The sequence below is a fragment of the Carcharodon carcharias genome, chromosome 6 (assembly GCF_017639515.1).
Source record: "Carcharodon carcharias isolate sCarCar2 chromosome 6, sCarCar2.pri, whole genome shotgun sequence".
NCBI classification, from domain to species: domain Eukaryota; kingdom Metazoa; phylum Chordata; class Chondrichthyes; order Lamniformes; family Lamnidae; genus Carcharodon; species Carcharodon carcharias.
Window position 1 is genome coordinate 81,923,294 of NC_054472.1, and position 72,089 is coordinate 81,995,382.

Below are 72,089 nucleotides of genomic sequence, written 5' to 3' on the forward strand. Positions count from 1 at the left end.
AAACAAAAGGAAGGGGGAAGAAACAGAAAGGGGGTGGGGATGGAGGAGGGAGTTCAAGATCTGAAGTTGTTGAACTCAATATTCAGTCCGGAAGGCTGTAAAGTGCCTAGTCGGAAGATGAGGTGCTGTTCCTCCAGTTTGCGTGCTTAATTATCTCTGTGTTTATATTTCTTTAGGCTTGATTTGTTGCTGAATGCATAAAGGATTAACTTTTTAGCTTTTACTTGCTTTTTTTTCTCTCCTTAAAATTTCTTTCTACTTCTATTTTTGTGTCTGATTTGACATCCTAAGTTATGCTTCCTGATTCAAGTTCTGCATGGCTCATTAGAAGTTATCAATCTGATTAGTTTAGGAGGTGTATCATTACTTGCCCAATTCACAGGTCTCAGGTGCCCTAAAGAAAGCACCATATTATTTTGATCTTCCACTTACAGTGACTTACTGTGCAAAAGCTTATGGAAATTAAACAGATAAGGGCAAATCAAAGGGCAACTCAATCTATGGTGGCACAGTGGTAATATCACTGGACTATCGGAGGCCCAGGCTAACGTTCTGGAGATAGCACTTCAAAATTCACACCATTGGCAGCTAGTGGAATTTAAATTCAATTCATAATAAATCTGGAATTGAAAACATTGCTAGTTTTAGGAATGGTGACCATGAAATTATCAGATTGTCATACAAACCAAATATTTCACGAATGTCCTTTCGGGAAGGAAATTAGCCATCCTTACCTGGTTTGGCCTACATGTGACTCCAGACCCACAGCAATGTGGTTGACTCTGAATTGATCTAGCAAACCACTCAGCTGTACCATACTGGTACAGAAAAGTCAAAAAGGAATATAATTGCACATACAACTCATCATTGAATAGGCACCACAAAATGACAACAGCACACCCAGCCTTGTTGAATCTGCAAAGTTCCCCTTACTAATACCAGGGGGCTTGTGCCAAAATTGGGAGAGCTGTCCCACAGACAAATCCAGTAACAGCCCAAGAACGTCATAGTCCCTACGTCATTCCTTACAGCTATTGTGCCAGACTCCACCATCACCATCTCTGGATTTGCCCTGTCCCAACAGCAGGACAGATCCACCAGAGGTGGCAGCACAATGGTATACAATTGGGAGGGATTTTCCCTGAGAATCCTCAACATTGTCTTTGGACTCTATGAAGTCTGGTGGCATCAGGCCAAACATGGACAAGGAAACCTACTGCCTTCCCTTGGCTGATGAATTAGTACTCCTCTGTGTTGAACACCACTTGGAAGAAGCACTGGGGGTAGCAAAAGCACTGAACCTACTCTGGGTGGTAGACTTTAATACCCACCAACAAGAGTGGCTGACAGCATGGCTGACTGAGCTGGCTGAGTTCTGAGGGACTCTAATGGGAGGGGGAGACTTCAGAAATATCTCAGCCTTAATGATGGGGAAGCTCAGCACATCAGTGTAAAATACAAGACTGAAGTATTCACAACCATCTTCAACCAGAAATGCTGAATGGATGATCCATCTCAGCCTTCTGCTGTGGTCCACCACATCACAACTGCCAGTCTTCAGCCAATTCGATTCACTCCACGTTATATCAAGAAATGGCTGAAGGCTTTGGTTAAGATATAGGCCCTGACAACAATTCATTGTTGATGTAGGGAGTGGCACTGAAGATATTTGTTCCAATATTATCCATGGACAGCTACAATATGGTGCAAAGTGGAAAATTGCCCAGGTATATACTGTCTATAAAAAGCCAGACAAATTCAATCCAGTCAATTACTATCCCATCAGTCTACTCTCAATCAGTAGCAAAGTAATGGAAGGTGTTATTGACAGTGCTATCAAGTGGCACCCACATAGCAATAACCTGCTCACCGATACTCAGTTTAGGTTCAAGCAGGGCTGTTTGGTTCCAGACCTCAAGAAAGCATTGGTCTGAACATGAAAAATTAGCTGAATTTAAGAGGTAAGGTGAGAGAGACTGTCCTTGACATTAAGGCAGCATTTGATCAAGTGTGGCATCAAAGAACCCTAGCAAAATTGAAGTCAACACAAATCAGGTGGAAAACTCTCCACTGGTTAACTTATTCTTTGGCCGTATGGAGCAAAACATGGATAACATTCAGCAAGGGCTGATAAGTGGCAAGTAACATTTGTGCCACCCAAGTGCAAGGCAATAAACAACTCCAACAGGAGAGAATCTAACCATTTCCTCTTGAAATTCAATGGCAACAGCATCACTGAATTTCTCATCATGAACAACATGGGGGCTTACGATCAAGGTTCAAAATACACTGGGGCAACAGGTGAATTCACTCACAAAGATCCCAAGACCGCTCATGAGAAATCAAAGATGGGGGTGGAAAATGAGAGGAAAGTTGCTCCCCGTGAATATTACCTTTGTATCATGGCTCCTCTGTAGTCCAAACTGAGTTCAACATTTGAAATTGCAAGCGTCATTGGGAGTGGGAAAATAATACACAGTTCTGATTGGAGGAGTAGTGAGTGTAGAAGAGACAGTATCTGTGAAAAGCTGCCCCTCCAATCACAGATTCTGCCTCTTCCATGCTTGCTGCTCTAACTCTTCTAGAATGAGCAGTAATCTTATTGAAACAAATAATATCCTAAAGAGACTTGACAGGTGGATGTTGAAAGGATATTTCCCCTTGTGGGAGAGACTAGAACCAGGAGACACAGATTAAAAATAAGGCGTAGTCCATTTGACATGGAGATGAGGAGAATTTTTTCTCTCATAGGGTCAGTTGTCTGTGGAATTCTCTTCCCTAGAGAGCAGTGAAGACAAAGTCATTGAATATTTTTAAGGCTGCGTTAGATAGATTCTTGACTGACAAGAGAGTCAAAGGGTATAGGAGGCAGACAGAAAAGTAGATGCCACAATCAGGTTCTCAAGAAAATCTCAAAAAGAGCCCTCAAAGAGAAAAATATTTTGACCTTTGGTTACCATTGACCAGAAATGTAACTGGACCAGCCATGTAAATATTGCGTAAAAGACCAGGTCAGAGACTGGGAATTCTGCAGTGAGTAACTCACCCCCTAACTCCCCAAAGCCTTTCTACTATCTGCAAGGTACAAGTCAGGAGTATGATAGAACACTGCCCACTTGTCTGGATGAGTGCAGCTCCAGCAACACCCCAGAAGCTCAACGTCATTCAGGGCAAAGCAGCCCATTTGATTGGCACCCAATGCCTACGTTAAACATTCACTATCTCCATCACAGACTCACAGTGGCAGCAGTGTGTACCACGCACAAGATACACAGCAGCTGCACGCCAAGCCTTCTTTGACAGCACCTTCCAAACCTGTGACCTCTACCATCTAAAATAACAAGGGCAGTGAACGCATGGGAACATTCCCATTACATGTGCCCTCCAAGCCATACGCCACTTTGACCTGCAACTATGGCCAGACTATGGTCGTTAGTGTGCGAGGATGGGCCCGACATGCCAATGTGCAAAATGACACGAGATGATGTTGGGCATGCGTCCCGACGTCATTGCGCATCATTTAGATATTTTGTTCGGCAGGCACGCGCCAGAGGCAGCTGTGTGCCCGCTAAGCTGTCAATGGCCTGTTAAGGCCATTAAAAAACCAATTAAAGTTGTTAGCAATGCTGCCCGTCCAACCTTAAGGTTGGCGGACAGGTGAAGAGCCCAAGTGGCCTTCTTGTTTTTTCTGAAAACCTCATCCACGGGCAGGATGAGGTTTCCTGAAGGTTTTATAAAATGATTAATTAAATTTTGCAAAATTCACAAACATGTCCCAGCTCATGTGACACTGTCACATGATGGGACATGTTTAAATCATTTTTTTGCTCTTTTATTAAAAAGTATCACTATTATCTTAATCTCTCAGCAATGCTCATGACCCATGAAGGAATAAGAAAATGAATGATGGACAGTGTTTGTTCACTTCCTATGGTAAATTCTGATACTATCTTTTCGAAAGCCTTACATATTTGTTACATTTATGACCGAAAGAACTGGGAATTATAATGTGAGATAATGTTGCATAAATGAGAAAGCATGCTGAATTGAATGTAATGTACACGCATATATTTCCTGTCCTTAAACTTAATTTCCTGTTTTTGTGCTTTTTGGGTCAATATTAATATTTAAGTTACCGATGTAATCAGTTATAATGGGAATTCCTCATGTAAATGGCTCCTGGTGATGCAGTTTGCAGGCTCCAGGTATCTTTGCATGATTGTACCCTCTGACATTATGTAACTAATGCAAGAGAGATCTACAATGCATAGGGTAATTTTTTTTTATTTGTCCATGGAATGTGGGCATCACTGGCAAAGCCCACGTTTATTCCCCATCCATAACTTCCTTTGAAAAGGTGATGATGAGTCACCCACTTGAACTGCTATAGCCCATAACATGTAGGTACCCCCATGTGCTGTGAGGGAAGGAGTTCCATAATTTTGACTGCATGGCAATGAAGGAAAAACAATACATTTCCAAGTCAGGATGGTGGTTGAGTTCACAGATTTGGAAGGAGCCATGGCAAATTGCTGCACTGTATCTGTGATGCAGCGGACTCCAGGAGGAGGTCGACATGGCCATTGATTGTGGGGTTGATTGGTTCTGCCTATAAACTGCTGCTTCCGCTGTTAAGTCTTGTGTTGTAGCTTCAGAAAGTTCACACCTCACTTTTAGGTATACCTGGTTCCGCTCCTGGCAGGATCTCCTATTCTGTCCTTTTGCTACCCTCTTTGTTGAACACCACTTTGAAGAAACATAGAGGATTTATCAGCTGAAGGATGGTGGTGGTGGGGATTGAGGTAAGGTGGTAATCGTTAGGAGGTTTCTTGACCCATATTTGACCAGATGCCATGAAATTTTGTGGGGTCCGGAGTCACTACTAAGGACTTCCAGGGCCACTCCTTGTGACTGTATACCACTGTACTGCCACCTCTTTTGGATCTGTCCTGCATCTGTGTAATTAACTTAATTGTATTGAGTATTTGTTTGCAGATATCTATAACTCCAATATATTTAAAAAACATATATATATATAAATATATATATACACACTTCCATTCTACAATCATTAGTCTGAAAATTGTTGTCAAATTAATGGCTGGGCTAACAACACTCACTGTTATATAAATACAAATACTGCTGTGACTTCAGGTAAGGGCAGAGACACAATTATACATGGAAAACAAAAAGCTGGAGTTGTGCCACTCTGCTGCGAGCTTTGTGAAATTAGCATTATACCGACTGGCTCCCTATTTAAATGCATTGAGTGGAGTGAAATTCTGTACTTGTACTGTAGAAAGGAACTTTAAGTTTCAGCACTCCCTTAACGATGTGATGAGTGTTAATTACTGCCAGTTAACCACACTGGCACTGAAAATTAACAATTGCAAATGTGGACTCACATTCCTTCAGAATGTTGTTGAGATTTTAAAAATGCATATCATTTTTTACTTTCTCTTTTTGTTTCTCTTTTTCTCTTTCACTCTTCATTCAATCTTTCTTTCCCTCTATATTTTGTTTTCTATACCGGATTTGAAATTGAATTCATCATTCTGACATATAATTCCTTGTTCAGGTCTTGCATTGTTCATTTTACAAGCCTTCCATCTGATTTGTTAAGGGGATACACAGCTGGAGGCCCTTTTCATGCAGATCCTAGATGCCCTAAGAGAACATTGCACTGTTGCTATCTCTTGCTTGCAGCAACTAGCCAGGCCAAATATCATGGAGATCAAATGACAAAGGCAAGTCTAACTGTTGGCAGGTGCCATTCTTTGATCGATACCAGAAGATTTGAGCTATTACTTCCAGTTGCCACATTTGTGTCGCAATATTATTTCAGCTATTTCCATTATAAATTTCTATGTCTACATGTATAATAGAAACTGCCTATTTCAACTTGTCACAGTGTAATTACCCACTCCCACCAGTGGTGACACTGTCCTCAGCTTGAACAACAAAAATAGCTAATTTAAGATTTTTCCAGCTATGTCCAGTTAACCCATACCCGGTAACTCTGTCTCATCTATACTTATTCTTGATTCCCTGTGTGCAATGTCATGGCATTTCGATGATTGGATTATTAACAGTCTTACAAATAGAACACATATCCTATTCACAAGCTTTATTCTTTGTGGTTATAGATTTTTGTCCTTCTTTTCATGTCAACATTTTATAATAACAAAACTATAGCCTGGAAAACTTGCAGGAGCAAGTTCCTAGTAGCTATGTTGGTACTGCACCTGTTATTAAGCATTACGGCCACTAACTTTCTCAGGATGGGGTTGCAGAACCAGATCATTAAACGTTTAGGAACATTTTTCGATCTGCCCTGCAATTCATATTGTATGCATAATTTTCCTTCTTTCTCTCTGTTTCAGCTTTGACAGATTATATTTTAGATTTATAATTTTACTGCCTGAATGGTTCCATTTTCATCTCTGCAGAACTTGACCTTTTTATGTTTTAGTTTCATTACATCTTTGTGCTGCTGTACTTAACATTAAATCCTTCTCTAGAAATAGACTTTCATCGAAAGAATTTTCTGGTATTCCACATAATATCCTGCCCCTTATTAGTGATTCTCTTCATTCAGCAAATTTATGTCTTACTGCAAGCCCTTAATAAGATTACACATTGATCAATGGCTTCTCCCGTTTTGTACGCGAGAAGAATTTGCACCCTTCAAATGCTGTATTTCCTTTATAATTGCAGCATCTCCCAAGCATATTTATTATAGCATGCAGCAGCAAATCCTCTTCATCCTCAGAGTTGAAGATATCGTAAATATCTAGTGTTACTTCCCCAGTAATATGTAGGAAATTTGGTGCCTTCCTCTTTTACCACGTTTCAAACACATCAAAATGTTGATTAAATATATTCCAATTTTCTGCAAAATTTGCAGTCATATGTCCAAGTGGATGCTACAACTTCTCTATTTTACTCTTAATTTTATTGTGCAAGGCTTTTTTTTCTCAAATTCATTGTTGTTTTCCTTTTTCCTTTTTCTTTTTCTCCTTCCTTTGCAGTAGCATTTTATACCATTTCTGATATTACTCCTAGAATCAAATAATATGCTTCTTTTGAACTTTTATTGTGGGTCAATGTCATCTAAGATTGAAATATAATAAATTTATTAAGGTTTTAAGAAAGCAAATAATAGCCTTCAGCAATTCAGCCTTGGCTAACAGAATTCCATAGGAGGTACCATGCCTGTTTCAGACTGGCTGAAACCAGTTGCTAATGACTTCATTGTCTGGCACTGATTAATAAGGGAATGATTCATATTTAAATTCATATGAAATATTAACACTAACTGAAAATAAAGGAATTCTATAAATACTCATGTTATGTCATTTCAACCACTATTGATGCCCCATGAGATCAGCTGACATGCTGACTTGCAACCTTTTTACCCTCACTTCCACCAGTTACAAGAGAGATGCTGCTTCTCTCCAGATAATTATGTGTCATGACCTAGTTAAATTAGTGTTTTAGTCACTAACATATAGAAAACCATTGGAGAATTCTTCTTTCGATTTTGGAAGCAGCAGAAGCTTTTGTCAAAGTCTCTTGGTAGGTCATAGGAGGGGTTAAAACAACTCAGCAAGAACAGCCATCATAATGGTGTGCAATTCAGCGTGCCAGCTATGCTGCCCTGGGAAAAGAGGAGGATGAAAGTGCAGTTCTGTTGGACGCAAGGCAGGTAAGGCAGCAATAGAAGAGAAGGAGCTATGTTTATGACTATCCTGAAACAGAATACATAGATTCCAAGTCTTCTTACAGCTGTTTCAGGAACAATGTGTTTACAATAAATGAGGAAACACTGGGATAATCAACAATTGCGAAGACAGAAACATAGTTAACATTTCAGTGTATTGTGGTGGAATCTGTGGTTTTAAAGTTTATATTTTTTTAAATGGACCCTAACCAAAAGTGGAAACTGAGAAAAGAAATGGATCCTTCCAGTTTCTAAGGAAACTAAGGCTGAAACTGAGATTAGAAACCAAAAATCTTGTTTGAAAGTACATAAAAGGACACCGAATGCTGAGCTCAGGAGATGATAATCTCAGATTAAGGGGGGGCCCATTTAAAACAGAGATGAGGAGGAATTTATTCTCTCAGAGGGTAGTCAATCTGTGGAATTCTTTACCACAGAAAGCTGTAGACGCTGGTTCATTAAGAATATTCAAGGCTGAGATAGACAGATTTTTAATCAGTAAGGGGATCAAGAGTTATAGGGAAAAGGCAGGAAAGTGTAGTTGAGGGTTATGATCTCATTGAATAGTGGAGCAGACTCGGTGGACCAAATGGCCTACTTCTACTCCTCTGTCTTATGACTTTATAATGATTCCAGTGGTACACTACAGGCAGGCTCAAGAAAACAGGCTAGATCAGATGCTGAGGATAGGCATAGATGCAATTGCTGCAGCTGTTTCTATTACTTGAAGGTAACATTGGTGAACCTATGCAATCCAGACCATCATAAGCAGAGTTGAGGAGGTTTTCCAGATGTGTGCCATTTTTGGTGAACACCGTGCCCGTGCATCTCTGGTTGGTTGTGAGTTGCTGTTAGATGGGGATCAGGCAAATTTTTGAAGAAGAGGAGCTGAGATCAGGAAAACAAAGTTTTGAAGGATTTTGTGACTGAGATTGATGACATATATGCTGAGTGGTCTGCCAAGCCAACTTGTAAGATCTGTCTTAGTTGTAGTTGCCATTTAATACCTAATTTAAAGCTTATAATTGATCACAATTTTCTTGCCAATTCATGTTCAATTTATGTTGATTCTGAGTTTTAGAGTACGGATAGTTACCCAAGAGATTATTTAGTGTTTGCTTTGTTTGACTCTTGTACAGTAAAAAATTCTTTAGTTTTAAACCGTGGAATTTTGTGCCTTTATTCGTTCAGTAAATAACTAGGATTTCAGACTTCCTTTGTAAAGAAAAAGTTACTGGCCTTGACCAAAATCATAACAGTATCTAGAGACAGGCTTATGAGGAAAGTGGTAAAGGAAATTTGAAATCTTTTGTGAAGGACCTGAAAACTCACTAGCTGTTATCATTAAAATAACAACTTCTCTGAATTTCTCTCTAACAGGAGATTGCCATGGGGCAGAATTTTACGGCTCCTCCTGCCGGCAGTATCTTCCGGTCCCGCCGAAGTTAATGCAGTTTTGAATGGCTCGCCATGTTTTCTGGCATCACCCCTGCTGCGCCAGAGCTGTAAAATTCTGCCCATGGAGTGACATGTGATGTAGCCAATATCTGCCAGTCAGTGGAGCATTGTTGCACTTCCCAGGGTTTACAGGTTTATCAACTTTAATATGGATGCCCAGGAACAATGAACAGTGCCTTGGATTTCCGCTGTGTAGTAGGATTCCTGAAGGTTCAGGATTCAATAGATAGAACCCATATTGTGCTGCAAGCCACCCACGACTGGAGTGCATCTTGCATATACAGAGTTATATCAATGTTCAAATTGTAACTGGTCACCCCATGATGTAACATCACTGAAAATCACATAATGGCTGGAATTTTTCATCCCCATTGGCGTCTGACATCATGGTGGGCATAAACGGACAATATGGCGAGAAAGCCAAAAATCGGTTTTACGTCGTTGTGAAACCAATTTGTAATTGTTCGCTTTTCCCGTCAATGGCAGGCTGCATTTCCCAATGTCAGGAATGCCATTTTAATACATTTGTATCTAATTATAAGCCCTGCTCACTGGAATCATCCCCCCATGCTGGATCATCCAGACTCACTGGCGTGATTGCATGCTGACGTGTTTCACAATTGCACATAAGTGACGTGCACCTTGTCAATGGCAAAATGCAATTCACTCAGGACTTCGAGGTTTGGTTGCCTACCCTTCTTTGGGCAGCATGCCTAGTCATTAGTGCCAGACTTCATAGGCAGCACCACATCAGTTTTAGGGGGACTCACAGGCATGTCTCTAACTACCAGACCAGCCATAAGGTGGGAGTGGGTTTACAACAGCTGCTAGGGCTTGCTTGGGGAAGGGGGAGAAGTGGCCTCAGGCAAGGGAACAGGCTGTAGGTGAGGGCTGTACTGTGGGGTATCCCAGGGTGCGTGTGGGGGCACACGTTGATTTGTGCAAGTGGTCTCAAGATGGTGAGGGCTGAGGAGGCAGTCTCCAGAGGAGGTGAGGCCAGAAGGTGATATGAGGGTTTGTGTGAGAGAATGATTGGTGATGTCCCTTGAGCTGGCAGTGAGTGAGACGCCAGTGAATGTGTGATGGCCTTGAGTGTGTGAGTTTAGAGTGATGAGATAGTTGCCTTACCCTGGAGGCATGGATGAGATCATTCATCTGTTTTATGCAGTGGATGGCCGACCTCTTGTGTGGAGCATTGGCACTGACCACCTCTGCCACTGCCTCTCAAGCCGGAGTGGTGAGATTGATGAACCTCCTGCATTCAGAGTGGGGGTAGATGACATTGCGGTGGGCCTCTACGGTGTCCAGAAGGTGTCCCAGGGATGTGCCACTGAATTGTGGGGGCAGCACTTTTCTTGGCTTTTGGGGCCATGTCTTCACCAGTGCCCTCCTGGGCTGCGAGCATTGAGAAGTGTGCACGTAGCAGCTGTTTAAATGTAGCATGCTGCATGAGTAAACGTCGAGGTAACGGCGTGCCAGACAAAACAGCGGCTACCCGCCAGCAAGACAGTATGTTTCCTGTGGATCCATAATTAATGAGGCGGGAATGGGATGATATGGCATGAAAAGCTCCCATTGCGGTCCACGGGTAAAACGTCCTTTTTCCTGCCTGCTACCGCACTTAGTGCAAATCTAGGATGATTTCACCCGATGTCTACATTCTGAGGCAATCCACCATCCTTTATCTGAATGCATTACTGGACTAAGGGTTCCAGCAATGAGAATGGGCATTGCCCTTCACGCTATGGCTAATGACGCTTTTAAAGAATCTTACATGAGAATCAGAAAGAAAAAACCATTAAGGCATGTGAATCTCCCGGAGTATCAATAGGAAATTATTGTGACCCTAAACCAGGAGTTTCAGTGTTCCCATTGACCTGGGGGACTAATATAGCTTTGTCTAGCCAATGTTTGAGGATCTATGTTATTGCCATAGATTGAAATCTGACACTAGATTAACAATGACTGAACTTCACTAATCCACCATTTCCAAGGATTCATGGAGTTGGGGTAATATATAAACTTGGATAGAGGATTGGTTGATGAGCAGGAAACAGAGAGTAGGGATGAACAGAAGATTTTCAAGTGAGCAGGCTGTAACTAGCGAAGTGCCACAAGGATCAGTGCTGTGGCCTCAGCTATTTACAATCTGAGAGAAATGATGGGATAATTTTTCCCCTTTCTCCTCACCTCTCGGTTGTCTGCAGCAGGGTGGGTGGTGTTCTCCAAAATGAAACTGATTGCGGTGGTGGGCAGTTTTGGCAGTGCCCAGCCCACCATCCGTAATGGCGGCAACTCGTGCCGGATTCTGTGCTTGGAGCCCCATTACTTATGCAGTGGCTCGTTTTGCTCTGAATCACCTGGCTGGTTGGGAGCTGATTCACCTGCCTGCCGTCAGCTGGCAGGTTCGAAGGTCCGAGTGCTATATTTAAACACCAGCCCAACACACAACCTGACTCTCTCCAGCCCACCAGAGATGCCTGCAACCTGTAAGAGAAAGGCCGAGAGCCTCACGACAAAACCTGCACCCTGCTTCACCCACCAGGCCCTCTGGGCCTTGGTCAGAGGGGTGCAGGAACAATGGCACATGCTCTAGCACACAGACGGCTGCAGGAAGCACAGCAGCCTCACCTTTCGGGCCTGGCACATCATAGTGGGGCAGGTCAGCAACCCATGCCCGAAGTGCAACCCCCCAGGTAGAGGATGAATGATCGCATCTGCTCCATCAGGGTAAGCCTTCCTTCAACACCCTCCAATGTCAAACTTGCATCATGCACTCAAATGGCTCCTCTCTTCAGGGGTTTCATGCAACCATTAGTGGGGGACACATATCAACATTCGTTCTGTCACTGAGCCTTTCACATCACCACCATCCTATCTATCATGTTGCTCACACTCCATCCTTTGGCCCTTCTGAGGAGGGCTTACCCCACACTGGGGGCAAGCATCTCACCCAGCCTCTGCTCAATCCCTTCTCATCACATGCCTTTCTTTCTTCTTCATAAAGGCCAAGCTGGTGCACAATAGTTGCATGAGAGCGCAGACTGGGGGAGGGGTGTCGAACATCCTCATCTGTAGTGAATTCGAGGAGGCTACAGACGTTCTGACTGCGGGGAAGGGGAGATCGGCCTCTTCAACCAACCTAGTATGGATCACCTCTCCATCACCTCATCAAATCCTGACATTCACAGTGAATCATGTGCAGTCTTATCTAGCTCATGCTCATTAACCGAAACTCTTTTTTCTATTTTCTAGGCGCAAGCACATTGAGGCCCCCAAGCAATTCCAGCACAATCAGTGCAAGTCTCCCAACCTCATCTGAGGATGAAGCTCCAGAAGAACCACCACGGCGCTCACGTACACCCTCCACCAGCTCAGAGGCACACAAGTACAATGTAGATTAGGCTTGGCCTCACTTTCTAGAGAACACCTCACTGACAGGTTCCTGCAGCAGTCGGAGGCAGGAACAACCCAGGTCTCTGGCACTCGGAGGGCTGCTGGAGACCAGCCACCTGCTTGGTCCAAGTCAGATGATGAGTCTCTGGAAGCGGCTGCTGGAGATACAACGACAGGCGGCGGAACATCAGGCAGAGACTCAGCAGTCTAGAGCGAATGATGGTGGTGTCTGCCTGCATTCTGTCTGATGTTGTGGCTACAACATGCAAGTGCCTCGAGGTCACCATGGGAAGCTGGCAACCCACCATGGAGACCTTTGTCCAACAGGTCTTGCCAGATTTGTGCTCAGCCCTCCACTCCATGGCCACACCCTGGTGGGCATCATCAGGATGTAGGCAACATGGGGATGAGGCACCTTGACCCCCCCACTCCAGATACACCATCTCTTCCAGGAGTCAGGGTGGGGCCCTTGGGCACCCACAGGGAGGATGCGCATCAGCAGGACACCTCAGGGGCCTCCCCTCGGGACACTCCAATGGTGGACAGCTGCTCACAGCCCCCTCTGCCTGTGACCCCATCCATTCCAACTTCTCAGGCCGCCAAGGGCACCCTGTCCATGAGCAGGTGACCCTTATCAGGATGGGGCCCTCCAGGCCTTGGGCCACCAAAGGACATCCGCCAAGGTCAGCACAGACATCAGGACATAGCAGTCAGCAGGCTGCCTCCACCTCTGCTACGGGTGTCAAGGCTGCACCCAGGCTAGAGTTAGGAAAGTTAAGAAAAAATTATGTCACTTTTGGGTCACGGGTGTGCTAGACATGTAACTAAATTGCACTTTTGTTAATACATTTGATGGCTATGCGAATGTTCCTGTCAGTCGAAGGTGCTGAGATTTTATATTTTGGAATCCTCTTATTTCGAGGTTTAGCCTTCCTCCCACTCAGTGACAGTGCCCCACTGTGAGATTAACATTCCTGTGATGTCAATCTCCATTAAACTAGTATCTGCACCCCTTGTGTGATGACAGGGAGACGTGTATCTTTATTTAAAATGTATGATGTAAGTGTTTCTCACTCTACTTCCTCAAAGAACACCATTGAGTGAAGGCACCTCATCAGCATTGATAGTCTAGCAGCATGCGTGTCTCCTCAGTGGTAGTGGCAGAAGAAAAGACGTGCACAGGAGGAGGAGATCCCTAGGCACATCCACATCTCAGTCGCAGCAGTGTTGGCATTAGATGGGGACGAGGTCTTCAAGTCTTCTCTCACATCGCTCTTTTTCCTAAGTGGGCTCTCAGTTCCCAGGGTGAGCTCATTCACAGGGCCCCAGGGACCAAAGCAAAGATCATGACCTGACAATTCATAAGGAATTGTGAATGTGGGACTCATTTTTGCTGCAAGTGGGTGGACATCCCCTGAATTGAAAGAAGATATCACTGAGGGCTAGGAGAGATGTGGCCATATTCCCTCACTTAACTTTACTCTTCACAGAACCTGTCAGCAATTAATGTTTCATGGGCACATCTCCCACGCCTTCCTTCCTCCATGGCATGATCGCGCTCATACTGACCCTCAGCAGCCTGCTGAGGTTTCTGGGCCTCCAGATCTTCATCCTCTGATGAGCTTTCATCCTCCTCCAGGTTATCCTCTGGCAGGGGGTCACCTCTTTGCATTGTGAAAGGCACAACACACAGCGTTGATGTGGGAAACCCTGCTGGGAGTGTAATGGGCTGAGCCACCTGGGCAGTGCAAGCAGCTGAAATGCATCTTCAGAAGCTCTATGGTCTGCTCTACAAGGGAGCGTGTGGAGCTGTGAGCAACGTTGCACCTCTCCTCGGAATGACTCTGAGGGCAACATTCCAGTGTCATCAGCCAGCATTTCAGTGGATATCCATTATCCCCAAGCAGCCATCCCTGCAGATGTAATGGCCCCTCGAAAATCTCAGGCACCTGGGAGTGGCTCAGGATGTAGGAGACATGGCAACTTCCACCATGCACAAACTGCACAAATGTGCAGAACGTGCTTCCGGTAATCACACACCAGTTGCACATTGATGGAATGATAGCTCTTGTGGTTTATAAACATTAGGAGCTGCTGCCATGGAGCCCATATAGCCATATGGGTGCAGTCCATTGCACCCTGCACTCTTGGGAAGCCTGAGATGCCAGCAAACCTGGTGAATTTCGCAGCCTGGCTCTCTTTGTCCAGACCAAACCTGACATAATGATGGGCCTTCCTGTAAAGAGCATCTCTGACCTCCTTTATGCATTGATGTGTTGCAGTCTGAGAGATGCTACACAGGTCCCTGTTGGTCGTTGGAAAGAACCAGAGGCCAAGAAATTTTGCACTGCAGTCACCTTCAAAGCCACTGACAGGGGAGACTCTCCAACTCCACGTGGCATCAGGTCTTCACGAAGAATGCAGCATATGTGATGTACCAGATCTCAGGACAAGTGCAGACTTGCATGGCATTGCCTGTTGCTCATTTGTCAATAGGAGACGCATGGACAATAAACCCTAGGTCTGGCGAGTCACCCCTGTTGTCTGGGTCTCTCCTTCTGACGCTTCTATTCACGCTCTGGTTCCATTTGACCATGTCCCTCTTGCTGGAGTTGTGCGAGGAGTTGCCTCTCCCTCCTTCACCTCCTCCAGTGCATTAGAACCTTGACAAAGGCAGCATTGAGCCCCAGATCCATATGTGCTTTTGCCTTCTCTCTGAAAGGAAACATTGGCAACATTAACAATTCAAGGGGCAAGAAAGCGAAGTTCAGAGGATGACATATTTGGAGGCTTTAAGGGTCCATAGCTTTTCCTGACCTACTTGCATGGTGGCTGAAGCCATTTTGTCCCTGAGACACTAGCACACACATTGAGGTGACAAATATGGCATCGCAGGTGTAACACCCTGAGCCCTGCTTGGGATGCTAAAGTTTATGTGAGATGATTGACCCAACCTAGCTCTGTGCTCCAATTTCTGATGTGGCATATGAATGACCAACCAGTTGCTCATGGTCAATGAGTGGATGCCCTCTGGCCCATTAGGAATGTCAATTCTGGTGAACAGGTGACAGGCCTTCATTGATGGAATGCCATATATGATATAGCTGTGTCTCCCTCACTATTGCCGCACTCCCATATTCTACATTCTGATGTGTTACACTTGAGATGTAGTAACTGTGATGTGTAGCCACCGTGTTCTGAGCAGCCCTTTAACAGTGCTAATGAAGCTATTGGCTTTCAGAGGTTTTCATTGCAAGGTCTTCCTACTTTCTTCTAAGCAGACTCCTGCTCACTCCAGTGGCAATAAGAGGTTAGAAGGCGACCCCATAAAAGCCCCCTCATGTTCGCCCTTCCCCCTGACTGCCATTCCACAGCCTTCCCTCCCCTTGCATTTGTCAGCTCAACCCCTCACCTCACAGCCCACCCCCGGCTGAAGTGCTAGTCTCTAAAAGTGGAGGCCTGCATTAGTACCACAGCACAGTGGTGTTCCTCAGGACAATGAATGCAAAATGGAGGAGCAGTCTAAACCTACAGCCCCAGCAGAGTGGCATTCATCGCAACAAGACTGGCGCAGCGCTATGGCAGGTATGGCAGCGAACTGAGGTCTGACTTGTGCAGGCCACCCCGTTTCAAATGGGTTTGACGTTACCGTAGTTTCCTGATGTCGTGACGGAAGATTGGAAGGTGTGGCAAGATTCCGACGAGCAGCAGCTTTAATGAGCCTTCCATCCATGCTAATGAATACATATGGTATTCACACCACTAGTTGGCAGCATATCCGACCCACCATGAAAACACCGTCGGGAGAATCACAACCTGCTTTTATGAAGGCAGGTCTCCAATTTTTTTGCCTCCCACTGGATTCTCCACTTCCACTCACCGCAAAACCTACCGTGGACAGGATGGGAGAATTCTGCCCAATGTGTTCTAGAAGGAGTGTTTTAAACCTTTCGAGTGTTGTGATTTTCAGTAATAAACATGAAACAGACTTTCGGGTAACTTTAAATTAAGAGGAAGGATAATATTTATTCACAAAACACTGCAAAATATACTCAATGAAATGCACTCCGTCCCTCGTGTGCCCAGGTAAAGATGGACTCTAGAGACAAAGTGTGCACTAAGGTTGCTAACAGAACACACACAAAAAAAGAAATCACGTGGATGAGCAGTCTTTTAGGCTGGGAAATGTGGCAAGTCTGATGACTTCCTTCTCTTGGTTCTCTGAGATAAATGAAGTTTGAAAGTCTCTATGGCCAAGGGATGTAGGGATGAATCTTACAGCAGAAGGCAAATTAGCTTCTTTCTCACTGCCTGCAATGGCTGTTGGTATCAGGCAGGATTTCTTTCTTCCAGCTTTTGTTTTTATTCATTTTTCTGATGTGGGCATCGCTGGCTAGGCCAGCAATTATTGCCCATCCTTAATTGCCCTTGAGAAGGTGGTAGTAAGCTGCCTTCTTGAACCGCTGCAGTCCTTGTGGTGTAGGTACACCCACAGTGTTGTTAAGGAGGAAGTTCCCGGATTTTGACCCAGCGACAGTGAAGGAACAGCGATATATTTCCAAGTCAGGATGGTGAGTGGCTTGCAGGGGAACTTCCAGGTGGTGGTGTTTGCATATATCTGCTGCCCTTGCCCTTCTAGATGGCAGCAGGGGTCAGTTTGGAAGGTGCTGCCTAAGGAGCCTTGGTGTGTTTCTGCAATGCACCTTCTGAATGCCACACACTACTGCCACTTTGTGTTGGTGGTGGAGGGAGTGAATGTTTGTGGATGCGGTGCTAAAAAATGGGCTGCTTTGTCCAGGATGGTGTCAAGCTTCTTGAGTGTTGTTGGAGATGCACTCATCCAGGCGTGGAGAGTATTCAATCACACTCCTAACTTGTACCTTGTAGATGGTGGCAGGCTTTGAGGAGCCAGGAGATGAGTTACTTGCTGTAAGATTTCTAGCCTCTGACCTGCTCTTGTAGCCACAGTATTTATGTGGCTAGTCCAGTTCAGTTCCTGGTCAATGATGGCCCCCAGGATGTTGATAGTGGGGGATTCAGTGATGGTAATGCCTTTGAATGTCAAGGTGTGATGGTTAGATTCTCTCTTGCTGAAAATGGTCATTGCCTGGCACTTATGCGGTACGAATGTTACTTTGCCACTTGCCAGCCCAAGCCTGGATATTGCCCAGGTCTTGCTACATTTGGACATGGACTGCTTCAGTATCCGAGGAGTCATGAATGGTACTGAAGATTATGCAATCATCAGTTAATATCCCCACTTCTGACTTTATGATGGAAAGAAGATAATTGATGAAGCAGTTGAAGATGGTTGTGTCTAGGACATTACCTGAGGGATCCCTAGAAGATTTTCCCATGTCCTGTTGGCTTTCAGACTGTCTTATGTTTCCCTGGTTCTTGGAGTAAAAGGCTTTGTGATCTGAGGTCAGTTTTGGTCACATGACCCCCCCCCCCCCCAGCCCGCTCTCCGCCACCACTGTGATCTGTGATCATACATCAATTACCCACACAACTGGTTCAAAGTTTGAAGCCACAGCTACACAATGGGGTCTTAATGATAGCTGTTCACACCTGCTTATGATAAACTGTTTCCTTGGCTGCTTCATTTGTCAAGGGTTGATTTCTCAGACACTGCAGCCAGGAGGCTATTGATCTTGTGTTTCAGTAAATATCCAGTCAATAGGAAATATAAATTCACAAGTGGTTTCGCATTGTGACCGTCTATTCAACCCATGGTCATTTACATTTTAAGAATTTCCCAGAAGCATGTTCAGACTTGAGGTAATCCATTGTCAGTGCAGGAATCACAGAAGGTCACCTGACCCTCAGTGGCCACCATGGATAGCATTTTGGCCACTTTTTAAAGTCAATTTTCCAAAATCCGTATTGATTGAAGTCTGTAAGTTGAAAGTTAGAGATATGATATCCTTACAGGCATGACATGTCTGTTACAATATATTAATGACTTAAGCGAAGAGACAGAGAGTAATATATTTAACTTTACTGATAATGCAAAGCCATGTGGGAATGCAATTTTGAGCATGAAACAAAGAGGGTGCAAAGAGATACAAATAGGTTAAATGAGTGGTTAACAAAGTGGCAGATGGAACATAATTTGGAGAAGTGAGGTTCTTCACTTTGGTCATAAGAATAGAAAAGCAAAATATTTTATAAAAGGCGTAGCACTCCTATCATTAGCAACCAAGCAGGCACTTAAACAGTTGCCTTATTTTGAATATCTCCATCCAGAAAGTAACATCGTAACCTTCCACCTCTCTGTCTCTTTTAAATCCTCTGACACCAGCCCACTGATATAAACACTACACCCTGCTAATAAAAAAAAGCACTTAAATCCCAGAGAACCAACTAATATTGCACTATCAACTCAGATATGAAAATTTTAAAGCTGGTACATCAATAATGTTTACAAGAAAATCCTTTGTCTCACAGTCTACCTCTCCTACCTCCATGTTTGTGCTGTGCTTTCCTAATATTTTCATGATTCTTCTTAGTAGATCCCAGAAGAGGGTTATTAAGACCAAGGTAGCTCTCAATCCACATATGCTTGAGACGCATAGCCCTGTTTCAGGTTCCTCTTCTGGGGAGCCTTGCAGTCCACCCTCATGTTCCCAGTCACTTGACTGGGGGTGTGACAGGTCTGTCGTGACCATCTTTGTTGGAAAGTCGACAACATTCACCATGATGACCTGTCCTACTGCTGATTGCAGCCTCCATGTCATTAAAAGATCTGATCAGTGTATAGAGCTTGGCCTACAGCTGAAGTAACACTATGAAAGCCACAAATCATATCTCTTCACATTTGTCCCAGCTGATCTAACAGTTTGCCATTGAGAAGGATAGATTATAACTTAATGCCTAAATTTTAGCACTCTAGGCTACCATGACTGGTATGAATACTGGCATCAAGGCATCCAGGGCAGCCTGCCTTGTAATAGAACCCTTCACTCATGGCTGGTAGGAATCCTGATACTTGCTACTATGCATTGGAAACTGTTTGACATCTCCCACAGTCTACAGTGATTTTTCTTGTTTTGAAAGCTTTCTTTGTTTGAATGCATTCCACATTGATCTGATCCTTTTCACTAACACTTGGAAGGTGGAGGGAGATGCCCTCATTCTCTTTTGATAGACCTATTTTTTCTGCTTCACATCTTACTCTTCTTCGTGCTCAGCTGCATGTCACCAGTTGTGCTTCCCCACAACTCATAATTTAAATCCATCGGTGTGGATGAACCTAGGTTAGTGTTTGGAATAAAATAAGAAAATGGTGGAAAAACTTGGAAGTTTGGGAGCTTGTAATGTGGTGGGTGGTGAGATATTTGATATTCTAACAATGGAAGGACCAAACCAAGGTTGGTCACTTGCATGCAAGAAGAAATAAAACAGAGAAGACATTAAAGAATGCTACCTGCTGCCAAGCTTGTGGAGATACAATGAACAGACTAGAAGATTTTGCCTGGAGCTTGGAATTTGGATTTAGAACCTGCAATGAGATTGCAGGTGGATGACTGCTCTCCTGGGGTCATTCTTTCCACTTTTGCATGTCCAGCTTTCTCATAGTATTCTAGTGTTTGTAGTACACTGTCCTCAAAAGAGGTGATTTTGAGATTCACAGAATCACAGAATCTTAATGGCACAGAAGGAGGCCATTCATCCCATCATACCTGCACCACCTGTCTTTTCCCTGAACCCTTGCACAATGTTTCTATTCAAATAATCATCTAATGTCCTCTTAAATGCCTGGATTGAACCTACCTCCGCCATACTTCCAGACAGTGCATTCCAGGCCCAAACCACTTGTGTGAAAAAGTTTTTTGTCATATCACACTTGCTTCTTTTGCAAGTCACTTTAAATCTGTGCACTCTCATTCTTGATCCTTTTACGAGTGGGGACAACGTCTCCCTATCTACTCTGTCCAGTCCCCTCATGATTTTGAACATCTCTATAAAATCTCCTCTCAGCTGCCTTCTCTCCAAGCCCAAACCTCTCCAATCTATCCTCATAGCTGAAGTTTCTCAGCCCTGGGACCATTCTTATAAACCTCTTCTGCACTCTCTCCAATGTGTCCACTTCCCTCCTAAAATATGGTGCCCAAAACTGTACACAATATTCCATATGAGGTCTCATGAGTGCCTTATATAATGTCATGAAGAGATAGTCATGTATATAACATTATTGGAAATTATTTTAAATTGGACTTGTAATAATGTCTGTGTCTGTGGGTGTAAGTGCATGTGTCTTAATTAGATTAAAGTCAGGCAGTCTGGGTGCTTTGATATATAGTAGTTTTGAGGTGTTGAACAGTAAGGTAATGAGGGCATTTGCAATTTGTTGAAATCTTGCACCTTGCCAGGAGACACCAAGCAATATGTTTATATTACTAATAAAATTGGTATAATGAAAGGGGTTTTATTGTTAGAAGAGGTGGAGTTCAAAGGGCTTCATGATGCAATGAGAATTTGCGTTCAAAAGGAAGGCTATGTATATACAGAAGAGATTTTTGTGTGGAAGTCAAAGGCACGTAAGGGGCATGGAAGATCTAAGCCTGTAAGTCTACCACTGTGTCTGCAAAGGAACAAATTGAAAGGAACCTAATTTTGAATTCATAAAATAAAATGTGATTTGCCTGGTGTCTGTTTAAAGTTTATGGGTTGTTGTTGCCTAGGTGAACAACAACATTTCTGGTGCTGGATACACTGAACACAATTTTGGAGAATGTGATAAAGCACGTGTAGGGTGTGTCTGCCAGGAGAATACATAGTAGGCAGATCGTGAATTCAATCAGCGTGTAACACTAGTTTGACACCACCGCTGCAATTTTGTGCTGACTGCCCATCTAAATGATTGTAGCGTGCAGTGACCAGTCTATACGCTATTAGGTAGGTGGTGCACAATTGTGAGAGGTTAGCATGAGTTCAGGCTAGCCTGAACTACTTAAAGTCAGCCTGCTGTTAAAGGGGAGGTACATTTTGGTTGGATCAGGTGCTGTAAAGTAAGTGTGAAGTGAGTAAAGTGTAAAAGTGTGTTTGCCATGGGAAAGAAACAAGAATAACAAGATGGCAGAGAGTAGGCTCCAAGACTTTCTAACACTGCACTGACAGAGGAGAATTGTCATAAATCCATGGGTGTTCAGGAGGCCCTCCAGCAAACTCTCAGAAGGCAGTGTCATCAGACAGCTGTGGCAGCCACAGCGTCTTGTGATACTGCACTGAGGACCTTGGAGACCAAATCAAGGAACTCAATGCAGTGTCACAAGGCAATCAGGTCAGTGAGTTCATCTTCAAATGCCATATCCCAGCAACTGTACCACTAGCCTCATCGTGTAAATAAATACTTGTAAATAAGTAATAAAAACTGTGTTTAAGATTGGCTCTAGTTACCTTCACCACCTGGCTTTCCAGAATACAGCAGCCTGGCCGGTGCCTTACCCTTGTGCCTCTCAGATACCAAGAACTGCAACCCAGCCAGCCAGGGGTGAAAGAGAAATATGTGGAAATGCAGAAAGTGATGGTGAAGAAGTAGTCAAGAAATGAGCACAAGAGATTGGGGACATGGAATATTATAGATCAATTAATCTGACATCAGGTCAAGGGAAAGTCATAGTATCAGAGAATGGCTACAGAAGGACATCCAGCTCACCAAGTCCATGTCGGTGCTCTGCAAGAACGATTTAGATATCACACTTCCCACCTGTCCTGCAATTTTTTTGTTCTTCAGGTGTTTAGCCAATTCACTCTTGAAAGCCATGTTCAAATCTGCCTCCACCACAATTTCAGGCAGTGTGTTCCAGATCATAACCACACAATGCCTAAAAAAAGCTTTTCCTTTTGGTTGAATAGCCAATCACCATAAATCTGTCCTCTGGTACTCGACTCTTCCATGGGAACAGTTTCTCTTTATCTACTCTGTCTATGTCCCTCATGATTTTGAGCACCTCTGTCAAATCTCCTCTCAACCTTATCTTCGCTAAGGAGAACAACCCCAGCTACTCCAATCTATCCATGTAACTCAAGTCCCTCATTCTAGAACTATTCTCATAAATCTTTTCCACATCCTCTCTAAAGCATTCACATCCTTCCTACAGAGCGATGCCCAGAATTGAACACAATATTCCAGTTGAGGATTAAAGGTTCATCTTAACTTCCTACTCTTGTACTCCATGCCTCTATTTATAAAGTCCAGGATCCCCTATGATATGTTAACCACTTCTCAACCTGCCCTGTCATCTTCAACGAATACCCCATGGGGACAATTTTCCCCACATCGAGGTCGGGGGGGGTGGGGGGGTGGTGCGAGGGTGTTGTGCGGGGGCGAGTGCGGACCCGATCAGTGCTCCTGATCTTATGTAGGTGGGCCCAGCGTGATGTGCACCTGGAAGCACTGACCACTCCCTGTGCAGGCGATGGGGGGGGGGGGGGGCGGTGTTGTGGGGGGGGTTGTGGGGGTGTGTGGTGGGGGGAGGGGGGTGGTTCCCTGAATCGGGGCCTGCACTCTTTCGTGCATGTGTGCAAAAGAGCGCAGAAATTTCCCTGAGACACGGAGCTGCCTCAGGGAGATTAGTTTAACTTTTAAAAAATTAAATAAAGAAAAGAAAAAAATTTAAGACATGTCCCCGCATGTGACAGTGTCAATGGACACTGTCAATGAACTTTAATGAAAAACTTTATTTAATTTATAACCCCTTATTGAAACCTCACTCCACCCGTGATGAGGTTCCATGAAAAATGCAAAGGCCGCCTGGGCTCTTCACCTGCTCGCCAACCTTAAGGTTAGGTAGGCAGCTTCATCAATTGGTTTAATTAGTTAATTAATGGCCTAATAGATCTCTGACAGTTCGGTGGCTGCGCACCTGAGTTGGCTGCGCACCTGCCAAACTGAAAATCTAAATGACGTGTGGTGACATTGGGGCGCACGCCTGACATCACCCCGCATCCCACAACTCTGCTTCAAGTTGTAGCTCCTCTTTTCGGGGCCTGTCATCCATTCAGCTCACATGACCCAGCCAATGGAGTCGCCACTGACTCAAGAGGGCAAACATACTGGGGATCTCTGCATGCTGGTGTATTTACATATTCGGCACTCTGTCTTGCCAGGAGATGCCCATATGCAGCACTTTGTCTTGCCAGCAGATGCCTTGCGCCTACCCCTGATGTTCCTAGTCACTTGACTGGGGTGACATGTCTATAGTGGCCATCCCTTGATGAAAAAGGAGATTGAAATTAAGATAAAGAAGAAAAAATACACTTATGACAGGTGTCAGGTAAAAAATACAATTGAGAACCAAGTGGAATAAAGAAGGTTCAAAGGGGAGGTGAAAAAGCATTTTAGAAAAGTGAAGAAGGAGTATGAGGAAAGACTGGCAGCCAGCATAAAAGGGAATCCGAAAGCCATCTATGGACATATAAATAGTAAAAGGAAGAGTAGTGCTAATTAGGTACCTAAAAGGGAATTTTCACATTGACAAAGGGGCCATGGCTGAGGTATTAAATGAATATACTGCATCTGTCTTTACCAAGGAGGTAGATGCTACCCAGGCCATGGTGACAAATGAGGAAACTCTGTCACTAGAAGGGTTCAAAATTGACAAGAAGGAAGTATTGAATAGACTGTCGGTACTTAAAGTTGACAAGGCATTGGGACTGGATGAGACGCATCCAAGGATATTGAAGGAAGTAAGAGTAGGAATTGCAGAGGCACTGGCCATAATATCTGTCAGTCTTCCCTAGACTCAGGGGTGGTGCCAGAAGACTGGAGAATTGCAAGCATTATGCCCTTGTTCAAAAAAGATTGTAAGGATAAGCCCAACAATTACAGGCCAGTCAGTTTAACTTTAGTGGTGGGCAAGATTCTAGAAACAATTATTTGGGATAAAATTAGTAGCTACATGGAAAAATAGGGGCTGATAAGGAAGAGCCAGCATTGGATTTCTAAACAGGAAATCATGTTCAACTAACTTGCTGGAGTTTTTTGAAGAGGTAACAGAAAAAGACGATAAGGGTAATGCTGTTGATGTGGTGTACATGGATTTTGAAAAGGCATTTGATACAATGCCACACAACAGACTTGTGAGAAAAGTTATTGCTCATGGACTACAAGGGGAAGTAGCAACATGGATACAACATTGGCTGAAAAATAAGAAGCAGAGAGTAATGATCAATGGATACTTTTCAGGCTGGAGTATGTTTTGTAGTGGAGTTCCCCAGGGATCAGTATTGGAAGCCTTGCTTTTCTTGATATATATTAATGATCTAGATTTTGGCGTGCAGGGGACAATTCCAAAGCTTGGGAGTGTTGTGAACTACGAGGAGGACAGTGTGGAAATTCAAGACGATATAGACAAGTTGGTGGAGAGTGAAGATGAAGTTCAATGAGGAGAAGTATGAGGTGATGCATTTTAGTAGAAAGAACATGGACAGACAATATAAAATAAGGGGTGAAATTTTGAACGGTCTGCAGGAGCAGAAAGACTTAGGTATATATGTGCATAGATCTTTGAAAATGGCAGGACAGGTGGAGAGAGCAGTTAACAAAGCATATGGTTACCTGGGCTTTTGTGCCCCTATTACTAGGGATGGGCAATAAATTCTGGTCTAGACAGCAGCATCCACGTCCCAAAAATGATTTAATAAGAAGTCCTAGTCTCCTTACCTAAGGAAGGATATACTTGTCTTAGAGGGATCACAACAAAATTTCACTGGGCTAATTCCTGGGATGAGGGGACTGTCCATGATGAGAGATTGAGTAGATCTATATTTCCTAGAGTTTAGAAGAATGAGAGATGCTCTCATTGAAATATACAAACCATATCCAATGCTTAAGCAATACTTGCTTTTTATACCTGCATGTTAGTTTTTTGTGATTCATGTACAAGGACACTAAGATCACTCTGAATACCAATATTTCCTCGACCCTCACCATTTAAAAATAAACAAAAACAAAAATAGCTGGAAAAACTCAGCAGAACTAACAGCATTTGTGGAGAGGAAGACAGAGTTAATGTTTCGAGTCCATATGACACTTCATCAGAACTGCTCTTGCTTTTATTTAAAAATAAAACTCTGCTTTCCTATTGTTCCTTCCAAAGTAACATTTCTCCACAGTGGCAGCATGGATACAAAGTTGGTTGAGTTACATGAAACACTCCTGTGAGCAGAGAATAGTTGTGAGTGGTTGTTTTCCAGAGTTCAAGAGCAGGGAGGTTATTCTGAATTTATATAAAATACTTGTTAGATCTCAGCAAGAGTATTGTGTACAGTTCTGGGTGCCACATTATAGGAAGGATGTGAACACATTGGAGATAGTGCAGAAGAGGTTTACAAGAATGGTTCCAGAGATGAGAAATTTCAGCTATGAGGATAGATTGGAGAGGTTGGGACTGTTCTTCTTGGAGAGAAGAAAGCTAAGAGGAGATTTGATAGAGATGTTCAAAATCATGAGGGCGCTGGACAGAGTAGATTGGGAGAAGCTGTTCCCACTCATTAAAGGATCGAGAACAAGAGGGCACAGATTTAAAGTGATTTGCAAAAGAAGCAAATGTGACGTGAGATAAAACATTTTCACACAATGCACAGTTCGAGTTTGGAATGCACTGCCTGGAAGTGTGGTGGAGGTAGGTTCAATTGAGGCATTCAAGAGAGCATTGGATGATTATTTTAATAGAAATAATGTGCAAAGGTATGGGGAAAAGGCAGGGCAATGGCACTAAGTCATGATGCTCATTTGGAGAGTCGGTGGAGAGATGGGCTGAATGGTTTCCTTTTGTGCTGTCAAAAATCTGTGAAATTCTTTGATTCAATGACTGAGCATCCACAGCTTTGCCTGGTGAAGAATGTCAAAGGTTCACAAGAAGAACTTTCTCCTTCTCTCTGCTCTAAATGGCTGATCCCTTATTCTGAGATTGTGACCCCCCTCGTTCTAGATTCCCCAGCCAGGGGAAACATCCTCCCAGCACCTACCCTATCAGGCCCCTTAAGCATTGGATATGGTTTGTATATTTCAATGAGAGCATCTCTCATTCTTCTAAACTCTAGGAAATATAGATCTACTCAATCTCTCATCATGGACAGTCCCCTCATCCCAGGAATTAGCCCAGTGAAATTTTGTTGTGATCCCTCTAAGACAAGTATATCCTTCCTTAGGTAAGGAGACTAGGACTTCTTATTAAATCATTTTTGGGACGTGGATGCTGCTGTCTAGACCAGAATTTATTGCCCATCCCTAATTTTCCTTGAGAAGGTGGTGGTGAGCTGCATTCTGTATACGCTGCTCCAGGTGTGGTCTCACCAAGGCCCTAAAAAATTGCAGTAAGGCTTCTTTACTCTTGTACTTTCATCCCTTTGTAATAAAAGCTAACATACCACTTAATTTCCTAATTGCTTTTTATACCTGCATGTTAGTTTTTTGTGATTCATGTACAAGGACACTAAGATCACTCTGAATACCAATATTTCTTCGACCCTCACCATTTATAAATAAACAAAAACAAAAATAGCTGGAAAAACTCAGCAGAACTAACAGCATTTGTGGAGAGGAAGACAGAGTTAATGTTTCGAGTCCATATGACACTTCATCAGAACTGCTGTTGCTTTTATTTAAAAATAAAACTCTGCTTTCCTATTGTTCCTTCCAAAGTAACATTTCTCCACAGTGGCAGCATGGATACAAAGTTGGTTGAGTTACATGAAACACTCCTGTGAGCAGAGAATAGTTGTGAGTGGTTGTTTTCCAGACTGGAGGAAGGTTTACAGTGGGGATCCCCAGGGGCTGATACAAAGACCACTACTTTCTCGAGCTATATTAATGACTTAGACTTGGGTGTACAGGGCACAATTTAAACATTTGCAGATGACACAAAACTTGACCATGTTGTGAAATGTGTGGAAGATAATGATAGGCTTTAAGAGTAGATAGGCTGGTGGAAGGGGTGGTCATGTAGCAGATGAAATTTAACACAGGGAAGTGAGAAGTGATACATTTTGGTCAAAAGATCAAAGGGAGGCAGCATCAACTAATGGGTGCAATTCTGAATGGGGTAGAGGAATAAAGAAACATGGGGGAGAATTTTCGGCTTGGCGAGCGGGGTTGGGGCCTGCTCGCTGAGGCGTGAAATGACGTGGGGTGATGTTGGGCGTGCGTCCCAATTTCACCACACGTCATTTAGATTTTCAGTTTGGCAGGTGAGAAGCCAACTCAGATACACACCAGCCGAACTGTCAAAGATCTATTAGGCCATTAATTAACTAATTAAACCAATTGATGAAGCTGCCCATCCAACCTTAAGGTTGGCGAGCAGGCGAAGAGCCCAGGCGGCCTTTGCATTGCTCATGGAACCTCATCACGGGCGGAATGAGGTTTCATGAAGGGTTTATAAATTAAATAAAGTTTTTCATTAAAGTTCATTGACAGTGTCCATTGACACTGTCACTTGCGGTGACATGTCTTAAACTTTTTTCTTTTCTTTATTTAAATTTTTAAAACTTCAACTAATCTCCCAGAGACAGCTCCGTGTCTCAGGGAAATTTCTGCGCTCCTTTGCGCACATGCATGAAAGAGTGCAGGCCCCGATTCAGGGACCCCCCCCCCCCCCACCACCTGAACAGGGAGTGCTCAGGGCCTCCTGGTGCACGTCACGCTGGACCCACCCACATAAAATGGTGGCGCGGACCCAATTAGGACCGCTGATCGGGTCCGCACCCGCCCCCTCATGTCCCCGCACAAACCCCTCCCTGACGGGGGGAAAATTGTCCCCATGGGGTATTTCGTGCAAATCGTTGAAGATGACAGGGCAGGTTAAGAAGTGGTTAACATAGCATAGGGAATCCTGGACTTTATAAATAGAGGCATAGAGTACAAGAGGAAGGAAGTTAAGATGAACCTTTAATCCTCAACTGGAATATTGTGTTCAATTCTGGGCATCGCTCTGTAGGAAGGATGTGAATACTTTAGAGAGGATGTGGAAAAGATTTATGAGAATAGTTCTAGAATGAGGGACTTGAGTTACATGGATAGATTGGAGTAGCTGGCGTTGTTCTCCTTAGCGAAGATAAGGTTGAGAGGAGATTTGACAGAGGTGCTCAAAATCATGAGGGACATAGACAGAGTAGATAAAGAGAAACTGTTCCCATGGAAGAGTCGAGTACCAGAGGACAGATTTATGGTGATTGGCTATTCAACCAAAAGGAAAAGCGTTTTTTTAGGCATTGTGTGGTTATGATCTGGAACGCACTGCCTGAAATTGTAGTGGAGGCAGATTTGAACATGGCTTTCAAGAGTGAATTGGCTAAACACCTGAAGGACAAAAAAATTGCAGGACAGCTGGCGAAAGGTGGGAAGTGTGATATCTAAATCATTCTTGCAGAGCAAGAATGGACTTGGTGAGATGGATGTCCTTCTGTAGCCATTCTCTTTCCCTTGTACTGATGTCAGATTAATTGATCTATAATATTCCATGTCCCCAATCTCTTGTGCTCATTTCTTGACTACTTCTTCACCATCACTTTCTGCATTTCCACAACCCCTGGCTGGCTGGGTTGCAGTTCTTGGTATCTGAAAGGCACAAGGGTAAGGCTCCGGCCAGGCTGCTGTATTCTGGAAAGCCAGGTGGTGAAGGTAACTAGAGCCAATCTTAAACACAGTTTTTATTACTTATTTACAAGTATTTATTTACACGATGAGGCTAGTGGTGCAGTTGCTGGGATATGGCATTTGAAGGTGAACTCGCTGACCTGGATGCCTTGTGACACTGCACTGAGTTCCTTGATTTGGTCTCCAAGGACCTCAGTGCAGTATCACAAGACGCTGTGGCTGCCACAGCTGTCTGATGACACTGCCTTCTGAGAGTTTGCTGGAGGGCCTCCTGAACACCCGTGGATTTATGGCAGTGCAGTGTTGCAAAGTCTTGGAACCTGCTCTCTGTCATCTTGTTATTCTTGTTTCTTTCCCATGGCAAACTCACTTTTACACTTTACTCACTTCACACTTACTTTACAGCACCTGTTCCAACCAAAATGCACCTCCCCTTTAAAAACAGGCTGACTTTAAGTAGTTCAGGCTAGCCTGAACTCATGCTAACCTCTCACGATTGTGCACCACCTACCTAATAGCACATACAGTGGTCACTGCACTCTACAATCATTTAGATGGGCAGTCAGCACAAAATTACAGCGGTGGTGTCCAAAATAGTGTTACACGCTGATTGAATTCACGATCTGCCTACTATGTATTCTCCTGGCAGACACACCCTACACGTGCTTTATCACATTCTCCATAATTGTGTTCAGTTTATCCAGCACCAGAAATGTTGTTGTTGAACAATGCTGTTCATGCTATTTTGGATGCATAATGACACCCATAGCCCCGAAAACATAAAGGCTGCACACCTGAATTTTGCACCAAAAAGTTCTTCAGTAGTTTTCTTAAAAACATCTTTTCAAAATATTCTCCCCACCATTCTCCCATTTACTATACTTCATGTTCCACACCAGAATCCTGCAAAACTCCCGTGGGATAATTTTGGTAAAAGGGTGAAAACAGGCATGTGCTTATTTAAAAGTCTAGTTTGAGCCTGCAGTTTTGGAGCTAATTGCTGATTACAATGAGATAAACAGGCATGGGCGTGCTAAAACTGAGAATACATATTCAGCACTCATGCTAATTAGAGGCAGTTTTTGTGGAATAGTATATGTAGTATGTACACTTCCATTGAAAGTGTGGAGCATGCTGGGGTTCAAAGACAACAGCAGATACTGTATCAAGTTGGCTTGGAGACTGAAGTAGAAAGCTCACAGGTTCTTGGAGATGGCACTGGAGGTTCTGGGATAGAGCTTACAGCAGAGGAGGGAATGAGGCTACAGGGGCAGTTAATGGGACAGCACCAAGGAGGTCACAACCAGCAGCTCTGCCCCCCATGATATGGTTCCAGTGCTGCAAAAATTGTAATGATTTGACATAATTGGTCAAAATAAGATCCAATCCCACAAACACACATCTCAATAACTGCACTACCACAGCATCATGATCTCAACACACTGCATCCACCATCTTCCCATAAACTGACAGAATAGGTAAGAGCACTTATAGGAGGGTGAATAGTTTAAGATTTCTAAGTGGTGTTGGTTGTGTTAAGTTTCTATTTTATGGGGTCACAGTCTGAGGATACGGGGTAGACCATTTAGGACCGAAATGAGAAGAACGTTCTTCACCCAGAGAGTCATGAGCCTATGGAATTCGCCATCACAGAAAGTAGTTGAGGCAAAAATGTTGAATGTTTTCAAGAAGGAGTTAGATATAGCTCTTGGGGTGAAAAAGATCAAAGGATATGGGGAGAAAGCAGGAGCAGGCTATTGAGTTGGATGATCAGCCATGATCATGGTGAATGGTGAAGCAGGCTTGAAAGGCCAAATAGCCTACTCCTAGTTTCTATGTTTTTATGTTTTCACTGTAGATAAAGAATGATTGTAAGAGTGAGTGACAAAGAGTGGACAGATTAGGTGAATGGGCCAAAATTTGCCAGATGGAGTTTAAGGTGGATAAGTGTGAGGTTATCCATTTTGGTCGGAAGAATAAAAATGCAACTTATTAGTTAAATGGAAAGAAACTTCAGAATGCTTCAATGCAGAGGGGTCTTGGTGTCCTTGCTGAAAGTTAGTATGCAGGTACAGCAGGTAATAAGGAAGGCAAATGGAATTTCGGCATTTATTGCTAAAGGGATAGAGTATAAAAATAGGGAAAGGGTGTTGCAATTGTAGAAGGCATTGGTGAGACCAAACCTGTAGTACTGTGCACAGTTTTGGTCCCCTTACTTGAGGAGGGATGTAGTTGCATTGGAGGTGGTTCAGAGGAGGTTCACTAGATTGATTCCAGAGATGCGGGGCTTGTCTTATGAGGAGAGATTGAGAAATTGAGATTAGGCCTATACTCACTAGAGTTTAGAAGGATGAGAGGAGATCTAATTGAGGTATATATGATGCTAAAGGGGAGAGACAAAGTAGATGTGGAGAGGGTGTTTCCCCTTCTGGGGCATTCTAGAATGAGAAGCCATAGTTTTAGGCTAAGGGGTGGTAGATTTAAATCAAAGATGAGGAGGAATTACTTTTCTCAAAGGGTTGTGAATCTGTGGAATTCACTACCTCAGAATGCAGTGGATGCCGGGACACTGAATAAGTTTAAGGAGGAGATAGATAGGTTTTTGATTAGTAACGGGTTGAAAGGTTATGGGGAGAGAGCAGGAAATTGGAGTTGAGGCCAAAACGAGATTAACCATGATCGTATTGAATGGCGGGACAGGCTCGAGGGGCTGAATTGCCTACTCCTGCTCCTAGTTCTTACGTTTATGATTGTAGTAATAACTGATGGAATTGATTGTTCTTTATATTGTGTTCTTCAGGGCTGAAAGGATTGAGTGCAGATAGTGGACTTCTTGATTGGTCTTCAGTTTGGAAGAGAAGGCATGTGACAACAATCTAATGGAGAACGTCTCTCAAAAGTAGCCTTCAATAGATGACAATGAGTGCCCCATGCACCCCCCACCCACCCAAGCACCGACCCCCCCGCCCCCTCCAAGAACAAGGGATTAACTTAAACACTTTGGTGCTCTTTCTGCAACCCCACCCCCCCCCATTTCTCTTCCTCCTCTTCTTCCTCCTTCTCTTCTGGCTCTTCAGCTTAATGCTCTGGCACAGTTGCTGACGGTAATGGCTGGTCTCTCATGATTGCCAAATTGTGCAGCATACAGGACATCAGCAGGAATCTTGAATTCTTCTTGCTCTCCTCCTTATTCTCCTCCTCTTTCCTCTCCCCTAGGAGCTGGTGCTGCTCTGCCTGGCTCACCTCTTCCTCCTATTCCTTCTGCTGAACAAGGGGGACCCCTAGCCCAATTCCCTTGACAAACCACTGCCTTTCTCCTGGTGAGTCCTATTAAGTCTCCAATAAGGTAAAGTCACACAGCACTCAGTACATTTAGGTGAAGTCCTCAGAGAATTTCCAGAGAAATGTTGATATTGTTGATGAAGTCTTGATGAAGTCTTGATAAAGGTTCCCAATATGTATCAATTGTCCTCTTCTTATGCAGTACAGTAAATCGATCTCCAGAGGAAGTGATAAATGAAAGCTAACCATTGCTTTAAGTAGCATTCACAAATCTACATCAATGACTACTCTTGTTCAGCTGGTGGTTGTTGGGCGAGGTTGGTAATTGCAGTGCAAGATGGTGAGCCGTCTCTTTAATGACTGCTCGGAGCCAACTGATAATTGATCAATTTTAATCATTTCTAACAACCATCCATAGTGTATGCTTAAACTCCTTTACCAAGACGGTGCAATGTGCTAAAAGCAGGCTAACCAGGTGTTGCAGATCAAGCCCCATCTTGGCCATCTCAGAGACTCTTTAGTGCCTAAACCACGAGTCCCACAGTGGGGAAAATAGCACATCCCTAATCTCAAACCACTTAACAAAAACAGAATTTGACTTATTCAGTCACTGGGGGCAGAATTTTGCCCTTGAAGGGCAGGTGGGCACCACCTGCTCAGTGGCGGGCGGGCAGCCGATCACCACCGCCATTTTAAGAGGGTGGGCCAATTAAGGCCTGCCCAGTGTGACGCCCGACGGGAAGCACTATGTTCTTCTTGTGAGGGTGGCGGTGGGGGGGGGGGTGCGGGGGTGGGGGTGATTCCTCAACTGCCAGAGTGCGCTTTTTTGTGCATGCGTGCAAAAGAGTACACATCTCCTTGAGGCAAAGTGTTGCCTCAGGGAGATCACTGAAACTCTGTGAAACTCTAAAAATAGAAAAATTAAAAAATCATTAACATGTCCCCCTCATGTGAAACTGTCACATGAGATGAGACATATTAGTGAAGAACACAAACACTTTATTAAAAGTTTTTAAACCTGATATCAAACATCATCCCACCACTGGATGAGCTTTGTAAAAAAGTCACTTACCTGTCTGCCCGTTGGGCCTGTGCGCCGACCCGAAGTTTGCACGGGCCCCTCCAAATCCTGGTCGATTGGAGAGTTAATGGCCTTAACAAGGCCTTTAATTAATGGTGTGCGCGCGTCCCACTGCATAGTGCTCCCGCCGAATGAAATGTCACGATGCTGTGTGCTGGCGTCGGGATGCTCACGTGACATTTTAAGCGCTGGCGTGCGGACTCCGCCACCCACATGCAAGCCAGAAGATTCTGCCCCCGAAAATCATTGGCCTTCATGTTCTACCCTACATGGCATATGCATCCTTATTGTTATAAAACACTGCAACCTCTGACTTTATGAGCAAAGCCACAGAAATATGCTATTAAGTTACTAGGAAGATTTCATATACCCTTTGCCCACAGGCTTCATGAAACACAATCATAAAGATTAATCAATCAAATACATTAATTTATAAATCTAAGCTACAAATTTCTTGCAGTTGTTTGGGTGCTATTGGGATGTATTCGAAATCAAACATATTCCTTCAAACTGATTGATGTAATGCAGATTTATTTATTGGAATACACAGGCACAAAAGCAAACTAATCAACATTAATGAAAAGAATTCCAAATCTCTGTATCAATTTTGTTCCAGTAACTGAAATCTTTAACATCCATCCGAATAAAACAAGCTATGGGCCAGGATTTTTGCCTCAGCGATTTGGGGTGGGGCCTGGTCGCCGAGGGGAAAATGACGTGGGATAACATCAGGAGGAATCCCCAACGTCATTCCGGTCCATTTAAATCTTTAGGAAGGCGGGCGGACAGTGAAATCAGCTGTCCGCCCACCGACCTGTCAGTAGCCAATTGAGGCCATTGACAGGCTGATTAAAGCAATTAAAGACCTGCCCGGCCAACCTTAAGGCTGGCGGGCAGGCCAGGAGCCAGATTATTGATTAAACTTCATCCACTGGCGGGATGAAGTTACATGTTCGTTTTGTAAAAAAAAATAAAGTTTATATGTTCTTTATTAACATGTCCCATCTCATATGACATTGTTACATGAGGGGGACATGTTAATAATTTTTTAATGTTTCTATTTTTAAAGTTTTTTCCACTGTCAGTATTTCTCCCTGAGACAGGACTTTGCCTCAGGGAGAAGTGCGCACTTTGCCAATTGGGGATTCCCTCCCTCCCACCCCGCATAGGAAGCGCATAGCGCTTCCTGTCAGGGATGCCGCTGGACGGGCCTTAATTGTCCCGCCCACTTAAAATGGCGGCGGGCCCCGTTTCAGTGGCGGGTGTCGGCTGGCTGCCCGCTGCCAAGCTGGTGGGGCCCACACGCCATCCGAGGGCAAAATTCTGCCCATGATGTTCAACTTATCCTATTCAGGATCTTGTTTTAAATATGTATTACTGGCAAGCAGCTTTGCTTGCTGGGGGCTGACTCACCATTTTTTTACAATCCAAATTGGTGGCTGGATTGAATGAGCAAACACATGTCTTCAATTCTGGTCTACAGCTCTTTAAGGGCCAATGACACGCACTATTTTGTTTCTCTCCTCAAAATTTAGGAGGTCTTACCAAGTTCTTACCTGCAGTTTATCTTGTGTAGTAACTAGGGCCTGGCCCCTGAAATCTGTTGGGATCAAGTCTTCCTAAATCATGTAAGACTTGCAGTTGTTCAGTTCCAGCAGTGCCCTTTCTTGTCAACTATTTGGGGTCCTTTTGAAGTCAAATGTTCACCGACCCCACAATTATTTTGTGTCGATCGGAAAGAAGCCAGAAAAATTCTCTCAGTATCACTCAATCATGTTAGCTAATGCTAATTTATTAATGGATTTAGCACTAAAAATACTTTGCATGTATGCACGTATATATAGATATATATTGTTGAGATTTAGTTAGAATAAATTCTGAAAAGCTTTTTAATGGCTTTTTGTGTGCAAAGGTCAGGTTACAGAAGGGCTCCAAACAATCTGCTGTTCTATTTTCTACATTTGTCCTAGCTTTAAAGGTCAGTTTGTAGAAATATTATTTAGTGTTAAAATGGGTCTCTCAATTCTTAGTTGACCTTCAACTAAATGTAATTAAGAGCTTATTTGACCTTTGAGATAAAATTTTAAAAATGAAGCCAGACCTAAAAATTAATGGTTGTATTCCACAAAATTAGGTGAGGCATCAGCTCTTAAAGGACTGCTGTTCAATCTTACAAAAGAGTTGCCTGCAGTCGCCCTGTTGAAGGGAGTAACATATTTAGAAATGTCTTGTGCGCAATAAGAGCAGCACAATGACTTTGACTTTCCATTGGTAGTATACTGCATGATACCAAAGGGCACTTGTAAGATCCCAGGTCGGTGGCTGCCCCTCGAGTCGAGCATGATATCTACTTGATATCGTGGGCTTCTGCTATGGGTCTTCACATGACTGAGCAGGCTGATTTTTGACATGCAGATCTTTGAGTGTATGGGGCAGGATGTCCGATGAGGTAATGGGATCTGGAGTATAGGATTTCCTTGCTTTTCTTTCCTTTTCTGCCATCAATTTGTCTCATTATTAAGGTGTTGGGAAGCATGATGCAGCTTGAGGGTAAGTTGTTGCCATTCTGAATGATTGGTATACAGTTCCTCCCTGTCATGAAGGTCAATGCTACTGTGCTTCAAGGAGAACTGCAGAGTATCTTTGAAATGTTTACCGTGTCCTCCCCTGGGACATTGGCTATTTGAGAGTTGAGAAAACACAGCTTAGCTGGGGGAGATGATTTTCAGCCTCATAGACACAGTGCCCAACCCATAGTAGTTGACTTTGCAGGAATTTTGCCTGAATGCTTGTGGACCTGTCTTCAAGAAGGATGCTACTGTTTATTCAATGGTCCTGTCATTGAATCAGGAGGATGCTGCAGAGACATTGTTGATGGAATTTCTCCAGCATTCTTTTATGCCACTTATACACAGTCCAAAGTCTTGCTGCAGTATGGGAACATGGTAACAACAACTGCTCTGTACACTAAAGCCTGAATTTTTGCAATTTTTTGTGGAGATGAGAATGGAGCCAGGTCATGATTTGTGCATGCATGTTTTGCGGAGGCAGCTGCCCATATAAAACAGCAGCTACCTTCAGTCAAGTCTGATTTTTGTTAGTCAGGAATGGGAAATGTGACATATGCAAATTCAACCTGGTAAAAGCAGGTCTGAACTTTGTGGAGTTCTTTGGAGCAGTAGGTAACCTTTTTGAGAGGTAGAGTACCCTTTTGGATATGGTCCTGGAACACCTTTGGGAGAAGTAGAGTGCCTTTTGGAATTGTTAAAAGTGGACATGATTGTGCATTAAAAGTGCAAGAGAGCTGTGAATAGAAGCAGTTAAGAGGAATGATCAAAACTGTCAAAAGCAACTATCAAAATGTCAAGTCATTTAAAATTCCTGCCTGTAATCCTTGGCAAAAAAAAGTGTTTAAAAAAATCATTGCTTGCTTCAATCTGTCAGTTGATATAAGCCTGAGGGTTGTCATAACTGGATTTGTGCTGCATGACTGATTCCACAGCCTTCCATTATCACAGTGGGGTACCTTCCATTTCATAGTTTGATTGACAGCTCAAATAGGTTAAAGATTCTTTGAAGTAGGACTGTGAATTCTAATCCTTGTCTTTATAGGGGATTAAGCACTTGAATGAAATGTTCATTTTTATAAGGAATTATGTAGTTGAGGGAATATAAATGTAATGAATGGGTTTTTATGAATGTAAGTATTTTTTCTAAAATAATAAATTCCGCAATAGGCACTTAGAACTTTATTTTATTTAATCTCAGCATGGCTCCTGAGGTCTTCCAATGGTGGATACTAGGTGAGTTGGCATGGTATGTGTAAGTGCAAAGGGTAGTGGGTGGGGGGCAAGTGGAGTCAGCACTAAGTTGGCATCGGGGCTATAAAGGCCATGGGGGTTGGTAGAGGGGAATAGGTAGGCATGGAGTGTATGAGGGTCATTGGGATGGATAGAGTGCATGAGGTAGCACTGGTTGACATGGATGGGGTATGGGGAGTGTGTGGGGTGTGAGGGGGTGTGGGGGCTGAGGGCTGGAGGGCTGTTTTATGTTGTAATGCTTTTAAATAATCTTTGACAAAGTGCCAGTGCATCAAGGCAGGCTTTCCACCCAGCCTTCCTCCACACCCAGCAGCCTCTGCACTTGTTCTGGGTCACCCTGCCAGACTCATAGAGAACCCAGCCACCCTGGAATGAAAATCCCAACTTCTGGGCCACTTGCCCCTGGGTCCAGTTTGCAGAGCCAGGAAATAGCCCAACTCTGCACTCCTGAGCTGGGAGTGAAAATTCAGGCCTCCAACTTATGTTGGCTTGTTGAGATATCTGTTCTCACACACTTGCTGCAATAATTTGTTGAAGGCTGAACTGACACAGCCAATCCAGTGTTGGACCTCCTCATCAATGGTGACCTTTTGAGAGAGTGGCTTTCGAGGTATTGGAAATGTTCAACATATTCCTGAGTCTGTCCTTCAGGATATATGGGAGGTGGAATATTTGGCTGACCAGATTTGGGTTTATATGAATTTTGTCTTTGCAACATTTAAGGACAGGCCAAGCTTCTTTTACGCAGAATTGAAGAGATCTCCACAAACTGTAGAGGATGTATATCTATGGTCTTGGCTCAGAGGCGACCTTGGATCACCACCTTGATGTGGTGAAAATGCTTGTGTGTTCCATTGATCCCTTGAGTGATGCCATCAGGAGCTTTTTGCTCCTGGTGGGGCCACCCATGCACGCAAGTTGGGTTGAGGTGCCAGACAAAGTCCTCAATGGCAGAACAGGTGAAGGAACACCATGCATCTCACTGGGTGTGAAAGTGGAAGAAGGCTGCAGTGGTAAGGTGATCCCGGTCATTATAGTTTGATACATCATCAAAATCTGACAGCCAATCCATCAAGATTATGTGGACAATAATGGCACCCCTGATATCAAACAAAGTCATCCACAGGCTTCTATCAGGGTCCATATGCCAATCCCTGTGGCAATGAAGGGTTAACAATAGGGACAGGGCTGTGAACCTGGGTGTCCCTAGTCAAGATTCCAGATACAAGCTGCATGAATGGAGGTCTGAGAAATTAAGTGCTATCTGTTATAGTTGGGAACTAATGAGAAAAAAATTAATTGTATCAGGTGAAGTGCCAAGTAAATGTAGGCACCTTTGCATGTATACATACTCTTCTTTGACAAAAATAAGGAACCCATCTCAAATGTCCATCTGTTGACTACCATGTCTGTAAGACTTGAAAGAGATCATAAACTGTTTAAATCAAACCTTACTTTCTGCTTATTTAAAAATGGACTTTGCTGGTCCAAAAACATGGCTATTACAGGTCACATGATTTGCAAGTTGGCTACAGTTCTGGAAATTTCCAACAGTAATTATAGGACAAAGCTAAACCTTCATCCTTGTGAAATCTCACACCTATTATTGTGTGGAACCATTACAATCAATGAAACAAGGGAGCAGTAGATGGTCAGTCTCCCCAGCCTGGACTTCTAGCAAAGAGAGAGCCATTGAAACTCGGCATACCCGCAGAGACGCTAATAGCCACCATCTATCTCCTAAGGTGAAAAATGGATTTTGACCAGAGACATGGGGCAAAATGTTTTAGCTCTGCAGGCATATCTGCGCCTGATCCGCTTTAGTGTAAAACAACTTGCACTGATGTCTGGCAAGCGTCCCGACGTCATGTGCAGTTGCGTGATATTTCGTTTGGTGGGTGCGCTGCCGGAGTCGGCAGCGCTCCCGCCAACAATTAAAAGGCTTGTTAAGGCCATTAAATTATGAACTAAATTGAATTTTTTGCTGCCCGTTCGATCGGCAGTCGAAATGGCCAAGTGGTCTTTGCACTTTTTAGGAAACCTCATCCACGGGTGGGATGAGGTTTCCTAAAGCAAATAAAAAATACAATTTTTTTTAAAACCTATTTAATAACATGTCCCTGCTCATGTTCCATTACATATTTCATGATATTTTCATTTTATTTATTTTTTTATATAAGTCTGCATCTCCCCGAATCAGCTCTGTGCCTCAGGGAGGTTATGGGCAGGATGTTCCAGTTGGCGAGTGGGGGTGAGGCCTGCTCGCTGACATGTAAAATGATGCGGGATGGCATCGGGTGGAACTCCTGACTTCACCCCGTGTCACTTCCATTTTCAGGTCGGCAGGCATGACGCCGAACCAGCTGTGCACCCGCCGATCTGTCAATGGCCTATTGAGGCCATTGATAAAGTAATTAACATCGTTAATGGACCTGCCCGTCCAACCTTAAGGCTGGCAGGCTGGCTGGGAGCCCTGGCGGACTTAAGAAAAAGCATGAAAACTCATCCACAGGCGGGGTGAGGTTTCATGAATGTTTTAAAATATTTAGTAGAGGTTTCAATAAAAGTTATAGACATGTCCCAGCTCATGTGAAAGTGTCACATGAGGGGACATATCAGGAAAATTTTGCTATCATTTGTTTTACAATTTTTAATTTGGAGCTGATCTCCCTGAGGCAACACTTAGCCTCAGGAAGATCAGTGCACTTTTTCGCACGCATGCGCAAAAGAATGCTCTCTTGGTTGAGGGAAACCTCCCCACCCACACAGGGAGTGCATAGCATAAAATGGTGGCGGGCCCCCAAGTGGGGGCCCGATTGGAGGCACACTTTCCCGCAGCTGTTCCTGCACTTCTCCCCAATGGGGGGAAAAGTTTTCCCTATGAAGTGCACACTCGCAGGCATGCGCAAAATTTACATTCAACCCACTTGCACTCATCTGCCCCCACCCGCACTGGCAATGCCACACGGGTGGGCCTTAATTGGCCCGCCACTGTGAAATTGCCTTCTGGCCCTGATCACAGGAGGCAGTAGGCTTCCCGGCCAGCCCCGCTGAGCCTGCCCGACATGGGTGAAATTTTGCCCATAGAAACTGATTGTTAACCTGAAACTGATTCATCAATGGGCAATGCCACATGACCTAAGCTTCTTTGACCATTGGAAAGTTTTAATCTTACATTCCTGGACTCCCAGGGCAGTTAACACCAAGCCTGTCAACACCAAAGCAGGACTCCAGACTGAAAATAAAGCCTGCCTCAAGATTAAATGTCCTTGAAGCCTGGTTCTCTGGAAGATCCCTGCCATTGCCTGTAGTGCGAACCAAATATCTGTATCCCAACTTCATCTCACTGCATCTTCACCAACTTTGAAGGAATTCAGCAACTCTTGCTTTCAGCTAGCTGAACCCGTGTGAACTGTGACTCCTACTTGAAAGAATCTTCACTGGACTCTAATATTCTGGACTCCAACGTTCATGTGAATTAATATTCATATCCTTGTTTTTTTTATTCTAAGTTATTCTTAATTATAAAAATCTTTTCTTCCTTGTGTGTTTGTATATAATTGTGACTGCCATCCCCCAGGTTTGAAAGCGTGATTAAACAATAATTCTGACTTAACTCTAAAGAGATTTTCTGTAACTCACTTTAAAAACGATTTCACAAACTGAGAATTTGGGGAAACATGCCACCGTCATTTTCAACAACTAAAACTGACAGATGGCAAGAAAAATAAAGGAATTCAGTTGACTTCTCTCCCCGGTGTGGAATATGTCAGTCAGATAACCTGCAAAACAGAAAGAGAGCAGTACATTTTTAGGATGTTCTTTTATTCAACAGAAAATGTAGAGCACAACTGCCCTTGTGGACAGTAGTGCACTGTAGCTAATACTTCAGAGGTAACACAGGGAAGAGCATTGGCAGGTGAAACACCATGCAAGATAATTTGTAAAGACCTGGCCAGAGAAGCAGTGCTGCTGATTGCGGCAGTCATTCATTTGCTAACATCCTTATGAATGTGCTGTGCTTACAAACTAAGACTACTTAAAATCAATTGCAAAGAATCATGACAGAGGATGGGCATGCTGAAAGTGTGAGAAGATAGTCATCATCTTTTCTGGGGTACGAATTTCGAAAGGATACTTGCAAGGGTGCGTTTAAAATGTCAGTAAGGAAGCATTTTCCATTTATTATGACCCTTCACACTTTGACATTCTAGATGGAATTTCCCAGCCCGTTGGCGTCGGGCATCATGGCGGGCGAGGGGAACGATATGGCCATAAGGCCAAAAATCAGTTTTATGAAATTGTGAAACCAGTTTGCGATCATCTGCTCCACCTGTCAATGGCGGGCTGTGTTTCCCGTCACTGCACGTAGGGACACTAATTTCAATACTTTAGCATCTCATTATAAACCTTTCTCGGTGGAATCATCCCTCTATGTCAAATTTACTGCCCATGTTGGTGTGACTTCAGAATGGCAAGCTTCACAACTGCCTTCAAAAAGCATGCACCTGGTGACCTGAACTTTGAGGGGAACTCGGAGGTGAGCGCACACAACCTTGAGCAGCACTTGTGAACATCGCCTGTAGGACATCAGGGAAGAGGTGCTGTGCATTTGCTGGGGTAAGTCGCCTTTTCCTGGCAAGGCAGCACAGACTGAAGAAAGCACACAAGCACGTGGTAGGGGCGGGACAGGAAGTAGATGGGGGGATTGAGGGAAGCAGCTACACACTTGAAAGAGCTTGTCAAAAGTGAGTGTTGACATGCTTGGATTCGGGCCTCTGAAGCTTTTCTCCCCATTCAGGCAATGCAAAAGCATGAAAGTGCCACCAAATGCTCCAGAACTTTTCACCGCTTGGACACAGATTGCAAATTAATGTGCGTTTTAAGAGGCAGCAGAGCAACTGGCCGACTGGGCAAGTTGTACAATCCCCTTGCAAAAGGTAGCCATGGTGCAGTCACAGGTGGAGATGCTTACAGCCCCTTGTAATGTCTTTATTAAAGTTTGGACCTGCATCCATTATGGTTCAAGCCAACAGCGCAGCCTTGCAGTGCAGAATAGGAGAATGCCTGTGTCTGAGCTGAGAGCACAGCATGTATTCCAGTGGCCTTAGACTGCAGCAGAGCAATGGTACAATGAGGCTCATGCTGTGACCCAGACTTTGGTGGAGCAAACAACAGGCATTTTGCAAATGAGGTTCCGGTGCCTTGACAGGATTGGTGGAGCACTGCAATACAGTCTCCAGAAGGTGTCGCGCATCATTGTTGCTTGCTGCGCACTCCACAGCCTGACGCTGCCAAGGTGGGGAGGAGCTGGCTGAGCATGAGGTGGAAGAGTAGCACATGTCCTCCGATGAGGAAGATGGAAGGGGATAATGGTGATGAGGTCCTCCAAGGCGAGGATACCAGCGATGAGGCCATCGCACTGGTTAGACGAGACAGGCACGCTCCGGAGGCCCTCATACCCGCAAGATTTGTGGAGGATGATGACGAGATACAGTGAAGACAGTCCGGACATCCTCACCTTGCATCTATGTGGCTGATGGCAGCGCACATGCCTTCAATGATCAAGCTCATGGCATGGAGACACAGTGGAGGCCCGAATAGTCACTAGATTCCAGGAGGATGATGACAACATGCAGTAAGGATGCTCCATAGGTCTTCACATTGCTTCTGTGAATGTGTGACTCCTGTCTGGCTGTGGGCGCTTGCACTTTGTGATTAGAGTCATATCATGGGCAAGCAGCCATGAAACTTTAGAAGCATCTGACCCTTTGTCAGCCTTCAGCACCTGTACCCTTCAGGAGCACAACGTCGTTGGTCACAGATGCTGAAGAGAAGGGGGCCAGTCCCACCTCAAAGTGCTGAGAACACACAGAGAGAATGATGGAACTCTGTGACACCTGCCCACAACATTCTGGCTGTAACAACAAGCACTGTTGAGATTCAGGCATCAGTAATGTGTCCAGTGAGTGTGAAGCCAAACCATCACTTTACGCACTGCACAATGAAGAGAACCTGGACTGAGACACCTGTTTTTATCTTATGCAGGAACCAAGGCTTCACATCTGAGTGACACAAGGACTGGTCATCAGAACAAGGAGCCATCGGCAGGGAGACATTCTTGGGAGTTTATTTACAATCGTGAACATTAAGTACAAGTGATTAACACTCGTGCCCAGGCTGTGCAACTGCATCTTCTTAACCTTCTAACCCTGTCACTACGTCTCGGTGCTCCCCCGACATCCACAGCAGAGGTGCAGGCAGCTTGCTGGCTGCAACACTCTGTCTGTGATGACCTTGGCAGGTGTCCTTTGGAGGGCCAAGACTTGGAGGACCCCGACCTGCTTTTGGGGTCCTGCTGTGTGGCAGTGGCACCCTCCTCGGCCTGTGCAGCTGGAGCTGCTGGGGTCACAGGAAGAGGGGATTCAGATGGGCCGGACACTTTCGGAGTCACTTGGGTGGGTGGCCATGGGGTGTGCAGCTGCTGACTCTCCTCCCCTATGGGTGCCTGAGGGCCCCTGGCTGACTTCTTGAGGAGACAGTGAAGCTTGAGTGCGATTGAGCTGCCCTGCACTCTTCTCGCGTTGACACTGTTGGAGGCAAACTATGCCGCCAGCGATGGAATTCAGCCCTTGCAGCAGAGCAGGTCCGATGTCCTGGGCCAAGGTCTCCATGGCGGCCGCCATCCTACCAGTGTTGACCTTGGTGCATTGGCATTCCAGCACTATCACCTCAGCCTGAAGGTGGACAGACTCTTCCATTGTGCCTTGCAATCTGAGGAGTGCAGCAGACATCACTTCCTGATGTTCCCGAGCTTGCCTTTACAGCTCCAGCAACTGATGCATGACCAAGTCCAGAGGCTCGTCATCTGACTCGGACTCAGGGGATTTCTGGCATACGGCAGTCCTCTGAGTGCCAGAACTCTGGGAAGTCCCTGCCTCCACTTGTTGTGGATCAGATAATGAGATGTGCTCAACCAATTGTGACACCGAGGCTACTCTTGAACCTGGTCCTACCGAGGTATGTGTCTCTGCACTGGTGGAGGATGTGGGTGAGCGCTGTGATGGGTCTTCAATTAGAGTGTCATCAGATTCTTCTTCCGAGGTGTCTTTGGGGATTGAGTCGAGGACCTGGCTCATGCACCCCCATGGCTGCTTTGCAGATGTGTCTAAGAAAGTAAGGAGAGATAATTACTGCATGGCAGGGGACTGTGGAACAGGGGAACTCACTCACAGCTAGTTGCCTGATGGATGTTGTACTGTTGGATACTTACTTGGTTGAACACCACCGACCTTACTGTTAGCACAGGAATGGTCCAGATTGTTGCCGGCCAGCTGGATGACTCTATTTTCAAAAACTTTGAGGACCTTAATGTCGGACATTCCTCTACCAGTCTGCAACCTATCCCTTTTGTTGTATGCTAACTTGTCCTGCATGAAGACAGATGGAGAGAGTGTAAGCAGGATGCCTGCCAGGCCAGATGAGGATAATTGGCATTTGTGGGTGGTAAGTGGTGCCATGGACAGGATGAGGACACGATCCTCAGGGCAGATGAAGGTGTGTGTCCTACTGTGCCCAGTAGGTTCCCGAGGGAGCCGTCACTAAATTTGTTTCCTCCCTTTGGCAGCCATGACTTTCCAGCAGCTTAGAGAGTGCTAGCTCTGTGTAGGTGTGCCCTCTAAATCTGGCGCCCGGATTACTGAAGGCCTGAGGTGATGGCAGAATGGGTGAACCAGAGACTGCCCTGCCAATGATCTGACTTGTTTCCTGGGAATGTATTATTAATAAGGCAGAACACACCGGGAATGGGATGATACGACGCGAAAACCCGCCATTGCGGCTGGCAGATAAAACATCTTTATTCCTGTCTGCCATTGCACTTAGTAAAAACATGGGCTGATTCCGCCCTCTGTCTAAACCCTCACAGCAGGATTTCATTACATTTTCAATACAGATGCAACCAAAAGTTTATTTAACTTGTATACCTGGAAACCATTATCAGAGGAATTCATTGTATACATTAACCCTTTCCTTCTTCCCTCTGATTCTTCTCAAGATGAAAAAGACAGAGGAACTGCCAATCTCGGAACTTAATTGCTAGTTGTACCAATCACGTAACTTAACCAAGCATCAGATCAGATTATAGCACCGCATTCTCTGGGGGAGGTTATTAATGATGACTATGAAGGACCCCAGTTGAATTATGTCACACGTGAGCAACAGCAAGTGGAAACGATAGGGTCAGGCAAGGCAAGGCTTGACCAGGCCGTAAGCTCATGGTGTACACCTGCTATATGGATGATTAATATGGCTACATTCAGATTTTCATGGAGGAACTAAAGGCTTTTGTAACATCATTTGAGTTCACCATTAGCAACCTGCACTAGTTAGTGGACAATGTGCAGCAATATACCTCAGACATTACTGTGGTCATGCAGGAGAAACTTATTGAAATGCATAATAGCATAAAGCAAGCAGCATTCTCACAGCGATCTGCAGGGGAGCCCCAAGGCAGTAAGGGGAACAAGCACAGAATAATGTTCTCTCACTAAAGCTTTGACTATAATGTCATTGAGATCTTGGACACACATTTGAAAAGAGTGGTGTTGCTGGCTTTACGCATATCATAGATAGAACCTAATGTAATCCACTGATCATTTGGGTGAGGTGTCTAGCTGTGGCACAAGAAGGATCAAATGAGAGAAGTTGGTGCCTGGTCCTTGGCAGACAACAGGCTTTCTTTGCAGGCCTGCCTAAATTGGCTCCCAGTCGAGCAACGACTTGGTTTTAAAATGCTAATCCTTTTTTTTCGAATCCCTTCATAGCCTTGCCCCTCCCCATCTCTGTTACCTCCTCCATCTGCCCCCCCCCCACCCCCCAATCCTCCAAAGATACCTGCACTCCTCTAATTCTGGCCTCTTGTGCATTCTCATTTATAGTACCTCACCACTGGTGGTTGTTTCTTTAGTTGCCTAGGCCCTAAGCTCTGGAATTCCTTCCATACACCTATCCACCTCTCTATGTTGCTTTCCTTCTTTAACACACTTGTTATGGAGAGGGTGGGGAGGCAAAACGGAACTCCATTATTTTCTCGCCATCTGGGCATAAGCAGAGGTGTTTCAATTTTTGTAATAGGCTGTGATATGTTTCCCCAAACCCTCTGCATGGGAGGTCAATTTTTTAAGTGACTTGCAGCAAACTCTCTTTAATGTTAACTCAGAAGTAAAGTTTGTTCACACATTCATAACCGGGGAATGGTTGCAACCCCATACGCACACACAGGCACACAATAAGAAGGCAGAAAAGAGGAGTTTTACAATGATGAATAACTTAAAGAGAAAGCAGCGCAGATGCGGATATCAGTTCACACCATTGCCAGAATCCAGAAAGCCAGAGTCCAATGAGGGTTCCTTCAAGGATGAACTACAGTTCAGCTGGCTGAAGCAGGATTTTGCAGAGTTCCTTTGAAATTGATGGTGACACAATGAGATGAGGTTGGTATCCAGAGACTTGGTCTGCTTGGCAGGCAATGGCAGGAATCTTTCAGAGAAATAAGGTTCGAGGAGGCTTAGACATGATGCAGACTATTGGTCAGCCTGAGGTGCTGCTTAGATGTTTTCAGGCTGGAGCTTAAACAGCAGAGTGAGTTGTGAGTCTGGAAATATAATATTACAGAGGTAAAAACAAAAAACTCTGGATGCTGGAAATCCAAAACAAAAACATTGAAGGGTCACGAGGACTCGAAACGTCAACTCTTTTCTGCTCTGCCAATGCTGCCAGACCTGCTGAATTTTTCCAGGTAATTCTGTTTTTGTTTAACATAATATTACAATTTTCCAAAGGCCAGAAGCTGAGATAATGTGATGTTGCCCATTAATGTGTCAGTTGCAGGCTAACCAGCAGTTTTTATGCCTCTGGTCAAAATCCATTGTTCACCTTAGGAGATAAATGGTGGCTTTTAGTTCCTCTGCAGGTATAACGAGTTTTGATGGCTTTGCCTTTGTTATAGGACCCGGCTGGGGAGATGGGTTGTCTGCTGGTCTCTGGTTTCATTGACTATAATCACAATGAGAGGTGTGAGATTCCACAGGAATTAGGGTTGAGCTTTTGCCCTATAACTGCTGCTGGAAATTTTCAGAAACTGTAGCCAACTTGTAAATAATGTGACCTGTAGCAGACGTCTTTTGGTTGAGCAAATTCCACTTTTTAAATAAGCAAAAAAGTAAGGTTTGATTTAGCAGTTTATATTTTCTTTCATGTCTTAGGGACATGATACACTTCTTAAAATATTTCCCTTTGGCCAAATTTTTGGTCATCTGAAATAATATCTCCTTATGTAGATTGATGACATACTTTGTTTTATAATTCTCATGTGGAGCACCTTGGGATGTTCATTACATTAAAGGTTCTATATAAATACAAGTTATTATTGTTGTAGTGGTGGAGTTGGTGGGATATGGCATTTGAAGGTGCACTCACTAACATTGAGAACTCATATGAGGCCATTGCTCTTGCTCTGGCACTGCACCTGGGTCCACGGTGTTATACTCCTGGCATTGACCTGCACAGCTATCTGCTGCCATTACCTTCTCAGATTTTGTCTGGAGGGTCTCCTGAGCTCCTTTGGATAAAAGAACTCCTTCCTCTTGTCCAACTCCTGCACTGAACCCTCTGGTGCTGCGTCAGAGAACCCTGGAGCCCACACTCTGCCATGTTGTGCCATTCCTATGTCTTTCCCAGGCTCAAGTCACTTCTGCATTTAATTTCAGCACCTTCTCCAGCTAAAATGCACTTCCCCTTTAAGAGGTATCGGCTTGCCTTAATAATGCAAACTGGCTGAAATTTGTGTTATCCTCTCAAGATTTTCTCCTGTCCACTCAGGCATGCAGCCACTCAGCAGCACATTTAGCACAGGTTGCACTCTGCAATTATATGTGAGTAGGGAAGTTTGTGTGCTGTCTGCATCAGAATGAATGAACACGGGTTAATGGTGCATAATGATCCATGTGCCCATTTCCAAGCCTTATCCAATCTTTCCCCCAAAGAAGTTAAGGAATGATAGGAAAAAATTGGAGATGAAGTATGTGAAGGCAAGAGAAAGGTGGAAATAGAAAGCAAAGTCAATGAAAATTTTCCAGTTCAGGGTGAGAACAGGAAATGGCATTGATATAATCATCAATGTACTGGAAAAAACGGTGAGGAAGGGGGTTCTGAGTAGAATTGGAACAAATAATTTTCCACATTTTCCATAAAAGGTAGACATTAGAGGAGACTTCATAGAATAATAGAAAATTTACGGCGCAGAATGAGGCCACTTGGCCCATTGTGTCTATGCTGGCTGAAAAACTAGCCACCCAGCTTAATTCCACTCTCCAGCATTTGGTCATTAGCCTGCAGGTTATGCCACTTGAGATGCATATCCAGACATCTTTTAAATGAGTTGAGAGTTTCTGCCTCTCCTACCCTTTCAAGCTGTGACTTCCAGACCCCCACAACCCTTTGGGTGAAAATATTTTTCCTCATCTCTCCTCTAATCTTTCTACCAATTACTTTAAATCTATGCCCCTTAGCCACTGCCCTCTCCACTAAAATAAATAGGCTCTTCACATCCACTCTGTCCAGGCCCCTGACAATTTTATACATCTCAATAAAATCTCCCCTCAGCCTCCTCTCTTACCAGGAGAACAATCTCAGCCTATCCAATCTTTCAACATAGCTGCAATATTCCACTCCTGGCAACATTGTCGTAAATCTCCTCTGTGCCCTCTCTAGTGCAATTTTATCCTTTCTGTAATGAGGTGACCAGAACTGCACACAGTACTCAAGTTTTGGCCTAACTAATTTTTTATATAATTCCAGCATAACCTCCCTGCTCTTATATTCTACTCCACTTGAGTGGCGCATAAATGCTGCCAAGGACTGGGTGGGTAGAATGACCTGTTTTTGTTCAGTGTATCCTACATAATCCTATGTGCAGGACTCGTATGAGTTTTCATAACAATGTTTTTTACTTGGAGGATGTAAATGGAGTCACAGGAGACATTGTTCAACATGAAAACACATTCAGCCATACTGAGGGAGTGATGGTGGGCGGGGACTCATTAGGCCTCTGTTCAAGGAAGAAGCAATCCGTGTGATGTAGAGGGCTTGAACATCTATTGTGAAAGGGTTATAGGTAGGGTCAGGAAACTGGAAACTGTTGAATTGAAAGAGGGTATCAGAAAGGTTGTGGATGTAGTTGGGAAGAAATGGGACAAGGAGAAGAAAAGTAGAGTCGCGATAGAAAGAAATCAGTTTGGGGCAAGAACAGGCTTTACCTGTTTAAGATGGGCTTACCAGAAGAGTCCTGTTTGTGAATCTTGGGAAGGAGGTACAAGCATGTTGTGTCGGTTTGTGGTGTATGAAGTTGAGGCCATGGAGCGAGGTTCTCCAGAGAAGATGAGGTGAGTCAAAGCCTTAGAAACAATCCCTTGATGTTCTGTGGTGGGGTCAGAGTCCAATCGGGGGTAGGAGGAGGTGTTAGAGCATTGGCGTTCACCCTCCACTAGGTAGAGATTTGTTCGCCAAATAACAAAAGCACCACTCCTGCCAGCAAGTTTACTGACAATGTTAAGGTTGGACCTCAGAGAACAGAATGCGTCAAGTTCAGAGGAATGTAGGTTAGATTAAGTGAGGGGAGCAGGGAGACTGAAACTGCCAGTGTCACACCAGCATCTCCCAGTGAAGTGACCTAGAGAGGGTAAGAGGCCATAGGGAGGGATCTAGCTAGAATGAGAATTCTGATAAATGGGAGAAAGGTTCAATATGTGGGGGCAAGACCCCTGGCCAACAAAGTGGGTGTGGAGGAGAAGGCAATAAAAGAAGATTTCAGCATTGTGCCAAGCTTAAATTTCATTGATGTGGGAGTGTAAGGTGATGAAGTTGAGGTATTTGTATGGATTGATTTGATTCAGAGAAGGGAAGGTTAGAAGGGATACCAAAAAGACAGCAAGGAGTGAGGTAGAAGAAGGGATGGGAGTCAGAGGGAAGTGAGGGGAAAGAAGGATCTGGAGAGGCATTGATATCCAAGAGTTGTTGAAGCTTGCGATCTGTGACATATGATTGGAAGAAATAAAGTTTTTTGTTAAGGCATCAGATAGGGCAAAAGAAATGGAACTGCAGGCCAAACAGTTTTGAGATAGAGTGAGCCAGAGCTGCTGAAGAGATATGTGAGCATTAGTGTGGTGGCTCATGGTGTTAAGTGTGGATCTAAGGATGCAGCAAGAACAGTTGCTGAATGAATGTTGAATATCCTGGAGACACTAATCATGGATGGATACTAATCATGGAGGGTGTGATTTCAGTTCAAATCCATGTGGAATAAGCCAGAGCTGGGGCCAGTTGCTGAGACAAGAGATGTGGCTATAAAAGCAGGGCCAGCAACGCATCCCTGCCGATACTGCCTAGCCCACAGCCATTTAATGCTCCAACAAGTATTAATTGACTTAGGCAGAACTTCTGCCCCTTATTCGGGAGGAAGTCCCACCTCAAGCAGTCCCCAGAGGCTAAGTCCCAGGACTTCTGGACCAGGTAAGTTTTGGTGGTCTGAGCACAGGGAGGGGAGGTGAGGCCTAGGGAGGTGGATAGAAGGGGGTTTGGAGTATGAGTCTAGAGGCCATGGAGGATGGGAGGATGGAGCCCCCGTTGGGGTCAGACCTTTTGGTGGATGGGAGTAGGGGTGGGGCGACTGATGTTAAATGATGGAGGCCCCCACCCCCTGCACTGATACACACTAGCTTGTATGCACCTATACACACTGACTTGCCTGCGCTGATATGCGCTGTCTTGCCTGAAGTGATACGTGCTGGCTTGCCTGCACTGATACACACTGGCTTGCCTGTATTGATACACCTGCCTTGCCTGTATTGGTACATGCTGGCTTACCTGCACTGATATGCACTGGCTTACCTGCATTGATACGCCTGGCTTGCCTGCACTGACAAACCCTGGCTTGCCTGTACTGATATGCGCTGGCTTGCCTGTATTGATACACTTGGCTTGCCCGTATTGCTACATGCTGGCTTACCTGCACCGATATGCGCTGGCTTGCCTGTAATGATACGCGCTGTCTTGCCTGCACTGATATGGGCTGGCTTGCCTGCACTGATACACACTGGCTTGCCTGCACCGATATACCCTGTCTTGCCTGCACCAATATACCCTGTCTTGCCTGCACCGATATACCCTGTCTTGCCTGCACCATTGGCTAAATTCCCTCGCAAGTGAATTAAACACCAATATAAAAGCAAAATATGAAAATGAAGGAAACCTGAAATAAAAGAAACTTCTGGAAATAGTTAAACAAAAAGACAGAGGAACCTGAGGGTTCATGTGTGTGGATCTTTCATAGCAGCAGGTCATATTGAGAGAATTTTTAACAAAACATATTGGATCTTGGGCTTCCTAAATAGAGCTATTGCTTATTCGTTCATGGGATGTGGGCATCGCTGGGTAGGCCAGCATTTATTGCCTATTCCTAAATGCCCTTGAGAAGGTGGTGTTGAGCTGCCTTCTTGAACCGCTGCAGTTCATGTGGTGTAGGTACACCCACAGTGCTGTTAGGGAGGGCGTTCCAGGATTTTGACCCAGCGACAGTGAAGGAACGGCGATATATTTCCAAGTCAGGATGGTGAGTGGCTTGGAGGGGAACTTCAAGGTGGTGGTGTTCCCATGTGTCTGCTGCCCTTGTCGTCTAGCTGGTAGTGGTCATGGGTTTGGGAGGTGCTGTCTAAGGAGGCTTGGTGAATTCCTCCAGTGTATCTTGTAGATGGTACACATTACTGCTACTGTGCTTCAGTGGTGGAGGGAGTGAATGCTTGTGGATGGGGTGCCAATCAAGTGGGCTGCTTTGTCCTGGATGGTATCAAGCTTCTTGAATGTTGTTGTAGTAACACTCACCCAGGAAAGTGTAGAGTGTTTCATCACACTCCTGACTTGAGTCTTGTAGATTTTGGACAGGATTTGGGGAGCCAAGAGGTAAGTTACTCACCACAAGCTTTCTAGCCCCTGACCTACTCTTGTTGCCACAGTATTTATATGGCTAGTCCAGTTCAGGTTCTGGTCAGTGGTGACACCAGGATGTTGATGGTGGGGGATTTAGTGATGGTAATGCTATTGAAAGTCAAGGGGCAATGGTTAGATCTCTCTTGTTGGAAATGGTCATTGCCTGGCATGAATTGTGTGGCACGAATGTTATTTGCCACTTGTCAGCCCTAGCCTGGATATTGTACAAAGTTTGCTGCATTGGGACATGGACTGCTTCCATATTTGAGGAGTAGTGAATGGTGCTGTACATTGTGCAATCATCAGCGAACATCCCCACTTTGGTCCTTACGATGGAAGGAAGGTCATTGATGAAGTGGCTGAAGATGGTTGGGCCAAGATAGTACTCTGAGGAACTCCTGCAGTGATGTCCTGGAGCTGAGATGATTGACCTCCAACAACCACAACCACCTTCCTTTGTGCTAGGCATGATTCCAACCAGCGGAGAGTTTCTCCCTGATTCCCATTGACTCCAATTTTATCTTGGCTCCTTGATGCCACACTCGGTCAAATGCTGCCTTGATGCTAAGGGCAGTCAATCTCATCTCATCTCTGGAGTTCAGCTCTTTTGTCCATATTTGAACCAAGGCTGTAATGAGGTCAGGAGCTGAGTGGCCCTGGTAGAACCCAAACTGAGCGTAAGTGAGCAGGTTATTGCAAGTGCAAAACAAAAACAGAATTACCTGGAAAAACTCAGCAGGTCTGGCAGCATCGGCGGAGAAGAAAAGAGTTGACGTTTCGAGTCCTCATGACCCTTCGACAGAACTTGAGTTCGAGTCCAGGAAAGAGCTGAAATATAAGCTGGTTTAAGGTGTGTGTGTGGGGGGCGGAGAGATAGAGAGACAGAGAGGTGGAGGGGGTTGGTGTGGTTGTAGCGACAAACAAGCAGTGATAGAAGCAGAATATCAAAAGATGTCAACAACAATAGTACAATAGAACACATAGGTGTTAAAGATAAAGTTGGTGATATTATCTAAACGAATGTGCTAATTAAGAATGGATGGTAGGGCACTCAAGGTATAGTTCTAGTGGGTTTTTTTTTTTTTTTTTTTTTTTTTTTTTTATATAATGGAAATAGGTATATATATAAAATAAAAAAAAAAAAACCCACTAGAACTATACCTTGAGTGCCCTACCATCCATTCTTAATTAGCACATTCGTTTAGATAATATCACCAACTTTATCTTTAACACCTATGTGTTCTATTGTACTATTGTTGTTGACATCTTTTGATATTCTGCTTCTATCACTGCTTGTTTGTCGCTACAACCACACCAACCCCCTCCACCTCTCTGTCTCTCTATCTCTCCGCCCCCCACACACACACCTTAAACCAGCTTATATTTCAGCTCTTTCCTGGACTCGAACTCAAGTTCTGTCGAAGGGTCATGAGGACTCGAAACGTCAACTCTTTTCTTCTCCGCCGATGCTGCCAGACCTGCTGAGTTTTTCCAGGTAATTCTGTTTTTGTTTTGGATTTCCAGCATCCGCAGTTTTTTTGTTTTTATCTATTGCAAGTGCAGCTTGATAGCACTGTTGATGACTCCTTCCATCATTTTACTGATGATCGAGAATAGACTTATTGGACAGTAATTGGTCGGGTTGGATTTGTCCTGCTTTTTGTGTATAGGACATACCGGGGCAATTTTTCACATTGCCGGGCAGATGCTTGGCTGAGGGCATGGCAAGTCCTAGAGCATAAGTGATCAGTACTATTGTCTGAATAGTGCCAGGGCCCATAGCCTTTGCATTATCTAGTACCTTCAGCTCTTTCTTGATATCACATGGAGTGAATTAAATTGGCTGGAGATTGGCATCTGTGATGCTGGAGACCTCTGGAGCGGGCTGAGATGGATCATCCACTTGGCACTTCTGGCTGAAGATTATTGCAAATGCTTCAGCCTTATCTTTTGCACTGATAAGCTGGTCTTCTTCATGATTGAAGATGGGGATATTTGTGGAGAGTCCTTCTCCAGTGAGTTGTTTAATTGTCCACCACCATTCATGACTAGATGTGGCAGGATTGCAGAGCTTGGACTTGATTCATTGGTTGTGGAATTGATTAGCCCTGTCTATTACTTGCTGCTTATGCTGTTTGGCATCAAGTAGTCCTGTGTTGTAGCTTCACCAAGCTGACACCTCATTTTTAGGTATGCCTGATGCTGTTCCTGGCATGGCCTTCTGCACTCTTCATTGAACCAGGGTTGATCCCCCGGCTTGATGGTAATGGTAGAGTGGGGCATATGCCAGGCCAGGAGGTTACAGATTGTGGTTGAGTACAATTCTGCTGCTGCTGATGACGCGCCTCATGGTTGCCCAGTCTCGCGTTGCTAGATCTGTTCAAAATCTATCCCATTTAGCATGGTTGTCATGTCACACAACATGATGGAGGGTATCCTCAATGTGAAGATGGGACTTTGTCTCCCCAGTGACTGTGTGGTGGTCACTCCTACCAATACCGTCATGGACAGACGCATCTGCAGCAGGCAGGTTGGTGAGGATGAGGTCAAGTATGTTCTTCTGTCTTGTTGGTTCCTTCACCAACTGTCGCAGACCCAGTCTAGCAGCTATGTCCATTAAGACTTGGCCAGCTCGGTTTGTAGTGGTGCTACTGAGCCACCCTTGATGGAGCCATCCAGAGTACATTCTGCACCCTCACCACCCTCAGTGCTTCATGCAGTATGTGGTAATCAGCAGGAGGCTTTCTTGTCCATGTTTGACCTGATGCCATGAGACATCATGGGGTCCGGAGTCAATGTAGAGGACTCCCAGGGCAACTCCCTCCCGACTGTATACCACCGTGCTGGCACCTCTGCTGGATCTGTCCTGCTGGTGGGACAGGACATACCCAGGGATGGTGTTGGTGGTGTCTGGGACATTGTTTGTAAGGTATGATTCTGTGAGTATGACTACGTCAGGCTGTTGTTTGACTTGTCTGTGAGGCAGCTCTCCCAATTTTGGCACAAGCTCCCAAAGTAGGACTTTGCAGGGTCAACAGGACTGAAATTGCCATTGTTGTTTTCAGTGCCTAGTTCAATGCTGGCTGATCCGCCCAGTTTCATTCCTTTTAGACTTTGTAGTGGTTTGATACAACTGAGTGGCTTGCTAGGCCATTTCAGAGGGCAGTTAAGAGTCAACCACATTGTTGTGGGTCTGGAGTCACATGTAGGGCAGACCAGGTAAGAATGGCAGATTTCTGTCCCTAAAGAACTTTAGTGAGCCAGATGCATTTTTACGACAATCGACAATGGCTTCATGGTCATCAATAGACTTCTAAATGCAGATTTTTATTGACTTGAAATTTTGCCATCTGCCGTGGTGGGATTCAAACCCGGGTCCTCAGAGGATTACCCTGAGTCTCTGGGTTACTAGACCAACGACAATGCCACTACCTCATGCCTCTCCTTAAAAAGCAGGGAAGATATACTGAACATTTATAAGGCTCTGGTTAGACCAAAACTAGAATATTGCATCCAGTTCTGGTTACTAGATTTTAGGATGGATGTGGGAGTCCTTGAGAGGGTGCAGAGGAGAATTGCCAGAATAGTAATTTACCATGCTGAGAGATTTCAGCTACAATGGTAGGTTGGAGAAGTTGGAGTTGTCCTCCTTTGAACAATGCATATTCAAGGGAGATTTGATAGAGGTGTACCAGATTATGACAGGTTTAGATAAGGTAAATGAAAAAAAGCTGTTCCCATTAGCTAATAGTACTAGGACTAGGGGGACACAGAATTTTGGACAAGCAATGTAGTGGGGGTGTGAGGAAGAGTGGCATTGACCTGGAAGTCACTGCCAACAAGGATGGTGGGAGCAGAGATGTTCAATAATTTCAAAAGGAAATTGGATGGACAGTTGAAGGAAATAAATTTGAAGGGCCAGGGTGATAGAGTGGGGGAATGGGACTGATTGGATTATGCAGTAGAGAGTTGCCATGGACTCAGTGGGCTAAATGGCCTCCTTCTGTGCTGTAACGACTCAATGGCCAAAATTTAACCTCAAGCAAGTAAGTCCTGCCACCTGAACCAATGGCAGGTAGAATGGCCCATATGGGCGAGGAGCAGGGTTGCTGTGTGACTTTGTCTGGGTCAGCCAATTAGACGCCGGCAGGCAAGGGACGTGACTTTTGAGATGGTGCAGGCCGGGGACATTCCGAGTCCTGAACTGCTGATACCATTTTTAAAAGCTAGCTAGTAGCACATGATAATGCAGCAGCCCTGAAGGGAGCAGTGAGAGAGCCCTGGTGGTGATTCAAAGCGTATTCAAACCAAAGAGAAATCATTCCAAGATTCAGTGATGCCTCCCTGGACATGCTCCTGTAGGCTGTTAGGAGATGGAGGGAAGTCCTGTTGCCACCGGATGGCAGGAGAAGACCAGGCCACCAAACCAAGCAGACCTAGATAGACATAGGCAGCAGCTGTGGGGCTATCCTTCTTCCCTGACTGCAGTGCCAAACAGGGTTAATGATCTGACAAGGTGAGTGCAGTTCAGAACCTTAAGTTTGCAGCCCTAACTGTGACTGAAGGTGAATATGTAATTGGAGAAGGGGGTCCCCGCCTAGTTTTATCTCAGGCATCAGCAGTGGCTGCCAGATGCATGTTAGCCTCTCTCTGTGCAGGGCACTGGTAAGACAAAGATGACTCCTGCATAGCCAGGACTCATTGGTCATATACAGGAGGCATGCCTGCGGTGCCAAGTTGGGCAGTCAGGCAGCCATTAACCTAGGAGTCATGCCTATCTTTGATGGGTAAGTAACAATGGGAATATATGTGCCTGCAGAAGAGAGCCCACAATGCAAGGGAAATGTCGAGCTGGGGGTGACGTGCCCGACATGGCCACCCTCACATCTATGAAAGAAGAGGCACTGAAGCTAGAAGGAATGGAAGCAAACAAAGCAATTGTGGTTGGTGAGATGAGTGTGAAGCCTCAGGAGAATGAGTAGCCTAATGGATGGGTACAAGAGATCCTCTGGTGAACACAATACATTGTGTTTATGTGTGTATCACTGATCTCACAGGGCTCCAGCTGATGTGTTGTTCGAAAGTCATGTTCTAAAGTGCATCGCTCTCTCATCAGCCTTAACTGTCTTGCAGGTCATGGACAAGAACAGCCAGCCACCAAGCACCCAACCTCTGAGGAGGAAGAGGAGGAGGAGACCTCAGATGTTGCTTTGTCACATCCATTCCCTGCACCTTCCACCAGCACAGATATTCCAAGAGTGGTGGATATGTACTCGCAGGTGTTGAGGTTCACAATCAGGTGGGCACAGCACAGACGTACCCCAGCAGCTGAAGACATAGCAAAAGAAATACTACACATGTTGGTCTGAATCTTCCGGTGGTATGTGGGCGTGGGCCCCACTCATCGACAGGTAAAATGATGCACAGTGACGTCACCACGTGTCATTCCGATCTTGAGTTCAGTGGGCGTGCACCTGAGTTGGTAGCATGCCCACCGAACTGTCAAAGGCCTGTTAAGGCCATTTAAATATCAATTAAAAGAATTAACAGAGCTACCCATCCAACCTTAAGGTTGGCGGGCAGGCGAAGAGCCCAGGCGGCCTTCGCATTTATCATGAAACCTGATCCACGGGTGGGATGAGGTTCATGAAGGTTTTCAAACGTTAATAAAAATTTTTAATAAAATTCTTAGACATGTCCCAGCTCATATGACACTGTCACATGAGGGGACATGTCCAAATAATTTTAAAAAATCTTTTATTGACTTTTTGATAATGAAATTAAACTCCCTGAGGCAGCTCTGTGCCTTAGGGAGATTTCTGTGTTCTTTTGTGCACATGCGTGAAAGGGTGCAGGCCCTGACCCAGCCTCCTCCTCCCGTCTGCAAAGGGAGTGCTCAGCATGTCATGCTGGCTGGGCATTAATTGGCCCGCCCATGTAAAATGGCGGCATGCAACCAATCATGGACGGCGATTGGTTGCACGCCCGGCTGCACCCACTCCCGCTCAGCCCCCCCGATGGGTAGAAAATTCTCCACAGTGAATAATTTGTTAGGAAAAAAGGTGCAGTGGCAAATGACTGGCAGATAGCTCATGTAATTCCTATATTTACGAAAGGGGACAGCACATGTCCGAGGAGTTATTGACCAGTCAGCTTAGTGTCAGTGGAAAAAAATTTGGAATCCATACTAAAGGAGAGATTAGAAGAACATCTGTGCTGTAACAATTCTGTGATTTTGTAATCTAGACACCAGAAATATAATTGTGAATAGTCAGTGTGCATTTCAAAAGGGAAAATCTTAATTGATTAACCCTATTGAATTTTTTGAGGAGATAACAGAGAGATTAGATAATGGTAATGCAGAAGAAGTAATTTCCCTGGATTTTCAAAAGGCCTTTGATAAAGTGCCCCACAATGGACTAATGAATAAGGTCACAGAATGTGGAGTCAGGGAACAAGAGGTAGAATAGAGTAAACACAGAAAATGGTGAAAATACATAGCATGTCTGGAAACATCTGTGGAAAGAGAAACAAAGCAAACATTTCAGATTGTGGCCTTTTGTCAGAAGTGACAGAATGGATTGTTAACTGGCTTCAAGACAGAAGGCTGAAAGTGGGAGTAAAGTGTAGTTATTCAGAGGGGGATGTGGTGTTCCATCAGGGCCAGTGCTGGGGCCACTGCTGTTCACAATTTACATTCATGATTTGAAAATTTCTATATTTACAGTAGACACCAAGTTGAGGGTGTGTAGGGGGTGGGTGGGGGTGGTACGGGGTGGTGCGAGGGAATAGTCAATACGGAGGAGGTCTGCAACAAATTACAGGACGATATTAATAAACTTTCAGAATAGGCAAATAATTGGCAAATGAAGTTAAATGAAGTTCAGCATCAATAAATGTGAGGTAGCACATTTTGGTAGGAAGAATAGAGAGATCACTTATTACTTAAAGATAGAAGTCTAAGTGGGGTAGACGAATGAAGGGATCTTGGAGTACAAATGCATCAATCATTAAAAGCAAAGCCATAAAAGCAAACCAAGCACTTGGCATTATTTTCAGAGGGATAGAATTGAAAAGTAGGGAAATTATGCTAAACCAGTATTGAACTCTGGTTAGACCACACTTAAAATACAGCATATAGTTTTGGTCACCTTATAAAAAGGAGATAGAGGCACTGGAGAAGGTGCAGAGAAGGTTTACAAGGTTGATACCAGAAATACATGGACATACACATCAGGACAGGATAGGTTTTTTCTCTTGAAAAAACAGCAGGCTGAGGGGTGATCTCATAGAGGCTTTTAAAATTCTGAAAGGTGTTGAAAGAGTGGATTCAGAGAGAATGCTTCCTTTTGTGGGGAAGAACATAAGTAGAGAGCATATAAAATATAAAGTAGTCACCAAGAAATTCAAGAGGGAATTCAGAAGAAACTTATTTACCCAGAGAGTGGTGAGAATGTGAAACTCATTAACACAGGGAGTGGTTAAAATAAATAGTCTACATATATTTAAGGGGAAGCTAGACAAGTATATGAGGGAGACATGAAAAGATGATTGAATAGATGAGGAAAAATGGGGGAAGGCACAAGTGGGGCATAAACACCAGCCTGGACTGGTTGGGCTGAATGGCCAGTTCTTTGCCGTATATCCTATGTAAGATCTGTGACAGAATGGAAGGCAGGAGTGATTAATTAACAAAAGGGATAATGGTGCAAGCGAAAGGAGATGGTAATGGAATAAATAGCAAAAGATAATATAGAGGTGTAAATGGGCATTGCGGAATCATCACTGACAGCTGTCATCTAAAATAATTGAAGCAGAAGGCATAATGACATTGCCTAGGGTCCCTTAATTTTCTGATGCAGCCCTGGGAGAAAAAAAAGTAACAGGAAAGTGGTCCCTCTTTACCTTTGATAGATGACAGATGTCCTGTATAGTTGACCAGCTGAAAAGGCAATAGGTGCCAAAGCAAGTCGCTGTCTGCAGCATTGTTCCAAGGATCTAGCTGTAGTAGCAGAAGTAACAAAACCCTTTTATGACACCACTTTAGCCCAGCATTTTGATCCTATCACTGCTTGCTTGTCCCTACAACAACATCCCCCCACCTCCACTTCTCTCACCCCTCCCCCCCCCCACCCCCCACCTTAAACCAGCTTATATTTCACCCCTCTCCTTGTAAAGAAAAATCAGTTCTGTTGAAGCGTCATGAGGACTCGAAACATCAACACTTTTCTTCTTCACCGATGCTGCCAGACCTGCTGGGTTTTTCCAAGTAATTCTGTTTTTGTTATTAATACATTCCCTCTCCTGCTTATCATGCCTATCCTCCAAATACAAAGGGACACCTCACCACACCTCCTTCTGTTTACACTTGTATATTCAACATCTACTGCTGCCCTCACAACTACTTGCATAATTGCAACAACCGTAGAGGCAAAGAATAGGGAAAATGGAAGTTTGGCACAATATGATGGCATTATGACAGCTTCTACTGACTCCAGTGGCAAATTGGAATAAGCTAGAGGCAAACAGATCTAGCAACTCAAGACTGGGCATCCATGCAGCACTGTGGGACATTAGCAGCTGCAGAATTATACTCAGAAACAATCTGTAACCTCTTGGCCTGGCATATCCTCCACTCTACTATTACAATCAAGCCAGGGGACCAATCCTGGTTCAATGAAGAGTACAGAAGGGCATGCCAGGAGCAGCACCAGGCATACCTAAAAATGAGGTGTCAACCTGGTAAAGTTATAACACAGGACTACTTACAGCATAAGCAGCAAGTGATAGATAGAGCTAAGCGATCCCACAACCAACAGATCAGATCTAAAAACAAAAATACTGCGGATGCTGGAAAACCAAAACAAAAACAAAAACAGAATTACCTGGAAAAACTCAGCAGGTCCGGCAGCATCGGCGGAGAAGAAAAGAGTCGACGTTTCGAGTCCTCATGACCCTTCGACAGAACAAAGCTCTGCAGCCCTGCCACATCCAATTGTGAATGGTGGTGGACAATTAAAAAACTCACTGGAGGAGGAGGCTCCACAAATATCCTCATCCTCAATGATGGGGGAACCCAGCACAGCAGTGTAAAAGATAAGGCTAAAACATTTGCAACAATTTTCAGCCAGAAGTGCCGAGTGGATGATCCATCTCGGCCTCCTCTGGAGGCCCCCAGCAACAGATGCCAGTCTTCAGCCAATTTGATTCAATCCACATAATTTCAAGAAATGGCTGAAGGCACTAGATACTGCAAAGGCTATGGGCCCTGACAACATTCCAGCAATAATACTGAAGACTTGTGCTCCAGAGCTTGCTAAATTGTTCCAGTACAGCTAGAACACAGGCATCTACCTGGCTATGTGGAAAATTGCCCAGGTATGTCCTGTACACAAAAAGCAGGAAAAATCCAACCTGGCCAATTACCGCCCCACCAGTCTACTCTCCATAATCAGTTAAGTAATAGAAGCGGTCACCAACAGTGCTATCAAGCGGCACTTGCTTAGCAATAACCTAATCACTGACGCCCAGTTTGGGTTCAGCCAGGGCCACTCAGCTCCTGACCTCATTATAGCCTTGGTTCAAACATGAACAAAAGAGCTGAACTCCAGAGGTGCGGTGAGAGTGACTGACCTTAACATCAAAGTAGCATTTAACTGAATATGGCATCAAGGAGCTGAGGTAAAACTGGAATTAATGGGAATCGGGGGAAAATTCTCTGCTGGTTGGAGTCATACATAGCACAAAGGAAGATGGTTGAGGTTGTTGGAGGTCAGTCATCTCAGTTCCAGAACATTGCTGCAAGAGTTCCTCAGGGTAGTGTCCATCCATCTCCAGCTGCTTCGTCAATGACCTTCCTTCCATCATAAGATCACAAGTGGGGATGTTCGCTGATGATTGCAAAATGTTCAGCACAATTAGTGACACCTCAAATACTGAAGCAGTCCATGTCCAAATGCAGCAAGACTTGGACAATATCCAGGCTTGGGCTGACAAGTGGCAAGTAACATTTGCACCACACAAGTGTCAGGCAATGACCATCTCCAACAAGAGAGAATCCAACCATCGCCCCTTGATGTTCAATGGTATTACTATCACTGAATCCCCCACTATTAACATCCTGGGGGTTACCATTGACCAGAAACTGAACTGAACTAGTCATATAAATACTGTGGCTACAAGAGCAGGTCAGAGGCTAGGAATTGTGCGATGAGTAACTCACCTCCTGACTCCCCAAAGCTTGTGTACCATGTACAAGGCACAGGAAATATTCCCCACTTGCCTGGATGAGTGCAGTTCCCACAACACTCAAGAAGCTTGACGCCATCCAGGACAAAGCAGTCGCTTGACTGGCACCGCATCCACAAACGTTCACTCCCTCCACCACCGACACACAGTAGCAGCAGTGTGTACCATCTACAAGATGCACTGCAGAAATTACCAAGGCTCCTTTGACAACTATCATCTAGAAGGACAAGGGCAGCAGATAGATGGGAACACCACCACCTGGAAGTTCCCCTCCAAGTCACTCACCATCCTGACTTGGAAATATATCACTATTCTTTCTTCAAGAAAGCAGCTCAGCACCACCTTCTCAAGGGCAACTCGGGATGAGCAATAAATGTTGGCCCAACAAAAAAAGAAGTTGAAGGCTACAGTAACATTGACTGTGACAGATAATATTGTGTTACATCTGACAGTTGACTGCCATTCTTGTTGCAGGGTGTGACACAATTCTGTAACAGCCTCTCTAGAAAAATGCAGCCTTCCTTTGCACCAATTGTCAGAGAGCTGCAGATGTGTGGTTCAGTGCAAAGGATTCTTATGAGCATGCTTCCTTTCACTTGGTCTCCCTCCTGCTGCAGCTCCTCCTGTTTTCTCTTCACCTTCTAGAGTGGAATTATAGAAGGAAACCTATCAAGGCAAATGAGGAATGCAAGAAGCCACCTGAGAGTTCAGAACATTGTGCAGCCATTACAAGAAATACAACTATTTAGGCAGCAAATTAACCCAAGCAAAATGTCTCCTAAACTTTGCTGTGCTTGAGGATGTCTTTAAATAATTAAAAAAAAATCCATTCATGGTTTGTGGGGATCGCTGGCAAGGGATCATTTATTGCCCATCCCTAATTGCTCTTGAGAAGGTGGTAGTATGCTGTCTTCTTGAACCGCTGCAGTCAATGTTGTATAGGTCTATGCACAGTGGAAGTTCCAGGATTTTGCCCCCAGTGACGATGAAGGAAAAGCAACATAGTTCTAAGTCAGGATGATATGAGACTTGCAAGGGACCATGGAAGGGGTGGAGTATTCATGTACTTGCTGACTTTGTTCTTCTGAGCAATAGAGGCCATAGATTTGAAAGATACTGTAGAGGAAGCCTTGGTGAAGGTACATGGTACAGACACTTTTGAGGCAATGAATGTTCAAAGTGGTGGATGGGGTTCCAATCAAATGGCTACCTTTTCCTAGATGGTTTTGAAATTCATGAGCATTTTTGGAACTGCACTCATCCAGGCAAGTGGGTATTCCATCATATTCTTGACTTGTGCCTTGTAGGCTTTGGAGAGTCAGTAGGTGAGTCACTACCACAGAATACCCAGCCTCTGACCTGCTTTTGTAGCCACAGTATTTATGTGACATGTTCAGTTAAATTTCTGGTGAGCCCCCTCCAAGAATTAATGATGAGGATTCAATGATGTTAATGCCATGGAGGTTTAAGGAGAGGTGTTCAGACTGTCTTGTTGTAGATAGTCATTGCTTGGTACTTGTGTGATGCGAATTTTACTTGCCACTTTGTAGCGCAAGACAAAATGTTGTCCAGGTCTTGTTGCATGTGATCAAGGACTGTTCATTATGTGAGAAGATGCAAAGGGGATTGAACTTTATGCAATCAGTGAAAATCGCCACTTCTGGCCTTATGATGAAAGGAGGGTCATTGATAAAGCAGCTGAAGGTGGTGACACTATCCTGAGGAAATCCTGCAGTGATTTTTGGGTGCTGAGATGATTGGGCTCCAACAACCGCAACCATCTTCCTTTGTGCTAGGTATGACTTCAACCAGCGGAGAATTTCCCCCGATCCCCTTTAACTTCAATTTTATTAGGGTTCCTTGATGTCATACTCTGTCAAATGCTGCCTCAATGTCAAAAATAATCACTTTCCCCATATCTTTGAAATTCAGCTCTTTTGTCTATATTTGGACCAACACTGTAATAAAGTCTGGAGCTTATCCTGGTAGAATGCAAACCAAACATCAGTAAGTAGGGTATTGCTGTGTAAGTGCCGCTTGACAACACTGTTGATGATACCTCCCATCAGTTAGATTAGTGGGCCAGTAATTGGCCAGCTTAGATTTGTCCTGCTTTTTGTGTACAGGACATACATGGACAATTTTCTAGTTTGTCTGTTAGATGTCAGTGTCATAGCTGTACTGAACCTGCTTTGCCAAAAGCACTGTTAGTTTTGGAACACATGTCTGCACTGCAGCCACAATGTTTTTGGGACCAATACCTTTCGTTATACTTGGAGAACTCAGCAATTTCTTGATATCATTTAGAATGCATAAACGACTGAAGACTGGCATCTGTGATTGCAGGGATTACAGGAGGAGGACCAAGATATATCATCCACTTGGTATTTCTGGCTGAAGATGGTTGTGAATGCTTCAGCCTTATTTTTTCACAGATAAGCTGAGTCCATCATCATTAAGGATGAAAACAAAAAATTGCGGATGCTGGAAATCCAAAACAAAAACAGAATTACCTGGAAAAACTCAGCAGGTCTGGCAGCATCGGCAGAGAAGAAAAGAGTTGATGTCTCGAGTTCTCATGACCCTTCAACAGAACTGATTGAATATTAGAAGAGGGGTGAAATATAAGCTGGTTTAAGGTGGGGGGGGAGGGGGTGGTGGGTGGTGGGGGGAGGGGGGGTGGTGTGGTTGTAGGGACAAGCAAGCAGTGATAGGAGCAGATAATCAAAAGATGTCACAGACAAGGATGGGATTGTTCATTGAGCCTCCTCCTCCTCCTGTTATGTGTGGTAGTCACTCCTGCCTATACTGTCACATATAGATGCATCTGTGACAGGTATATTAGTGAAGAATGGACAAGTGTTTTTTTCTCGTGTTGTTCTCTCAGCACCTTCTGCAGGTCCATTGTGGCAGAAATGTCCTTCAGGACTCAGTCAGCAGTGGTGCTACCGATCCATTCTTGGTGATAGACAATGGAGCCCCTCCCCACCAGAATATATTCTGTGCCCTTGCTAGCCTTACGTTTCTTCCAAGTGATGTTCAACATGGAGGAGTAGTGATTCATCAGCTGAGGGAGGGTGGTAGATGGTAATCAGTGGGTGTTTCTTGTCCATGTTTAATCTGATGCACTGGGACTTCATGGGTCTAGAGTCAATATTGAGGACTCCAAGGGACAGCAGCGGTTCAAAAAGGCAGCTGACCATCACCTTCTCAAGGGCAATTATAGGTGGGCAATAAATGCTGTCCTAGCCAGCGATGCCCACAGCCCGTAAATTAATTTTAAAAAAAGAACCACTCCCTTCAGCCATATAACACTGCGCTGGCACCTCTTGTTTGTCTCTCATTCTGGTGGGATAGGCCATACCAAGGAATGCTGATGGAGGGGTCTCGGAGGTTGGCTAAAAGGTATTTCTGTGAGAATGACAGGCTTGACTTGCCTGTGGAATAGCAGGAGCATTAACCTTAATACACAGGGCTTTGAAGGGTTGACTGGGCTGTTTGTGCCTTTGTTGTGTCCAAATCTGTTTGTTTTATTTTTTTGTTGTCGTGGTTTTATACCACTGAATGTCTTGCTAGGCATTTTAAAGGGCAGTTCAGAGTCAATCGCTTTACTGTCAGTCTGGAGTCACATGTAGGTTAGCACAGCAGGTTTCCTTCCCTTTTGGACATTAGTTTTACAACAGTCCAGTTGTTTTATGGTCACCCTTTGCCAATACTAACTTTTTGTTCCATATGTATTTAATTAACTAGATTAATTCTCCTAAATTTAAATTCTCCAACTGCTATGGTAACATTTATATTCATGTCTTCCCATCATTAATCCAGGCCTCTTGGATGACCAATGCAATAACATAGCCACTGTGCTATCAGTACTCCTCGAAATGGCCACCTCCTGATTTGTATCAGAATAGTATTGGACACAGTGAGGAACAGGTGGTAATAATGTGATTCAAGACAAAAGTGAGTTGATATCTTAACTGCGACAGTTGACTTAATTTGCGTTTCCTTTGTGATTTGCATATAGGGACCACCCCATTTTTTTAGGGGTAAAATATAAATGTAACAAAACCAAAATTGGCTTCAATTAGTGCAGGAGGCACTGGAAGGTGGCAGTTCAGCCTAACAGGAGAGAATATGCAGAATATTCTTGGGGCAACAATCATTGGAATTCTTTTAAAAAAAGGCCGATCAATGGCAGGATGTGTCCGTTCCTGGAAACAAGTCTTAATCACAGATTATCACTGTGTGTTTATATTGCTATGCTCTTCTTCATCTTCTGCAAGTGGATCTCAATCTCATGAGCCTTCTCCTCATTCAGCTGCAAGCTCACTCCTCTTTGGATGGCAACATTGTGCTGCATTTAGCAGACAATCATTCTACGGACTCTGGTTAGACTGTATGTTAGAGCTGATTTTCCAGGCAACGTTTCTTGGTGGAAACATTGAACTTCATTTACAAGACAGCAGCAGCAACTACATGTGTGCATCTAACTCCATAACTAAAGAAGCACTCTCCTCTAGAGGTTCCCTGTGCTGCTAACTCATTTGTTACACAGATCATGTGATTTTACAACAAGGATTATTCTTAGAGCTACAGTCCTACATTTATCAAAAATATAATTACTATATTCCTCCCCCTTTAACTTTTCTGTACATTTTGTATTTGTAAGGATATTGATCTCATTACATTACATTATTTACACAGGTCAGAAATGTTAAGTTCAGTCATTCACATGGTTTCTTGATCCATGTGGAACATTGTAGCTCCACAACTTCAGATTCTTTTGCAGGAACCAAATTCTCTGGAACCGCATTAACATCAGGTACCTAATTAGGTACATGCAGTTCAATGTCGTTCACTCTGACAGAGACATCGAGCATGCCTATCCTTGGTTGAGCAACTTCAACACCAAGCACAAGTTCAGCAATGGTCACAGATGGAACATCATTTTGTCGGGATATCTCCCTTCTTCTTAAATGATCCACATGCTTACGGGTGATCTGGCCCTCCACTTCCATGTGACACGACAATAGTCTGGTCATGGAGCTTACTTTACCAGGTAACCACATCGGTCCTCCACCGAAATTCCTTACATATACTGCTTCTCCAACAGTAAATTGTCACTCAAGGCTATGCGGATCATGAGACGCTTTTTGGTTCCCTTGATTTTCCTCCACCTTCCCTTCCAAACTGGAAAGTATCAGGATTAGTCTTGTTCAAAGACGGCGCCTTCTGCAGGTGTTGTACCTGTTTTAGTGTGGGGCTTGTTCTGTAGTGAAAAATGGAATGAACAAGTTTAATGTCCAATGATTCGCCTGTTAACTTCTCATTCCTGCCTTATAAGTTTGTACTGCTCTTTCTGTCAGTCCATTAGATGACAGATAATATGGTGCAGTCTTCATGTGATTGATACCACTTAGTCTGACAAATCTTTGAAATTCAGCTCTCGTAAACAGAACCATTATCTGATATGATTAGTTCTGGCAATCCATGGATGGCAAAGCTTGGGTGTAGTTTTTCTATAGTAATGCCTGATGTTGGTGACTTAACCTCATAAACGTCTAATCCACTTGGAATGAGCATCAATAATTAGTAGAAACATGGTTCCAAGGAAAGGACTGACATAATCTATGTGCAATCTCGCCCAGGGTGTACCAGGCCACTCCAATGGGTGTAATGTGGCTGCCGCTGGCAACTTTTGTAGCTGTTAGCATTGCACACAGTGTTTTACCACCTTCTCAATATCACCATCCATCCCCAGCCACCAAAGATAACTTGGTGCTATCGCCTTAATTCGTGAGATTCCTGGATGGGCGCTGTGTAGCTTTACCAAGAGTGACTCTGTTTCTTGTGAAGGAACTACTACTTGTGCACCCCATAATGGAATACCATCTTGACTGCTGATCTCATGTCTTCAGTTGAGAATGGCTTCAATACAGTGGAGACTGATTCCTGGGACCAACCACGTAACACTTGGTTTCTCACTCAAGACAGGACTGGGTCAGGATTCATCCAGTTTCTTATCTGCCTGGCACAGGCTGGTGAGGAATCTAGAAAATTCATCACTAATATCAGCCCTTGGGGAATTTTGACAAGGTCGTTGTTCTCTTGCAAAGGAAGGCGACTTAGGGCATCGGCATTTGCTATATGAATTGCTGGTCTATACACAAAGGTGTATTTGTATGCCTCCAAAATTAGGGCCCATCTTTGAATTCATGCAAAGGCTATGGGAGGGATAGCCTTTTCCTCGCTAAACAGACCCAAAAGTGGTTTGAGGTCTGATACTATCGTGAATATCATGCATGTATTGGTGGAATTTTTTTTTACAACAAAAATAATTGAAAGACCTTCCTTTTTGATCTGAGAATATCCTTTTTCAGCTCTGCTAAGTGCCCTGGATACATGGCTTATCGGCCTCTCTGCACCTTCGTCCATCTTGTGAGACAGTATGGCTCCCACCATAGGGGGATGCAATGCAGGTTAACACCAATTCCTTTGTCGGGTCATAGTGCACGAACAAATTTGATGAATGGAAGAGCTGTTTTACTTTCATGAAGACTTCTTCTTGGAGTGACTTCCAAACCCAACGCTGGTTTTTCTTCAGCAGTGAATATAGAGAGGCTAAAACCATTGATGAATTTGGTAGAAACTGGCCATAATAATTTGCTATCACTGAAAATGTTTTAAGTTCAGAAACATTCTTAGGTGCAGGTGCCTTCTCATCAAAAGGGTGTAATCCTTGGGCATCTATCCAGTGGCCCAAATAAATGACTTCATTTGCCTGAAGAGTGTATTTTTTCTTCTTTAGGTGCATTGCTGCTTCTAAAAATAATTTCAGGACTTCCTCTAGATTAGCCAAGTGTTCCTTTCCTGTGAACCCAGTTATCAGTACATTGTCCAGGTAGACCACAACTTGAGGTAATCCTTGTAGCAAACTCTCCAATGTCCTCTGAAAAATGGCACCGGCCAAAGAAACACCAAAGGGCAGGCGTGTGTATTAATATAACCTATTGTGGGTGTTTATGGTCACAAATTCTCAGGAGACATCATCCAGTTCAGTTGCTGATATGCGTGACTCAAGTCAAGCTTTGTATACGTTGTCCCTCCTGCTAGATTGACATAGAGGTCTTCAATCTTGGGAATAGGGTACCTGTCCAGTTTAGCTGCTCTGTTGACCATTAGTTCATAGTCCCCACAGATCCAGGCGTTTGATCTAGCTTAAGGGCAGGGACTATGGGTGCTGCCCACTCTGAGAACAGAACCACCTTTATGACACACAGCCTCTCTAGCCGGTTTAGCTCAGCATTAACCTTCTCTCTCAGGGCGTATGGCACCGGTCTTGCTTTCAAAAAGTGAAGAGTTGCTTCAGGCTCCATGTAAATCTTGGCCTGTGGGCCTTGGATTTTCCCCAGTCCATCCTTGAAGACAGTGTCATTTTTTTAGCAGCTCTAGAAGTCCTCCTGCTCACAGCTGGCAGATTTCGGACCAGTTTATTTTAACCTCTTTCTACCAATCATGACCTAGAAGGCTTGGTCCTTCACCTTCTACCACCATCACTGGTAGTTGTGCTGTTTGGTGTCTATAATAAATAAACTGTTACTCAAGTAATACCTCTTACATGGGTTTTCTCACCTGTGTACGTTTTCAACTTGGCAGAGGTTTGTTCCAAATTTAATTGTTGAGCATCTTTATTTAATTATTGGAAGTATGTTCTTCAACAGTGGTAGAAGTATCCATGTCTACTTCTATCTTTAAATGTTTACCATTCATTTACAATGTGACTGCAATTGGTTCTGTCTTCTCAAGTTTCATGTTGAATAATGAATAAATGTCAGAATTGGTTTGTTTTCTGGCTCTTCCACTCCATTTACTTTATTGGACTTTGTTTAATGTAATGCCTGGAATCCTGTTTTAATCTTGCTTTGCAATGTTTCAATATGTATCCATTTATGTGACAAAAGTAACACTCCACCTTTTAAAATTGCCAACTGTTAGGAGTATGATTGTTTGCATATCGATAAAAATTAGTTTTCGAATTTACTGCTGAGCTGTTTCCCCTAAATTTTCAGTTAGTGGGGTCTGTTTCCCGCTTCATGGCAGAGTCCCAGCTTTTCGTACCGCTTTCGGTTAATCATTACTGCCCAAGGAAAGTGGCACCATTTTGCGCACCTTGAATTGCTTGTGCATCCTTTACAGCACTTTCTATCATGAGCGCTATTTCTAATGCTTTCTTAAAAGCAAGATCCATTTCAGCCAGCAATCATCGCTGAATAACATCCACTTGCATGCCACAGACCAAACAATTTCTGAACATATCATTCAGAGTTTCACTGAAATCACAATACTCCGTTAGTTGTTTTAATTCACCACGTAGGTAGCAATGGTCCCCTCTGGAGTTCTATTCTGTGAATTGAACCTGAACCTCTACATTGTGCCTGAAGGCTTGGGTTGAAAATGTTCCTTATTGAGGTATACTAATTCACTGGAGGTCTTTGAATCAGGGGGACGGGGGGATCTCAAGTTTCAAATTAAACTGTAGGTCTTGCTCCCACAAATACTCAGGAGAATTGCTCTCCTCTTTTCCTCCCCCATGATTTTGTTGGTTTGAAACTAGAATATAAGACATTCTATATAATGAGACCAGTTGCCTGTGGCTGGCTCAAAGGGATCAATTCTGCCAAACTGTGGCAACTTGATGAATTTATCGTAATTTCTTTTTAATGAACATAGATACTCACAATCACTGGGCAAGAGACAGTACCGGATCTAAGTTATCCTTGTCACCAGTTTGTTATAGATTTGATTTTCCAGGCAACTTTTCTTGGTGGAAACATTGAACTTTATTTACAAGACAGCAGCAGCAACTAAGATAAAAGCAAAAAACTGCGGATGCTGGCATTTAACTCCATAACTAAAGAAGAGGTTCTGCTAACTCATTCGTTACACAGATCATGTGACCTTACAACAAAAGATTATTCTTAAAGTTACGTTCCACATTTATCAAAACCATGATCACTACACTCTAGAACAAACTTTACCATGGGTTTCAAATTGTGGCCAGCCGTTCGGGCTGCATCCCACAGCAATCTCATTCTCTAAGGTCTGTCAAATAGTGGAAGCTTCATGTACTGCTGCAAAGTAAAGCATCATGGTTGCCCTCTGGATATAAGAACTGTAGAAATTATGGGCAGAATTTAATCCAGCTGGTCACGGCAGGCATGGTGGAGGAGGGCCAGGAAAATCAGGCAGAAGCACCCATCGGATTCCCAGTATCAGGAAAACTGTCCGCAATTAAGTTGGGGGTGGGAGGGCCCTGATGCAGGAATAGTGCCCAGCAGCAGCAGAATGTCAATTAGGCTCATTAATGAGCCTACCCGGATTTAGTGGTGACTCAGGGATTAAATGGGAGTCACACAGCTTTCCCATGTCAGG